Source organism: Benincasa hispida, chromosome 1, assembly GCF_009727055.1.
Source record: "Benincasa hispida cultivar B227 chromosome 1, ASM972705v1, whole genome shotgun sequence".
Classification (NCBI taxonomy): domain Eukaryota; kingdom Viridiplantae; phylum Streptophyta; class Magnoliopsida; order Cucurbitales; family Cucurbitaceae; genus Benincasa; species Benincasa hispida.
In genome coordinates, this window is record NC_052349.1 from 92,195,293 (window position 1) to 92,267,381 (window position 72,089).

At 33.9% G+C, this 72,089-nt stretch overlaps 3 protein-coding genes and 1 non-coding gene across 5 annotated transcripts in view; all 4 read right to left on the reverse strand.

Annotated features, from left to right (window-relative positions):
• Nucleotides 1–169, reverse strand: part of LOC120070192 (50S ribosomal protein L1) — a 4,592-nt gene extending 4,423 nt beyond the window's left edge. For both annotated transcript variants that reach the window (XM_039022050.1, XM_039022049.1), the window contains exon 1: nucleotides 1–169. This exon is cut by the window's left edge and continues 501 nt beyond it. In XM_039022050.1, the coding sequence (XP_038877978.1) occupies nucleotides 1–111 (111 nt within the window). In that variant the 5' untranslated portion in view covers nucleotides 112–169.
• Nucleotides 170–17,202: 17,033 nt separating this feature from the next.
• LOC120072667 (probable 3-beta-hydroxysteroid-Delta(8),Delta(7)-isomerase) lies at nucleotides 17,203–20,060 on the reverse strand. Its single transcript, XM_039025107.1, has 4 exons — nucleotides 19,843–20,060; nucleotides 18,094–18,240; nucleotides 17,889–17,997; nucleotides 17,203–17,729 (listed from the first exon to the last, which is right to left on the reverse strand). Exons 1-4 carry the CDS (start codon nucleotides 19,994–19,996, stop codon nucleotides 17,465–17,467), a joined length of 675 nt encoding a protein of 224 aa, XP_038881035.1. The 5' UTR covers nucleotides 19,997–20,060; the 3' UTR covers nucleotides 17,203–17,464.
• An 898-nt stretch (nucleotides 20,061–20,958) lies between these two features.
• On the reverse strand, nucleotides 20,959–21,031 carry TRNAE-CUC. The gene has a single exon. It is a non-coding gene; the product is annotated as a tRNA-Glu (tRNA).
• Nucleotides 21,032–64,161: 43,130 nt separating this feature from the next.
• Nucleotides 64,162–72,089, reverse strand: part of LOC120067504 (potassium transporter 5) — an 11,535-nt gene continuing 3,607 nt past the window's right edge. The window contains exons 3-8 of the mRNA XM_039019055.1: nucleotides 71,930–71,968; nucleotides 68,168–68,428; nucleotides 68,015–68,067; nucleotides 67,131–67,245; nucleotides 65,478–66,255; nucleotides 64,162–64,721 (exon numbers count right to left, since the gene is read on the reverse strand). Coding sequence (XP_038874983.1) covers nucleotides 64,184–64,721; nucleotides 65,478–66,255; nucleotides 67,131–67,245; nucleotides 68,015–68,067; nucleotides 68,168–68,428; nucleotides 71,930–71,968 — 1,784 coding nt within the window. The 3' untranslated portion in view covers nucleotides 64,162–64,183. The remainder of the gene's footprint in view (nucleotides 64,722–65,477; nucleotides 66,256–67,130; nucleotides 67,246–68,014; nucleotides 68,068–68,167; nucleotides 68,429–71,929; nucleotides 71,969–72,089) is intronic.

The following is a 72,089-nucleotide window of genomic DNA, read 5'->3' on the forward strand; positions in this document are numbered from 1 at the left end:
GGAGGAGGAGAGTGGTCTGCGAAATTGAAGGAACTGGGGAGTTGAAAGAGAAGGAGGTTTGGCGAGGCGGTGGCGGCGAGATTGAGTGAGGATGAGCTTGAAAACTGCCATTGATGGATTGGAGCTCGACAAGGAGAAGGGACTGTGGTTTTAGAGGTTTAAGTCCGAAAGAGAACAACGCAGTGTCTTGTTTTTAGAAAAAGGACCCGGTCCGGTCCGGTCCGATCGGGTGTGACCGTCTATGCTTTTGGAGTATATTTGTGCAATTATGTTGTTGAAATAAAATTGTCTTCCTCCTAAAAGAAAACCATGGTCTCCAAGATCCCCGAAAGATCTTCCCTGTGAGGTTCAAACCAGCTGAGTGGCGAGGCTTCAGAAACTCTCTTCTCCTCTATTTCTTTCTTTGACTTTTCTCTTTAACGTTGTAAAGATTCAGCCATTGGTTCAACAAAGTAAGATATCAATAATGGATCTAGATTACTAACCGAAGAATTGAGCAAATTCAATCTTAAAGAAAAGGAAAATGCGTCTTCATCAATCTAGAAATTACAACTGAAAAATCCATCAATGGTCAACTGGAAGATCCTATCATCAAGATTGATTCCACCTACTACAGTGAGGAATGTATTTAATTCAACATGGAAAGTTAGATAAAAATTTAGTATAAAAAATCTGGGCAAAAATCTTTTTTATTCAAATTCTGTAACAATACAGATAGAGAATGGGTATGGAAGTCAGGTCCATGGTTACTGGATAAACATCTTTTGGCCTTAGAGAAACCAACAGTTGCTTTCAGTTCCTCTGATCTTGAGTTTACTCAAGTAGCATTCTGGATTAGGATTCTGAGTTTACCACTGGGCTTTCTTTCAAAACAAAACAATGGCTACCAAGATTGGAGATGCAATAGCGAAAACTATTGAAGTCGAGTGTGATTAAGAAGGATTCTATTCGGGAGAAAACTTGAGACTTAAAAGTCTTCATTGATATTTCGAAACCACTGCGAACAGGCATAATGATTAAATTCTCCCATTATCAAAATGGTCGCTGGATGTCCTTTATTTTTCATAGGGTGTTCAAATAACCCGGAATACCCAAACTCAAAAATCTTAAAGGGATTAGGTTGGGTTAGTTTTCTTCTTCAGTTGGGTTGAGTTCAACTTTTTCTATTTTTGTTTGGTTGGATCGTGGGTTTGTTAAAAAAAATTGGAATTGACCTAACCCAACCCAAATTTTATATATTAATAATATATATACTATTTTTGTTTAAAGATTGATTAAATTGTATGGATTAATTTGTAACTTTTTAATATTTTTCTTTTAAAATTGTTCTGATATTTATCTTTTTTTTTTTAATTTGCAATAATATTATAGATATTTGGTATTTAGCATTTGAATTTTATGAGATTTTAGTTATTAGTCATATGTTGTATATAAATTTACATATTTTTAATTAAAAAGAAAAAATAAGTTATAATCTGACTTGAATTTTAAATGTTAGATTGGAGAGTTTATTTAGATCATTTGGGTTGTCAAGTCAACTAATTCGAAATTTCGAGTTGATCCGAAAAATACCTTCAACCTAATCCACTGTGTACACCTTTGGTTTTACACGTGGAATCATAGGACATACGGCGAAGGAATGCACCGAGAGATGCTGGCAATTCTCATCGATTGAAAAAATTATCACCTACTCCGAATCAAAATAAAAATCTGAAAATGATTCAAATGAGGGTATAGCAAATCAAAATGAAAAGCCACAACGCAGGCAAAATATTTTAGAGACTCCTCAAAAAGAAACCAGAAGAAACAAAATTTTACTCAAAATGAACCAAATAACTATATTGATTCCACCATTGAATGGAATGATTTTAATTGGAGATTTACTTGTGTATATGCACATTTTGAAACTCACAAAAAAAAAAACATTTAACTTGGAATCTCTTAGGGTCTGTTTGATGCGTGATAAAAGTAGAGAGTTAGTTGAGTTTGAGTTGGTAATTATTATCTGGAAAATTAAATTGTCTTGTTTGTTAGCAGAGTTGAGTTGAGTTGGTAATTATTGTCTGTGTTTATTGTGCAGAGTTGAGTTGAATTGAGTTGGGGATCTGATGCATTTATTTTTGTGAATGAGATTAGTTCTATTTTTTTCTATTTGTTTTTTATTTTATTCTTTTATGTTTTAGTTTTATGCTTTGCTATTGTTAATTAATTTTCAAATATACACGTATTTTCTCAAATTATTTATGACATAAACTAGACAATCTCAATTTTTTAAAAAAATTTGTAGAACATAATAGATTATTTTTCATATATTCTTTTAAAAAACTGTAATAATTCTAATTCTCTTCAATCTATAAAACATACCAACAAAATACATTTCATATTGTTGCTCAATTAATTGGTATATTGTATATTGTATGTATATATATTGAAGGTAATTATCTCAATTACCAATTGGTATATGGTATGTATATATATTGAATCTTGCTAACTTGACATTATTATTTCACATATCATACAGTTTATTTTTATATAATATGGATAGTATATTTGGAATTGAAATTGTACATAGGATAATTACCTTTCATTTGATTATGATGGTGAGAATGTGATGTAGTACAATAACATTTTTCATAAGATCACAAAAATAATATGAAACGACCGAACATGTGGCCGTTTCCAAAAAAAAATCACAAAATATATGTTCGTTTCGATACTTATAATATAACACAGTGAGGGCCTCAGATAGAACATAACATAAGATAAGATCGGTTGTCACACCCCGCTCCAGATTACCCTCTTAACCTGGATGGAATGATGACTGCAGCAATTACCAACCCTTTTGCTGGCACTTACTGCCTATCTAACCTGTTAAATTTTGTTCAAACCCTGAATATGTACATTTCACCAATATACGAACAAATTAACTCAGAACTTAACACATTTACATTAAAGGGTTTCACAGCATTGTTCATACATGAATATTACAATTTAGTGAGCCTCATCTAGAATACTAGTCACTAGACAAACACATGTGTACTAACTAATACAGGTCTTCAATTAAGCTTCCTTCAACCTGTTTCTTTGAGTGGCAGAGCAGCAGCAGAAAAATATTTTGAGAACTGACCGCTACCTGAAAGGAAAACATTTGAAAATATGAGCTAAAAGCCCAGTGAGTGACTAACATTTAAATCATAATTTTCATACATAAATTTGATATTAAAACTGAAAGCTTTAACTGAAAACATAAATTTGGCAACTATTATTCATGTCATCATCAACATCACACAACACTTTTCTTACTTTGCTAGACTATGCCTTAGTTTATTAGTCTAGAATGGCCCTTTTGCTCACTCCTTATCATTCTTTACTGCATTACTACTTAACTAGGAAGGAACCCTTTTGTTCACTTCCTAAAAACATAATTGGCACCCTTAGTTGAGAGAGAACCTTTACTCAATTCCTCAACGTCAATCCATAGCTAGTGTGGAGTGATCTCGACACTATCAATAACAATTTTTCTTATATTCGTGTGATTCTAGTTTAAGTACCGTCATACCTTAGGTATTACTGCTCAGATACCTTCACCGTGTACTTCAGTATCGAGCTGCTCGGATACCTTATTCATGTCCTTCAGTATCGAGCTATTCAAATTCTAAGAGAAAGCTTCAGTACCTTCTCATCTAGTCCTTCAATACTGAGTTATTCAAACCTAGGACTAAGCTTCAGTACCTTCTCATCTAGTCTTTCAGTACTGCACTATTCAAATCTAAGACTGAGCTTCAGTACCTTCTCATCTAGTCCTTCAGTATTGAGCTACTCAAATTGAATTTGCATATTCTTATCTCTTAATGACTTAGTTGCCCAAAAGCTTTCTATACTAATGCATCTTCTTGTTTATTGAAAAGCATGGCATAAACATAACATTAATGTGAGATGCGTTTCCTGGTAACTATTTGAGAATAGTTGTCATAAATAGCTTTCAGTAAACATACATTGCTAGAAATTCATAAGCATTAACAATTTACTTAAAACATTTAAAGCATTTAGAGTCACTCACAGTCTTTGGCAATCCTCTTCATGTATATGCTCACTATGCATTGAACACTTAGCCAAATTCTTAAGCCTTAACTTGACTAGGCCGCAACTTCATTACCATGCGTCTATGCCTTACTTTAGGCATTCAAGCCTTCTATGCGACCAAGCTTTCAACTCACGCCTATTGCCCATCGCATAACAACTTTTGTGTTCATCGTTTAGCTTATGCATCCGTCTTGTGGCACATCAACGCATGCCCCATGCATTCGTCTTGTTGCGCCCATAAACTCCAACGTAACCTTACGCCCATCATTCAGCTCATGCGCATGTCTTGTGGCACATCAACGCATGCCCCACGTGTTCGTCTGGTTGCACCCATAAACTCCAACACAACCTTGCGCCTATCGTTCAACTCATGCGCCTGTCTTATGGCACATCAACGCATGCCCCACGTGTTCGTCTGGTTGCGCCCATAAACTCCAACACAACCTTGCGCCTATCGTTCAGATCATGCGCCTGTCTTATGGCACATCAACGCATGCCCCATGCGTTCGTCTGGTTGTGCCCATAAACTCCAACGCAACCCTGCACTCAACATCATCGTGAAGCCCTTAAAGCTACTTGCTTGTTCAACCCAAGCAACTGCCTGCTTGCTCAAGATTCTAGATTTAACTTACAATTTTAATAACTAATTTTCCAGACCTTTTCTCAAGAAATTTCCTTTGCAAGCTTAATTTAAAATTTCAGTTCAAAATTCGTTGTGGTTGTCCCGGAATCCTCAGATCATCAAGACTGGCCCAACTTACCCGAGAATTCGACCTTCAATCGGATTCTTCATACTCTAGCTCGATTCTGCTAGAATCTCCCTCCGACATTTCAACCTCAGCAACTAGACATACTCATGGTTTGAATGGCTCTGGAATTATTTCATTTGCACGAGCAAACTTCTCCAAACCTCTATTTGAATTCAAGCTTCCCTTTTTAAACTAGCAGCTGTATGTTCTCCTTTTAACATCAAGCTGCCACCTCATCCTTAAAGGATAATATCAAACCTAAGTATGATAGCTGGCTTAGCTGATCAATCACCAAGATGATCTTTCCTTCTTGGTTATCAATGCAAGGGTCAGCTCCCAAGTCAACGCTTGCAACCACATGGCCGCATACCTCCTCCTCAATGCATTGCTCAATCTGGCTAACGCATAGCTCACTTAGAGGCTATTACGTCCCTCCTTTGGTCGTATACTTCTAAGCCAACGCATGTCCTAGCCCATGCATAGTTGTCTTATCATATCAACCATACGTTAGGCCTTCCTCATTTCATAGCATAACTTTAGCGTGCATCACATACTCCATCGTCTAGCGCTCAACGTCTATCGTCTAGCGTCCAACGTCTATCGTTTAGCGTTCAACGTCTATCGTCTAGTGCTGATGCCGATCGTGCAGTGTCAACACCTTGTCGCTTAATGCTATCATCCAATGCATAGTGCTATCGCTTAAGCGCGACCCCTTCGTATCGTCTAGCGCCGCACTTTACCGCACGATCGCCTACCGCATCGCTTAACTTTGCGCATTTGCTACACGATCACCTACCTCATATCGTAGGCTGAACGTTTGCTAGACGATTGCATACCTCATCATGTAGTGCAACTTATTTACTACACGATCATCCAGCACCCAAATACCCTCGCAAGCCCCTTGGCTATCGCAAGCCTTATCAATGCATCATGCTTTTCAACTCATGCGTTCATCCTTAGTACCAACGCATAGTTTATCCTAGGGACGACGTGACAATTTTCAACTCATGCTTTTCATTTAGCTGGGGACGAAGTGACAATTTTCAAGCTTAGACAGAGCCGCGAAACGTCTTAAAGAGAGCGAGCTCAACGACTCAGCCCATAAAGAGTTTTTGTTTTACAGGTTTTGCTCTTCGCTTGACCGTCGTGCCTTGACGGCTTACAGTTCGTTGTTCTAAGGGCCCTACTATTTCCAACAAATGGTAAATCTAAGGGTTCTTTTAAACCAAGTAGAGGTCTTCGCCAAGGGGATTCTTTATCTCCTTATTTTTTTCTTTTTGTTGTAGAAGGCCTCTCTGATATTTTAAAACAGCTAACAAAGCAGGCTTACTATTAGGCATAATCCTTCTCTGAGCCCCCTTATTATAAACCATCTTCTATCTACTGATGATTGTTTGATTTTTTGTAGGGCTAGCAAACATGAACTTATAACTCTGAAGAATATTTTTAAAACTTATGAAAACGATTCGGGTGAAAGCATCAATTATGACAAATAAGCTATTGTATTCTCTCTACATATTAAAACAAATCATTGTGAGTTTCCTAGCAGCTAATGACAGGAAATTTAGACGTCAATTACTCGACAACTAAAATCCCTTGGACGCAATATGTGATGCATGTTCTTAGTGTATGCGTTGATAGTCATGCGTCGATGGTCATGCGTTGGAATGACTATGCGTTAATGAATGTATGCGATGATCATGCATCCTGTCATAAGTTTTCTTGCACTCACGCCAAGTATAACGTGAACGCAAGTTTCTCGGGTGATCTGAGGTCGAACACAGGGACTTGTAGCTAGCTGAATGCGGAAATGTACATGCGGTGGTTGAATAAAAGAATGGATGGGAGGTTTCTATACTAATACGACTCTGGCTCCTAGCTAACAGACAATGCAATGAGAATATAAATGAGAGGTGGAGACACGACAACTCTTGACATGAAACAAATGAATGGATGGAAAAATAGATAAAATGCGGAGATGGTTTCATTGCAATACTTAAAAGTGACCGTAAGGGCAACCTTAGTCAACACAAGCCATGCAATCATGCTACACACTTGAGCCTAACTCTAGGACGTATGCGATAGGGATACATAAGTGTCGAGATGACCACATATAACCACCATAACCTACTTCCTGGATGCATGCAATATCCTATCCGTAGGGTGCATACGCTGTGTGAAAGCAAACAGAGTTTATCTCTAAGTTCCCCATTCTTGCCTATGCATTTCAATCCGCTCTTTCGAGTCTTAGATTTGGGTTTTAGACTACTCTCTCAAGTATGTCTAAATGATGAATGATGCGCTCATAGACAAGGTAATCACATGAACTTTGCTGACATAAGATTATTCCTATCTCTAGTGAACAATGCATACATTGCTTAATGCGACCAATCACTTACCCTCCCAGGCAGTTGGTTGTTGCTGACTTTACTCATAGACAAGCATTGCGTTGGCCTATAGACAGGCGTTGCTACAGCTTCACACTAAGAAAATAAGGTTACTCACACACTCATGCAACACACACTTCTCGGTGGTTTGTTACATGCTTCATATCCCTAATCCACATGACTAAGTATGCGATACTCAAGCAATCTCACTAAGTAATGCAATGAAGGTTAAAAATGCTAAGTAAAGAAGATGGAGATGGAATCGAAGGAAACATAGAAATATATTGAAAACAAAATGTATTAATTCCTTAGTCACAAAATATCATACAATACAATATAGGAAAAGAAAGGAAAATGAAATGACCGACTGGAAGCAAAGACTTGCTTCCAGCAAATGTACGTCAAGGCCTGTCTCTTATACACATCTAGATGTGTATAAGAGACAGGCATTAATGGACTGCTCTGATTCTGACATTCGGCGCGTTTAGTCCTTTCTGAACCTCTGCTGCCAACGGCATGGTAGGTGAAATGTCAACATCATCTTTTGATTTTCTCGAGGTAGATGCGTTGATGCGTTCATTCCACCAACCTTGCGTTGATCCCTTTACCATGCGTTATCGTGTAGCCGCAATCATGTAGTAACCACATTCACTTAATACCGCAACTCTACACGATGACCGCAATCGCTTGACGCTGTCTCTTATACACATCTAGATGTGTATAAGAGACAGCCTTTCCCCGGCATGGTAGGTGAAATGTCAACATCATCTTTTGATTTTCTCGAGGTAGATGCGTTGATGCGTTCATTCCACCAACCTTGCGTTGATCCCTTTACCATGCGTTATCGTGTAGCCGCAATCATGTAGTAACCACATTCACTTAATACCGCAACTCTACACGATGACCGCAATCGCTTGACGAGCGCAACTCCCATGCGATGGACGCATGCGACTGATTACCGCAACATCCATGCGTTGATCAAACGCGTTCGCCTTTTCGATGGAGAGTTTCTCCGCATGCGGTCGTCTATGTAGTGGTCTGGTTTCCGCGTTTGCGTCCACTTCCTACGTTAGCTACAAAAATAGAACATTGAACGCATAATAACGCATATTGGGTTAGCTGAGATTCTTAATGTTGAACGCCGCAAGCTCAATTTCTCGTGAATTTCTATCATAATTGCCGCATATTCTGCTTAACAGCTCTCATAATTCTAAGTAAAAAGGCTAAGATGACATGCATTTCTGCATGTCATCAGCAGCATTCTTGGAGTTAAAAGAATGGACAATTTTGGCCAATACTTGGGTATTCCCTCCTATTTCTCAAAAAGTAAGTCAAAAGATTTCAGATTTGTTCAAGATAAAGTATGGAAAGCAATTCAAGGTTGGAAGAGATCTTTTTTCTCAACGGCTGGAAAGGAAGTTCTAATCAAAAGTATAGGTCAATCTTTCCCTACTTACACTGTGAACCTTTTCAAATTGTCCAAGAAATTTTGTTCTAAAATAACATTAGGGGATCTTTTTCAAACAAAAAGAAGTTACACTGGCTTATATGGAAGAAATTATGTTTACAAAAAGCTCTAGGTGGACTAAATTTCAAAGATTTAGAAGGTTTTAATCAAGCACTAATTGGAAAGAAAATTTGGAGGATACTTGTAAATCCCAACTCATTAGTAGCAACTTTTCTTAGAGGTTTATATTTTGCATATGGTAATGTTATGAATGCAAAGTTGGGTAAAAATCCTTCATGCGTATGGAAAAGTTTGCTTTGGGTAGAGAACTATAAAGAGATGGATTGCACTTCAGAATTAGAAATGGTTGTTCTACTAGAATGTTTTTAGATCCTTGGTTACCTAGAGCTCGTACCTTTAAACCTTTAACTGTGGATTTGAATGCCAGGGTAGCTGACTTTATTAATCAAAATGGATCATGGAACACTGATCTTGTCAATGAAGTATTATCAAAGGTAGATATTGATTTAATTAAGACAGTTCCTCTAAATTGACCAACTTATTTGGCATCACAACAAGAATGATATTTATACAGTAAAGAGTGGCATAAGGTTTATTTGAACACCAAATTATTTCCAACATCTTCAAATGTTGACAAAATGGGAAAAGTTTGGATGAGAATTTGACAGCTTAAGATTCCTTCAAAAATCAATCATTTCATTTGGAAATTATTTTCCAATCATAAGTCTGAAAGAATAAAATATGGACATTAATACTCAATCTTCAATTGATTTCTTTTTCAACCTAATCTTAGCAAAGATTACAATACTATATAGTCTCACAAAATGTCTTCCTAAATTCCTTCAATAAATCACTAATAAAAGCAAATGAAAGAGACTACAATAATTAAGATAGAATTTCAAAAGTTGCAGTAATTCTTGGTCATTCGTAACTCAAACTGTCATAACTTTCCATAGAAAACACCAAACGACTCGAGACTTAAACCATCAGAAAGTACACATATGGGGCATCAAAATCTATAAGGTCACACATAATTTGGACATCGTTTGACCTTCCAAATGCCCGCTAAAAATCACCAAAAAACTTGACAATTTGAGTTTAATGTTCAACAGGATTCAAAACTACTAAAAGAAATTTGAGCCTCAAATATTAAATCATCTTTGTATAGAACATTGTCAAGTATGATGAAATCTTTTGATTCAGATCGTGGTTGGACGACTCCTCCCAAAGGTTTTGCGAAATTGAATGTCGATGCAACATGGAAGTCCTCTCCAGATTCTTATGGATTGAGCGCTATAATTAGAGATGAAGAAGGTTTATTGAAAGTTGTTGGTATATCTTCAGCAAATGTGATGTATCCTCCTCATTAGCAGAAATCGAAGCAATTATCCTGGGTGTTCGAATGACTTCTCAATCTAATTTTGAGAAAATTGTGGTGGAATCAAATTACAGTGAAGTAATCAATTTGACATTGAAGAAAATCGTTTTTGAAGGAAACATCCGAGTGTGGCTCGAGGAAATTTGGGATATTCTTCTAAATTTGTTTCTATTTCTTTTATTCATATTTCTACAAATAAAAATAAATTAGCTGATATTGTAGCCAAAAAGGCTACATTATTTCGTGTTAATGAGGTGTGGTGGAACTCTTATCCTTTGTAGATTCAAAATTCAATTATAAATTATTCTATTTCAATTTATGCTCATGACGCTTAATAAAAATTCTTGCATTTATACCCTCAAATTTATAATAATTTTAGAAATTTAACCCAAAAATAATTTTAACATTTATATAAATTTGAGAACTCGGTTTTTACCATTGACAATTTAAGGGTATGATTGCAAGTTTGCAACTATTACTATACTTTATAGGTAGTTTTTACTATTTACCTTTTTTTTTTTGGTTAAAAAAATATCATTTTACGGTTCGATTTATTCGCATGGAGTCTTTTTTTTGCATAGAAATTATTAATATTGTTTAGCCAATTTTTATAAAATGAACTTTCAATAACTAAATTTAAAATTTATTGAGAGTACATCAACTAGAATTAGACAATTGAAAGTAGTAAGGAACTAAAATGAAGTGAAACTAAAAGTACAAGAATCAAAATGATATTTTTACTTCTTTTTCTTCAAAATGATATTTTTACTTCTTTTTCCTTTAAAAGATTTATGAATTTTTAATTTTATGTCTAATAAATTCTCGTTATTTTTTTTTTTAATTTTTCATTTAAATAATACTTTGGTCTTTATACTTTTGGTTCATCTACTTTCAACCTTGATTCATTTTGGTTCATATACTTTAAAAATGTTCATTTTAGTCCTTATAGTTTTAATTTTGGTTCATCTTGGTCCTTGAATTTTAAAAAAAGTGACCTTTTTATCCTTTAAAAGTGAAAATGATGGGACCAAAATGACAATCTTGTAAAAATATAAGAACCGAAATGAACTAAAGTTTTGTCCAAGGATTAAAACGAACAATTTTAAAATATAGGGATCAAAATGAACCAAAGTTAAAAGTATGAGGACCAAAATAAAGAATTTAAAAGTATAAAGACCAAAATGAACCAAAATCAGAAGTATAGAGACTAAAGTAGTAATTAAACTTTATTTTCTATGTTAATTTATTGACTAAATTATCATTTTACTTCATGGCTCCTTTAATTTTAGCCTATGTATTATAAAATGGGTTTAAATCTTATTTTGGTCCCTAAATTTTGAACAATGTTTTATTTTGGTACCTAAATTTTAGAAAATTTAGCCCCTAAACTTTTAGTATTGTTCATTTTGGTTCCTAAACTATTAAAATTTTTCGCTTTAGTCCCTAAGCATTTAAAAAGTGCTTATTTTGGTCCCTACTATGTTAAGATTTTGTTAACTCTTCAACAAAATAGGAAGGTGATTTGTATTTTTTGATGACCAGGTACCAAATAAGTTAGCCACGTTAAAAAATTTAGAGTTTTAATTTTGAATAAGGTAGCAAAGCGAGAGAATTTAAAAGATATTTTTAGTTCAAAATTTTGGTACTTCAATATTTTGGTGTGTTAGTTGTTGACATTTTACTTCACCTTCATCTTGCTCAATACATCTAGAGCATCACCATCCAAAAATACAAGTACCCTCAAATTTCTATTGAATAGTTAATATAGTTTGAATAATAGACTAAAATAAATACTTTTTTAAAGTTTAGGGACTAAAATTGACCTTTTTAAAAGTTTAGGGATCAGAATAGAACAAGATTCAAAGTTTAAAGACTAAAGTAAGATTTAAACCTATACAATATGAATATTATAATAATGAATAGATGCACATTGCTTAATATCCCAAAAGTCATGTATCACCTTTCACGTTGTCCATGTGTCTTATAATTATTCATGTTTGATGTCCATGTAAGTCCACATCCTACTTGTCATTTTGTCTATAAATATTGGCATTTGGTGAATCTTAAAACCACATATACATTGGTGAGAATTCCGCTTCAATTTCACTAGTTTTCATATTATCCAATTTTATAATTTTAGTTATTTTATGTTTTTAGTTATTTTATTTTATATTATATTATATATATTTAATATTATTATATAAATATATTATTATATTATATTTTTCTCTATATTCATGTTCTCATCGTGCTCCTCAATTTCACAACACATTATCAGCACAAGCTCCTGTCGTTTTCTTCGCTAAAGGTAAGTCATAAAGGTATGCTAGTTTTTCTCTCTTCATTATAATTAATAAATTTAATGTTATTTTGTATATTCAATATCTATTAAATTTCTAACATAAGTACAATATTTTATGATAGTGTTGCCATGACAAATCTTACAAAATTAGATTTTGTCACCCTTGATATTAACGACAATAATTATTTATCATGGGTACTTGATGCTAAAATCCATTTTGATGTTGTGAATCATGGGAAAACTATTAAAGAAGAAAATATGACATCGACAAAATGAAAGCTATGATTTTCCTTCGTCATCATCTCCACGAGAGATTGAAAATGGAGTATCTTACAATAAAAGATCCTCGTATCTTGTGAAAATTTTTGAAAGAGATGTATGATCATTAAAAAAAACACTTATTCTTCCTAAAACTCGTTATGAATAGATGCACTTGAAATCAGTAAGTGATTACAACTCCGCATTATTTAAAATCAGTTTGAAATTGTTGTTATACAGAGAGAAAATTACTGATGATGATATGTTAGAGAAGACATTTTCTACATTTCATGTCTTGAATATGCTCCTGCAATAACAATATCGAGAGAAAGGTTTTAAACAATATTCTAAATTAATTTCATGTCTTATCGTGGCCGAACAAAATAACGAGTTATTGATGAAGAACCACGAATCTCAATCAACTAGAACAACACTATTTCCTGAAGTGAATGTTGTGAATGTTAATAATCATGGTCGAGGTTGTGGTCGAGGTCGTGATCGTGGTAGATGAAGAAATAATAATTATTTTCATGATGGTCGTGCTAATCATTTAAATTTCAAAAGAACCACACAAAATGATGATCACAAAGGAACAACTCACAAGATAAAAGTTCAAAGAATGTTGAAAATAAATATTTCTGATGCGGAATAACTGGCCATTGGTCACGTACATTCGTACGTCAAAACACTTAGTTGACCTCTATCAAGCCTCCTTGAAGGAAAAAGGGAAAAATGTGGAAGCAAAGTTTGCATACCAAGATAATGATATATTTAACACATCTCATATGACAAATTTGAAGGAACTCATTCTACAGAGAACCTTTGAGCGGAAGCGAATAGTCCAAATTTCATTACGATTGAAAACAAACGTTTACAATAAAACATACAGATTATACATTCTTAACAAAAATTACAGCATGCTTTTGAACAACAAAAAGGGTTTAAAGATTATACCTCTGAAGAACTCTTCTTCAAGTAAATCCCTCGTGCTTTCACGAATACTTCGAACAATCACGAACCCCTCGAACAACAGCAAAACTCAAACCAAAAAAGGAAAGAACACTACCACTTGATTTCCTTAGTATTCTCAAGGTGACAACCCAGGAGTGGTGGGCTCTGGCTATTTTGGTTAGGAGGGAGTTTAGGAGTTTGGAGGAGGAAGAAGATTGAAGGAAGAACATACTCTATCACATAGAGAATTACTTTCATTTAGGCGATGAGACTATCGTATAGGCTCTCTCAATGTATTGTATAAAATTTCCACAATTCGTGTGACTCTAATATGGAATTATAAAATCTTATTTTATTTATTCCATTTACAATAGAAAACTAACTAACCACCGTGGTTGGTTAGAGAGAAAAATGGATTAATTATCAAATAATTAATAATATAAATAAATATGATAACCAACTTATTATATTATATTTATAACCTATAGTGTTAATATTGCATCATATACAATATAAACTATAGTTCTTTTTCTCTATTTTATGGTATTTAATATAAATCGTCTTTATACTAAATTCAACAACTATGAATCTCATTCATAGAAAATATATTTGAATCACATTCAAATATTTACTCCTCCAATTAATGTATCAAACACATTATACCAATTATATCATATATAATCGAATCAATTTAATTATATCATATATAATTAAATTTCCTCTTATTAATTTGAACCATTCAAATTAACCCAAAAACTGATTCTCAACTAAATCCTTTTGAGCTACCAAGGGGACCTTATGGACATGTAGCTTGAAGCTCAAACAGTACGTGAATAATTAATTAAACTCTTTAATCAAATTATCCACCATCCGTTAACTGTCAGACACTCCACTAAAGATCGATAGTTGCACTCTTTGCACTATATATATATTTATGTGTCCATTGGATATAACCAATCAATAGTACGATGACCCTTCACAAATTGCTTGTAAGTACAGCTGAGCCAAATTACCATTTTGTTCATGTAGTTACATTTAACTCCTTAAGTACCACTGATTCCTCTAATGAACAATAGATCATAGTCCAACTATGACTAAATCCCTCTCGAGCTAGAAGAGAGTGTGGTGCCACATTGTTCAAGCCCCGGAATCAGCCCTTAAGGGAACAATTTATCTACTTACCCAACCTCGGGAAAGGAGTGAATTCCTTCTTGTGTAGCTGTGTTCCCAGCTCCCCAATCATACGAATCCCCAAAATGGTAGGCTTATTGAGTCGGCGATCTAGCCATTATCACCTATACAAATCAAAGGACCGTCCTCATAGGCAGGAGTTCACAACTCACTCAAGTTTAAGGTCATGTTACCTATGGTCATCCTAGTGAAATGAAAGTCTCTATTACGAACGACGTTATATAATGAGACGAAGCATTTCGTGGTTCGGTCTTATACAAACTCCTCTCTATAAAATATTCCCGTTCACATGTCTAATATATGAATGATCAGGATCAGATCATTTGTAGCACTTTACAACATTTGTAATATCTACAAAATGGGTCATACTCGTAGTATCACCAAGATAAGGTACCCAGCCTTATGCATATACTACAAACCACTTAGGTTATCACTTAAACATGATCCACCTTTATGTCTCTACATATATGTTCAAGTTACAACGATAACTATGGATGTTTGTTTATTGGTTTGTGGTTAATGCAATAAAAAAAATGGAATAAAATATCATATATTCTAAAACGAAATAAGCAATGCATATATTCAATAACAACTTTATCGATTTACGATATGAGTTTATTGTTTACAAACCACGAGTTTTAGGACATAAAAACCCAACAAACTCCTACTTGGATTAAAACTCCAGTGGTAACATACATATGAAGACATTGAGTTTTTGAATTTTACAGGAAAATACAATAAACTAGGGCATTACATGCCCATAGTTTGCCTTTAGGTATCACATACCCATGAGTTTTTCTCCCACTTGCCCTAGCTTATACAACCTGTAGTCTTAGTCTCACTAGTGATCCTCAAACACTTTAGCCGAGAGGATCGCTGTAAACATATTAGTATACAACGGACTTCTATTCAAAATAATATAGAGAATGCATCTTATTTCTACAACCACTTGTTTCTCTCACTTCATGTCCATGTGTCTTGTAATTATTCATGTTTGATATCCATGTAAGTCCCCATCCTACTTATCATTTTACCTATAAATAGTGGCATTTGGTGGATCTTAAAATCACACATACATTGATGAGAATTCCACTTCAAAATTCCATTAATTTTCATATTATCAAATTTTATATTTTTAGTTATTTTATTTTATATATATAATAAATATATTATTAAATTATATTTTTTCTATATCCGTGTTCTCGTTGTGCTCCTCAATTTCACAATATTTTTATTTTTTTTTCCTCATAACGATGACACCTTGTTCTTAATGGTCTAATTTCACTAATTTAAAAAGAAACGGCCTTCCTACTTCCTACAACTCGTACTTTTTACCAAAATGTCTTCTTTCTTATTTCTACTCAATTCTTCTTCTTTAATTACTCTCTCTTCTTCACTTCCTATGTACTTAGGTAGAGCCTATATTGCACCTAAGTTTATGGCCTCCATAAAGAAAGATTAATTTCTTTTAACAAATTTTTGAAAGAAAAAAAAAAAACAAACTGTCACGATGTTGTGCTTTTTTTGTTTTTTGTTTTCCCCTCTTCTTTTTGCGGCACATATTGATTTTGTGCTGACCCTTCTTCATACATTTTTTTACTTTTTTTTTTTTACCCAAAGTAAAAGGACATTTTAACATCATCTCTCAGAATCTCTCACTTTTGTGAAGGTAATCTTTGTGCATTATTTTGTATTAAGATCTGTGCATATGACCTTAAGTTTGGTTTGTTTACCTTTATTGACTTTTGATATTTAGGTGGGAGTACATCTTGAATTGTAAAAAGAAAAAAAAACGAAACGATTACCCTAAACCGTGAAAAAGATTCAGGTTTCTTTTTAGCGCAAGTAAAAATCATGGTCATTATTGATTTTGGGAAGTGAAGTGTGCAAATTATAGAATCACATTTATTTTGTCTTTTTGTTTTTTTTTGTTGTTTGTGAATTATTTTAATTTCTTATATTGCATGTTATATATTTGCCTTGGTAATTTTAAAAAGTTAAAAGGAAAATAGCAATATATGCCCTAAATTTTAAGAGTTATATTTATTTAAACCATCCACTAACAATTGCATCAATTTAAATCCTGAATTTTTATAAATATATTAATTTATATTATACCCTCTATCATATTTCGTTCGAGAAAATCTAATGTAAAACTTATAACTGTATCAATTAAATCTCTAAATAATCATAAATAAATCAATTTTGACTTTTATTCATAATTTTTTAAGAATCCTCTGTGCATTTACTCTAATAATCCATTTTGTAAAATACAATACATGATCCGTTTGATGAAAGATTTACTAGTTTAACAATGATTCTCCATTTATTATAGTACACTCAAACTTCATATTGAATCACACAATTCTGCAAGGCAAATCGATATAACGATAAAGATTTAAAGAAAACACTTTACCAACCTGCTGAAAAGTTGATGACATGAACTATAACAAATTCAGATATTCAAACGTTAATTCAATTGACACCCATTAAAGTGGGTTTAGCTCACCAATAATTATCATAACCTTCTTCTCTAAAGATCGAAAATGCAGAATCAACATACCCAATTTTCATGTAAATGTTCAAATTCTAGGAACGTCTTGTTTACTAATGTCACGCAACAATACAAGAAGAATTTTGTGTACTACTTAATCAATTTTACTTGAATCCAAAAGGATATCAATGGGTGAGAACTTCTTAGGGGACTTTGGTTTTCATGTGGCTTTCAGTGCTCATTGCAATACAAATTTTCTTCCAACACCGCGTAGCAATAAGCGAGGGAATAAGAATCCAGAACGAATTTGCCACTACGAAGTATGAATAGTAATAAATTGGGCCTGAAGAAAAGTTATCACCATCTAACAGGGCAGTTATGTAGTACACAAAAGTCCCATATAGCTGCCCCAATGATATGGCAAACTGTAGTATGTAACTGTATGACTTTTCTGTAGCTATCGCATACCTGCAGATTAACGATGCCAACAAAATTATACTCGGGCCTAATTAGATTACTTAGAAACACTATTTTAAGCACTTAGAATAGTCGATGCGAACAGGCCCTACATCTAACTATGATTTCTTGTATGTATAGCATTCTAAATTCCAGATGATAAATTCTTACGCTGCTAAGATGCAAGCTGGACCCTCTAAAACAGAAGTTAGTCCTTCGATACTGACGATTCCGGACTCCCTAGCTGCATATCGAGAATCTCCCTTGCTGTATTCTTTCCCTGGCAAGTTGTGCACATGAACATTAGAGGAGCATCCACACGACCATTACACTACCATAGCTATGGTTATAAAGATGGTGAATTGAATTAACTTACAAACTTCCGCAAGGTAGAAAGAAGTTTTGTCCTTGTAAAATTCTGGAGAGAAAACAAAGTAACCCTCGAGAACCATGTGGGTAAGTCCAGTAAATATCCACCAGCACATGAGCAACCTCTCAATCTTTGCCCTTTTGGTAAGTCGTCCTGTTATAAGGGGAAAATGAAGATAAAATCAACAGGCATAGAACCATTTTGTAAACGGCTGTAAGAACTACATCTTTTTCCATTGCTAAACTCAGATGAAAAGAAAAAAAATAATAAATATGGAGAGAACATGTATACACATGGAAGGCCAAATGAAAGGAACACGAGGTGCACTAGGAAAGAAAAATATATCATAGGTTGTAACATAAGTCTTCGAGATTGATTTCTTCAACTGTATGCTAAGATGACAGTTAGGTTGTATAACCAGAACCGAGGAGGTTGTAACAAGGAAGGATGTGACACCAACAAGAGTTTTTAAGTTCACAAAGATTGGTGACTGCTTCTATGCTTTCTTTTTATGAAAAAAACAAAACAAAATGCCTAAACTTGAGCTTTCCTGCCCAACGTCAAACCCCTTCTCTTTAATCCTAATATTGCAATCACAATGAACGTTTTAATTTTTCTGAAAAGTCACTGAGATGGTCCTCAATTTTCTTCTCCCTCATGGATGCTAAATCGTTCAACAATTTCTTTTCTTCTACATTGCAAGTTTCCAACAACAATCTCCCATTTTCAATCAATTTCCAAGAACGGATACCAACCAAAGATTGAAGGAAAAGTCAAAGAGAACATGGTATTGATATTAGCAATAAATTACAAAATTCCAGACTCTCGTGACTACTCTCTAGAATCTACCTCCCTTTGTTTCTCCCCCAATGACTTTGCACCATCATAATTAGTTGGTTCTGTTGTTGGCAATTGTGACTCTCCCTACTTCGAACCCTTGATACAATCTTTGAATAATTTGCCCATTATCAAGTGTTTCCTACAATATTCATGGTGTTAAGATCCAATATTTGTACAACGCTCTACCTTCACTATGAATTTTGTTTCTTCCCCCTTCGCTTAATTAATGTCCAGCTTCTTCTGCATTTTCCTTCTTTTATCTTCCTTTGAACCTCCTTATTTTTCCTAAATGTAACTGAAATGCTCCTAATTTTTTTCCTCCATCATGAACACTATGTTATTGAACAACTTCTCTCACATACAACATCTCCATCAATATTTCATTATCCATTTCGAAGCAAAAATGTTCTGGTGCTACCAAAGCTTGGACATATAGACCAAAAGACATCCTAGCTTTGTTATTCTAAAGCAATCATCTAAACCAAAAGACAACAGCACGAGTCAGATAAGGAGTACTAAGGCAAGCCAAATCCAGCGTCTCTATCTGTTTAGCGGATCTTAATCCTCTCTAAAAGAAAAACAACAGAATAATTGAACGAGGCACAGGCTTGAATTTTCACATCGGTTACATCACCAGCCTTCGGATTCAGCAAAGACATCAAAAGGCCAAATGCAATAAAATTCTCAGGGGAGACGAAAAAGAGTAGAACCTTTGAAATTGTTTGATTTTACTCCCGATTAATTCACTCATCATGTGATTCCTAACAAGTAGACAGGGATTCGACGCAAAAACAAACTACAGATTATGAAAACCACCAGTCTTCTTCTCTAGCACAGCATGAAGCAGAATTTAAAGAACATAAAACAGAATCCGAACAAAGAAAAGAAAAATGGAAGTAAAAGATGAAAGCATACCGGAAAGAGTCCAGACGAGGAAAGTGACGAAGAGAGAAGAGAGGAGATAAACGCTGAGAATAGTAGAAACGGGGAGTGAAATAGGAACATATTCAGGGAGTTTCAGATCTGTGGGAATGTAAGGATGGCGAGCAGCTTCAGATTCCCCCGCCATTGGAGACTTACTTTTTCCCTCTGGTTTCAAGTTTGACCAATGAACTACTCACTGTTCTTTCGGTTCGGCCTCATCCTGAGACATATATATATAATTAAATGCGGGGTATTTTACAAATAATAATAATAATAATAATAATAATAATAATAATCATTTAAATATATAGGATGTGAGAAGTTCTGATGTCTTGAAAGTTCTGAGAAAATGTTAAAACATTGAGATGAAGGAAAACGATAGACTCACAAATAATTAAAATCGGTGAGATAATATAATGAACCTCCAAACACTGAAATGATTTAGGATGTGAGGATATACCATCTCATGGTCCCCAAACAGTCGGAATTTTATAAAATTAATTGTGTATAGGGTATAAGCACAAGAAGTTTGGGAAACTATCACAAACAACTCTCAAAACTAGTATCATTTTTACAAACTTGTTAGAATAGTTTTTCACGTCTATTTAAGACCAAATCAATTATAAAAAATTAGCTAAAAATAACTTTTTTTTTTCTAACATATCGATTGTTTTGAGTACATCTTTGTCATTATATACCGAGACAAATTATGATAGTACCTTTAAGTTAAAGGTCAGTTTGACAAAATTTAACCTAACTAGTTAAATAAAAGAGATTAGCTTAATAATGAATTTGTAAAAATGTATTGAATATAATTATAATAAGAACTATTTCTGGACTTGATTAAATCAGAGACCTATTGAAAATGGTTAGAAATTAGAAAAACTTAAAGAGTTGAACTAAAACTACTAAAATGATAAGAGCCGAATTAGAATTTTGTGTAAATCATAGAGATCTAATTAGAAATTTTTAATTCTTATTCAAACAGAAATTATAAAATATCCAATTAAATATATAAATAGGGTTTTTTAAAAAAAGAAAAAAAATATACGTATATATATAAATTTAATGCGCGCTCTCTATCCTATCTTTTGTGGACCAAAAATATTCCGTTGCCGGGAATCGAACCCGGGTCTCTCGGGTGAGAGCCGAGTATCCTAACCAACTAGACTACAACGGATCTTGTTGGTGAACCTATTCTTTATTAAATTTCTTCCCTTGATGGAACTTCAAATTCATTTTCTTAAATATCTTATTTATTTATGGTACTTTTACGTTTTTTTTTTAAATTTTAAAATTCAAGCCAAGAAGAGGGGGGTGGATTTGGAAAAATAAAAAAAATACTAAAATCGTGGACGAGGTCCACTAGTTTGGTCCTTTGACCAAGTTCACATGGCTGACATGGTAGCCATCTAACGTCCATAGTATGCTGAATGGATAAAATCATAATTGTGTACATGGTACACAGGTTAGTTGCGTTGGCCAGGCAATGGGCGCAAGATGCGTTGAGTATTTAATGTTGTCTCTTACATGTTATATATTTTGATACACCATACTCACTTAATCTTGTTGTGCCTTTAACGATAAATTTGTAATTTTGGGAAGAAAGACGACCTACAAAATAAAGTAGAAGAAAAACACTGAACGTGGTTCATGCCATAAAATCTCTGATGTTTAAGTCAGTATTTAGTAAAAGGTTAGAATAAGTTAGAAGTAAGAAAAATTGCTTCCCTTGAGTAATGCCTATGACCCCTTTTTTTGTAGTGGAATAGACCTAAGGTTCCAAATCTAATAGAGATTAGCGAATGCAAATTTAGGATGACCAAGGGAGCTTAGATCTTGGCTTGCGAGAAGTGGACCTTTAGGGATGGAAAGAGACTAGCCTCGACTTCGACTTCCAAAGGCGATTGGGCCATTTGGCCCAACATCTTTCCTTTCCTTGTTCTCTTCCTCCCTTAGCCCAATGGTCAGTTTCTTATACTCCTCTCACCTTCACATGACTATCATTATTATGATTTTACCCTTAAGAGTCCGCCCTCCCCAACTTTATGATTTTTGGGCCAAAAAAGACCTATAACAATATATATTGATTTTTTAGACAATAATTTCTTTTTGGTTAAATATTATTTTAGTCCATGTGTTTTGGAAAATGTTTAATTTTAATTCATATATATTAAAATAAAAAATATTTGTACTTTCAATAAATGACAACTTGATTTTATTTTATTTTATTTTATTTAAATAACAACTTAATTCTTTTGAAAAAATACATTTTTATCCCTAAGTTTTAGGTCTAGTTTTCAGTTGCTATCTAGATTTAAAAAATTACACTTTTAGTCATTAAGTTTTGACTTTGGTAATTTCAATTTAATCCTTAGGTTCAAAATGTTACAATTTTACCCTTGAGATTTGAGTTTTATTTTAATTTGGTCTTAGGTTTCAAGATTTACACTTTTAACTTTAAATTTTCACTAAATACTCATTTTTCATCTTTGATGTTATTTAATATTTATTAATTAATTTAAAAGAATAAACAACTATAATTAATGAAGTTTCATTATTTTTCACATTATTAGAATTACATTTAAAATTTCCCTTCATAAGTATTTGAAATCAATTAATAGATATTAATGTCAAAGACGGCAAATGAGTATTTATAAAAAATAATGATAAAAGTTAAAAGTGTCTTTTTGAAACCTAGAGATCAAATTGAAACAAAACTCAAATCTAAGTCTAAAATTGTAACATTATCAAACCTAAGTACTGCATTGAAATTAAACTCAAAACTTCTCCGAATTTTAATTTTAGATGCTATAAACATGAGTTGTCTAAAAAAAAATGTGAACTAAATATGTCCCAAAAAAATCTTACAAAAGATTGGTTAATCTCAAAATATAGTTTGAATTAAATCACGAAAGCAAACAATAAGAAAACTAATAATTTAGTGTTACACCATCATAATTTAAAAAAAAAAAAAAAAAACAAGAATATGTTTGGATTTACTAAAAAAAAAATTAAAAAAAGTCATTTTTATATAAAACTCTTTTAATAAAAATAGTTTAAAATATACTTTAAAATGTTTCAAAATTTATTTTGAGTGGTTGTCAAACCCTTCAATTTTTTTTCAAAATAACTTATTTTTAAAATTATATACTTGAAAAAGTTAAACCAAACACATTCTTAAAAGTTCAAATTCTTCCTATTATAAATTATTGAACTAAAATAATCTAACACAACCGAATGAGTTTCAAGCTATCAATTACCATATGTTAAACAAAGTTTTTCGAACACATGCTAAAGTATAACTTAATTAGTTAGTTATTATATACTCTACTAAAAATTTACATGTTCAAATCTACATTCTATTGGCTTTTTTACCCTTAATCTCAAATTAATTAATTTTAATTAATTAATTAATCAATGTTTTGATGATAACAAACTCAATTTTTAATTACTGAAAATTTTAGTGTTTTAATATGTCCATAGCGTAGAGCTTGAAACAACGATTCCAACACCTCTTGAATCACTCAAATCGGAGCTAAAACAAAAAAAAGTTATGACCGAAACGAGTTTTATCGAAAAAATACCGATGGCGATGACGTGGCGACTGAGTCAGCATCAATGACCAATCCCGTGACGACACGTGGAGCTTTGGGAGAGTGACACATGTGGCTTTTGGTTATTTAAAATATTATATATATATATATATATTATTAAAAAAATAAAATTTAAAAGAAATTTAAAAGAACAATAAATTTAATATTATTTTATGTTTGTATCTAAGGCTAGTTTTTTATACATGATATGTTTTTTTATTTTTGGATTTAATGAATTTAAAAAGAAAATGAATTAAAAAGAAAATTAATTTAATATTATTTTATGTTTGTGTCTAACGGCTAGTTTTTGACACATGATATGTTTTTTTTTTTTGGATTAATTTTAAAAAGAAAATGAATTTCAAAAGAAAAGGAATTTAATATTATATTTTGTTTGTATCTAACGATTAGTCTAGTTTAAAATTTCCAACATTGATTTTTCTTTTCCAAAATCCAATGATCCAAATTAATTGTGCTTTCTAAAATTTGTTCTATCTATATAAACCATCTTCCTTTCCAAATTTTAAACGAACAAATTTTACATTTCATAATCCTCCAAAACTCAAAAGTTCCATTGTTACTCTCACTAAGTTTCCAATTCTTTTCATCTTATTCTTGAGAGAGTGTTATTGTATTATGAGGATAAATTTGTTGAGTGCTTAAACTTGTAAATCCACTCTAGTGAGAGTTGTATTATGTTCTTCAAAAATTCCAACATTTGTAACGGTTTGATCCTAAACCGTGGAAAGGATCGGGTTTGCTCTTGAACTCGTAAAAGGAGCGGTGGTGTAACGGTTGGGCTCTAATCCATGGAAAGAGTCGGAAAGATTTTATTCAAGTTCCCAAGAGGCGCTTAGGGAGTGGAGTAGGTCGAATTTGACCGAACCACTATAAAAATTACGGTGTATTCTTCTCTAACTCTTTCCTTTTTATTTTTGCAATTAATTTAAACAATTTATTGTATGTTTTAGTTTGTTCTTATTTATTTGTTAAAATTTGATAAAATTAAATTATCACACTTTTTGTCATCTTATTTGTTGCATAATTTGAATTTTTCTTATTATTTATAAAAAGTGTATTAATTAGTTTAATTGAATTAATTTAGAAAAAAAGTTTAATTAAACTCTATTCACCCTCTCTAGTGTTGCCATATCGATCCAACACAATCTACATATTTTAACTAAAAATGGACCAATTTCCACATTATCATATTCATCACTCTACTATAATATTTAAACATTAAGTGTGAATTTCAACCAACACACCTCTTATAGATCTTCACATATTTTGTAGATTTCAAACAAAAATTTAATATTCTTATTTTTTTTTAACAAGATTTCAGTTTTTAAAATACAAGATATTACTATCAAATAATTTTTAAACTCATTTGACATGAGTTTTCTAATACCCTCTATACATGTGAGATTTATATACTTAGGAGATAAACAATAACAATATATCCTAATCAATTAATAAATTAATATCAATTAATCATTACTATAAATTTTACTTAATTATTAAATACAAAAATATAATATGTAGAATTAACATATTCCAACTAATACATTTATAATTAATTCCTTATGCTATCTAAACTATTTAATATATCTATTCTTATTAATTACTAGTATTCTAATTAATTTATATTTATTTAATTAATTTTAGTAACTAAGTTAAATAATTTATTATGTTTAATATAAAATATTCATTTGTTTTTATTTTAAGTGAATAAACATTTAATTAATATAAAAATAATTAAATAATACTAAAGTGAATTTATTACCCTATTAATTGTTCTATTTCATCTAATTAAGCAATTATTTGAGTTTTTTTTCTCCTCATTAATTCTCATTCTACTAAAAATTTAAGTTTCTTTAAATAACTTACTATCTTATTTCCCAAAATACCCTCTCTCAACCCCTCCAACATTCATTTCTCATATTATTAATTTCCCTCTCTTGAAATATTATCTTCCCAACCTCCAATTTCTAGTTTTCTTCCTCATTCATTTTCACTCTAAATGGTCTCCACACAAATCAATATTCCACTTTTCTCTCTCATCCAAATACCATCTCTCACATTTTCAAATTTCATTCTCTCTTAATAACTAATTAGGCATGGTTTCAGAACCAATTTATTTTTTATTTCTAATTTTTTAAAATTAAATCAACAAAATGCCAATTTTGTCCTTATTTTTAAAAAACTAAGCAATGTTTTTGAAACTAAACAAAAAATTAATTTTTAAAAGTTTGTTTTTTTTTTTTTTGAAATTGGCCAAGAATTTTTTTATTATTTTTTTATTTTTACGTAAAGAGACAAGCCATTGTAAAAAGTCGAGAGGAAGTATGCTTAATTTTAAAAAACTAAAAAGCAAATGGTTACCGTACAAACCTAGTTTTTTCTCTTATTGAGAACTACTCCTAAGAGTGTTTGTTGATTGAACCGAGTTGGGTTGAAACACCTTTTTAGACCCAACCAAAATTTTCGGCTTGTAGATTTTTTTACTCTAAACAATCCTTTATTGAATAATGAGCCCAACCCAATTCAACCACATAACCTTTGAATTTAGGTGATTCGGGGTCATTTATTTATTTTTATTATAAACTAAAAAATGTTTATGTATAACAATTTTATTTTATTATTTTCAGGATATCGAATTAAGATTAAAATTCCCTTACAATTTATATAATGATTTTTTTTCTTTTTCAAAAGGTTAAAGATATTATTTTGAAGAGCTGGCAGAGAATAAATAATAATAAAAAAAAATGAAATGAAGTGAAATTAAAATAAATGCATGTATATAAATAGCTGTATGTAAGTTAAAAACATGCCTTTTAAAACTAATAATAAATTCAAATTAGTTCATATTATTTTAGGTGAACTTCATACAACACCAATTTATAAACTTTTCATTTATTTCAACCCAATCTAATCGAAATGAGTTGATAATCCAACCCAAATTATATGCGCTTGGTTGGATTGATCACATTCTTTGTATCATCGGATTTTTAGAAATATTTCTAACTACTCGACGAAGAATCTCCATTTAGGTGGAAGTAACTCTTCCTCTCTCTTGAAGTATAAATATTTGTTTATTTATATATTTATTTACACTCTTAAAATTTGAGTATTGTATATTAATAAAAATCCTCAACTAATAATGTCTAAATTTAAACCCTTATTTTTTTTAAGTATATTGATTTAAGTCATACTTCAAATTTTGTTAAAAAATATCATGTGACACTTTAATTATTTCAATTAATTAACTCTTAAATTGTCAATTATTTCAATTAATTAACTCTTAAACGGTCATAAATGAATCAATGAATACCATTTTATTAGGCTTTCCTTTGGAAAGCATTAATGGATCAATTCATGCATGCTTGACGACTTCTTCCAAATGCAAAATTAACAAAATGGACAATTAAACTTGATACATGAATGATTTTTATAGGTTAATCCTATCTAAGAGTCCATATTGAGTTGCTTATGAAATCTTAGAGTTTAATTAGTTGATAAAATTATATGTATGAGACACGATGTTTTCTAAACTAAACGTAATAAAAGGTATAATATGATTACATTTACGAAAATGCAAGTTTTAAATTGATACAATTATTAGTTTAGTTATTTAATCGATACAACCCAAAGTTGAACAAGATAAAAGACACATTTTCCTCCCTAAAATTGTAATCAAGGAATGAAAATTAGGTATGGTGCCCACTCAATTGCAATTGATGGTGTTTACCAAATTCTACAATGGGAATTAATTGTGGGTTCACATTTTTATTACACCCAAATGTGTAATCTTATTCCCTAACAATAGGTGATATTTTAGTTACCATTATTTGATTATATGAGACCCACTCCATATTTTTTAGTTCACTTTACACCATTTGCCCCTTCTTCCCCTCAAATTTTCTTTTATAGTTTGTTCTTTTTTCTGTCTTGTTCTTGTTCCTCTCGCTTGGCTTTCGATCTCCTCATTGCTCTCACCCTCTACAATCTTCCCTCTTGCTTTGGCTTGCTCTCTTTCGCTCTTCGCGGATGGCCAAAAGAAACTCACCATTAAATTTTTTTACTATAGCCAGAGCTAGAAAATTTTTTCGTTCGCATATAACACAGAAGTCATTGATGGCCAAAACAAAATCACGGTTTCAAAATAAATAAAACAAAAACATGGTAGCTAGAGCGAAAAACTCACATTTTCCAAAAAAAATCATTATAGCCCAAGCCAAACCTTAAATCTATTTGGTTCGCAATCAAGATCATTTTTATGTTTTCAGATTCACTTAGTTCAAAAAATATATGTTTGATAGACAACCCATAATTTGTTTCTGAAAATTGTTTTAGGATTCTATAATCCAAACCTTGCAAATTCTGAAATCAATATTTTTATGTTTTCATTGTATCCATTTTTTTAGTTTTCAATTTTAAAATGTAGAATTATATTAAAATTATTATAAAAATATTTAGAAATGTCGTATATCATGTTATAAACTTTATTCTTTAAAAAAAAATTAAAAGAAGTAATATGTAGAGTATTATAAATTATATAATATTATAAAAATAATAATTATAAAGTTTTAAAACAGAGGGGGATTTTCAAAAATAGAAAAATAAGTGAAACTATTTATACAAAATAGCAAAATTTTAATCTTCTCTGATAGAAGCTAATAGAAATCTATCAATATCTATCAGTGATAAAAACTGACGCTATAGAAATCTATCAATATTTATTTGCTATTTTTGTAAATAGTTTGACTTTTTTTATTTGTGAAAATTTTCCTAAAACATATTCATAACTAAATCAATAATAGTTTATTTTCAACTAATATTTAGTAAATAACTACGACTAGTTTTATGATCCATAAATATTGTATCAAACATTTTTTAAATAATTATTTAAATTAGATTCCAATTTCTGAATATGATATCAAACACATATTTGAAAACCTAAAATACAACTCTATCTTCATTGAATTCCTTGTTTTTAAATTTATGTTTTCAGATCTATCAAACAAGCCCTTAGTTTTTGAAACAATAAGATTTTGGTTTTTTTTTAATCTCTCTATAACAAGATTTAATTTTTAAAACTAGTTACTTCATTATATACATTTTACATAATTAAATCAATTTCTAACTATGGTTTTGTTTTTTTTTTCCAACAAAAGCATAAAATTTGAATGAGATTAATAAAATTTAAAATAATACTAAACTTTTTTTAAATCCTACGTTTTTTAAAGTTTATTACAAGATTTTTGGTTTTTCTCGACGATTTTTTTTCCGACGGAGAAAAAAACGTCGAGCTTTCCTACTTTTTCGGACGAAATTACTACGAAATCGGGATAAAATCATCTCCCGACAGGCATTTGACAAGGGTCGGAAGAAGTCAGCTCTCTTGACGGTGTTTTGGACCACCGTCGGTCATACCTACTAATCTCGACGATCTTTGAGACCGTCGGGCCAAGTTCAATTGTAAAAAAGATTCGAGAGTTTTTTTTTATATTAAAGTTATCCCGACGATTGTCCAAATGACCGTCAGGCGTTCCTACTTCGCCCGATGGTTTACTTCACCATCAGGCTAGTTTCAATTGTAAAGAAAATTGAAAAAATTATATTAGAGTTTTTCCGATGGTTACAAAAATACCTCCGGGCGTACCTACTTTGCCCAACGGTCTATTTGACTGTTGGGCGAGTTCAATTGTAAAAAAAAAATTGATTTTTTTTATTAGAGTTCTCTCCACGGTTGTCCAACTAGCAAGACCCACTTTATACGGTTTAAAGGCCATCGCTTCAACCTACCACCAGGCAATGAAGTTCTTGACCCCAATGAGAATGGGAATAGTTTGAGGAGAACAAAAGTTCTCAAGACGGTTTGGGTATACTTTTACTTAGGTATATTCCAGCTAAAAACAACTTAAGTCTAGGTGTTTATCCGAGTATAACTTTTATACTGCATTGAACCTACAATGTTTAAGTGAGAAACTATTATTACTTTACATCGTTCATGCATGCTCATAAAACCGAGTTAACAAGACTCAAGAACTTGTTCGATTTTCAGGTAGCAGGTGTTCCATAAACCGTCATCTTAAGTATCTTCAACCTTAAACAAAATCTTATTAGGTGAGTTTGTAACCGAATTTTTATAAGATAACGACCTATTTTAACTATTAAAACAAGTTGTTATTTGTAAAACCTAGGTGAGCATGCATTTATCTTTGTTATATATTTTTAAATGTTTAATTTATTTTATAACAATTATAACTTAGACAATTTTATAACATACATCAACATTCCATAATTTAATATAACACTTTATACTAAATTTCATGGAACCTTAAACATGCATACTATACATTATAACATTTATAATATACTTTCAATGCATGTAACATGCTTTCCTATAGTGGTATTGTTGGGATTGGTGTCTTAGTTCTCCTGGAGTCTTGTTGTTTGTGATGATACACATTGTTTGATGAATAAAATAACTGTTATTTCATTCTGGAATTTACTCATATCCAATAAACAAAGCTCCATGGTTATCTTAGTAAACTTAAGCATGCATATGTGATATACAAGTGGATCATGATTTAAGTGATAACCTAAATAGGTCTGTAGTATAAGGATTAAGGTGGAATACCTGATCATGGTGACACTACGAATACGACCCGCTTTGTAGAGGTTTGCAAGTGTTATAAACTACTACAAATAGTAGATCCTGACCATTCATGTGGAGACGTACGAGTAGGGGTATCCTATACAAAGAGTTTGTATAAGACCGGATCACGAGATGACTAGACTCTGTAGCCGTTGATACTAGAGACTTACATCTCACCTAAACGACCAGGTGACAACCTCAATCCTGAGTATTTTTGGAACTCCTGCCTTTGAGGGTGGTCCTTTGATTAGTATGGGTGAGAGTGGCCAGATTGCCAACTCAACCTTTTTGGAGACTTGTCTGATCTGGGAACTGGAAACTCAATCCACAAGATGGAATTCACTCCTTTCCCAAAGCAGGGATAAGTAGAGAGATTGCTCCTTTAAGGGCTGATTTCGGGGCTTGAACATAGTGGCCACAGCTTCTCTTTGGAAGAGAGGACTCAGTCATAGTAGGATTATGACTTATGTTCATTAGAGAGATCAGTGGTACCTAAGAAGTTAGATGTAACTACGAGACATAATGGTTTTTGACCCAGCTGTACTTATGAGCAATCTATGAAGGGTTGTCGCGCTGCTTATTGGTTAAGATAGACACATAATATATCTGTGGTAAGGAGAGTTCAGTTGTCGGTCTTTAGTAGAGTGCCTGATAGTTAACGGATGGTGGATCCCATGACTAAAGAGTTTTGGCAATCACCTTGCATGGCCAATTCTTCGCGATGAGTGGCACGAGAACCTGACTTTTGAAGAAGGTGTGAAATTGCTGGAGAAATGCATGAGGGTACTCTTGGATTGAGTATCAGTTCTTGGTGTTGATTTGAAATGTTCAAATTGACAAGAGGTAATTCGATTATATATGATATGATCAATATGATGTATGAGATACATTTAGTGGAGGATTAATGTAAATGAGATTTACATTAAGTACCATGGAATAGAAAAAGAGCTATGGTTTATATGTTTTATGAGATGAAATATTAAAACTATAGGTTATAAATATAGTATGATAAGTTGGTTATCATTTATATTTATAATAATATTAATTATTAGATAATTAATTCTTTTTCTCTAATAACCAATTGAGTGGGAGGTTATTGGTGGTTTCATGGTAATCGTGAAATAAAAGGAAAACTGTTTTCCTAATTTTAGTAATGTTAAAAAATTATTTTTTTTTTAGATTTCCTCTCTCGGAAACAATCTCACGGAAGTTGTCAAGTAAAGAGGATTTACTAAGCGAAGCTTGGGTTAGCTAAATGATCATATAGTGTTTTGTAGGCAACAGACACTTAGCTAAGCGATGAGCTAAACGGTCGCTTAGCTTTTGCTAGACGATCGCTTAGCTTTTGCTAAACGATTGGACATCGACCTATACGATAGGTTCAGCCTTCTCTCACTTGCTCAATTGTTTACATGATTGTTATTTCCTCCGTCTTCTACCTCAAACCAAGTCCACACAGAGCCCACCCTCTGGATTCTCATACCGAGAATACCAAGGTAGCCTTCTTGGTGGTGTCTTACTCAACTCAACATTGTCGAGGTTCTGTGGAGACCGTTCGTGTTGTTAGGGTGTTCGTGACTGAGGCGATCGCTGAGTTTGAGTGTTCGGTGTTCGTGCAGTGTAGTGATCGTGTCGGACGAACGTTCGAGGTTGCTGTGTTGCTGTGTTCGAGCGTTCGTGATCAAAGACCTTGGCGATGAGTCTACAAATGTGTGTTTCGCTTGTCCTTGATCTTATGTATATCATGCTGTAATTTCTGTAATTAACGCAAAACCCTTTTGTTTCTATTTATGACTGTAATTGTAAAGTTCATATATGATTATAATTTGGAATGATTTTTCCGCTGCTCATGGAAATCTTCATGTTCGATTTCCTTCACATACAAGATTTATTTAATTAAAGCATACATTTATAATGCATAATTAAATAAACACACATTGAAATGTACCAGTTTTGACATCCTAATCAAGCAAACACCTAAATTATTACAATAATAATCCACAAACTACTTCGAACCATTCCCGAACCATTTAAACTGACTCGAACCAATTGAAGAATGCTTGAATCGAACCTTCAAGGCTACAAATAGGGTGAATCAGACCACCAAGCTTAAGATCGGTTGAACCAGTTCAACCGAACCAGATTCTCATGCCGCTTCTAGGTTGGACGAAGAATAGCGCTGCGACGGTGTTAAGAGTGCCACAACACCTCTTAACAGAAGCAGAACCAACTTCATTTTCCTGCTGCACATGCACCAAATCTTCTCCAATTACAACCTAATTTCAACTTTAATAACTCTAGCAAATTTGCAGACCCTTCTTTACACATTAAGGCTCATAAACAAGGAGCCAATTACAACAACTGCAACATAAATGAAGGTAAATCTAAATGCCAAAACTATAATATATTAATTTCAGCAACCATTGCATTCATCTCATGAAAAAAACCCACCAAGCTAAAATTAACGTAAATTAAGTGCTTAAGTCATGCTCTAATACCAATTGTTGGTGTTATCAATTAACATGCAGAAGCAATTAGGATCTTAAGCACTCTAACTACATTAATTTTAGAGATCAAGCAAGCATGTTCATAAGGGAAATATAGGATCTTTTGAGCACAATCTCTATAGAACTCCAAATTCAACAACTCCTTTGCATGAATCAAAACACGAACTCATTGGGATTACCGTTAGAGTCTTCTTCGCTATTCTCCAGCCTTAGAACAGATTATGAGATCTCAATTGTGGTGAAATTTAAGAAAATTTTGAGAGAGTTGATACTTTTTGGTGTGTGAAATGTTAAGAACAAAATCACCTTCAAATATTCAAATCGCATGAAAAAATATTCAGCTGATAATTCTTTTATTTAAAGAAGAATTCATGTAAAATGAAAATCACCAAAATTTGATATCAGATCTCCATTAATTTAAGTGGAATTAATAGGTGTTTTAAGGTGGCAAAAGTGGGATAAACCCACTAACCCATTTTTTCTTTTTAAATTAATTTTCATAAAATTAATTTAAAATGAATTTTGATTCTTAAATTCAAATTTAATTTTAATTTAAATAATTAATTTCAAATGATTAATTAAATAATCTAATTAATTAAATTAATTTAATATTAAATATTAAATTAATAAAAACACCTATCTCGAACATGAATCCTCCATTCATGTATACAATATTTAAATCATGTTTAAATAATTTCAACTCTCCAGTTCGTTTAATTTGACAATTTAATTATATAATTACGTCAATTATATCACATATAATTTAACGATGATTCCCTAAATTGAATTCGAACATTCCAAAATTCTCTCATCACACTGTCCTAAGATTTAGTCTGATATGAGCTAGCAAAGGGACCTAATAGACCTACAAATCATGAGCTCCAACGACCTGAGATTAACTGGTTAAACTCATTAACTCATTGACCTATTTAATCAACATTCATTAACTACCGGGACAATTCACTAAATCCCAGTAGTTGAACTCTCCTCACTATAGATATATTTCTGTCCACTTGATTTAACCATGATTAGTAAGTCAATCCTTCACAGGTTGTTCGTAATTACAGCTGGGTCAAAGTTACCGTTTTACCTTATAATTACATCTTGCTCCTTAAGTCTCACTGATCCTCTAATGACAATTGGTTTGCGGTCCAACCAAAAAATCGAGTCCCTCTTAAGCCTTAGAAAGGGCAGGGCCCCTTGTTCAAGACCTAGATTCAACACTTAAGAGAATAACCTATCTATTAATCCTGGAAGTGAGTAGGAGTGAATTCCGTCTTGTAGGACTATGTTCGTAGCTATCCACTCGGTCTTACCCCTAAACTGGGAGGCTTATTGAGTCGATACTGTCGAGCCACTCTCACCTATGCAAATTAAAGGACCTGAATAAATAAGAGTTTATAGTTAGCTTAGGATTAAGATCGAGTTACCTGGGTCATTGAATTGAAATAATCAGTCTTATCAGTAAAAGTTGTGTTATAAAGTAAAAGTGACTATTTCGTGGTCTGGTCTTATACAAATATCTTTTGCATAAGATGCCTCAACTCACATATCTCCAGATGAACAATTAAGAATCACATCATTCGTAACTCTACAACTATTGTAACAATTACAAAGTGGCCCACATCCACAGTGTTCTCAGGATAAGATACCCAGTCTTATCCTTATACTTATATACCATTTTGGCTACTACTTGAACTTATCCACTTTTATATCTCCATATAAATCCAAGTATTCATACTATAGACAGAGGTTCTCTGCTTGTTAGATTTAGGTTAAAAATTGTAATTCACATATTCAATAACAACTTTACTGAATAAAACTCAATAACATTTTTATTATAAATAGAATATGTTTAATATTTACAAACCACGAGTTTCAGAAATGCAACCCAACAAAGAGAATGTGACTTCATTAAAAGGGTTAAGCTGAAAAAAGGAGAGGCTAAGGCCGACCCCATCTTTTTTATATTTTTTAGCATTTAGTCACTTTTTAGTTTAAATTAATAAAAATTGAAATGGGAGTTCGCACTCGATTTCGTTGGTACCGTCCATGATTATAAGTTCATTCCATACCGGGCCAGACCGTGAAAATAGTCTTTCAAGATCCATTACGTGTCCAAGGCTTTTTATTCTTTTTTGCATCTGTTATTTTGGCACAAATATTTTTAGTTCTTAGAAAGAAACAGTTTGAGAAGGTTTAATTGTCCGAAATGAATCTAAAGGAATATTGTTATGTTGCCTCGAATGGTGCACTAATTCTCAGATCTAGTTTTTTTAGTAGATTTGCTATTTTAAAGGAATTGGTCGAGTTTGACCCAATATTTAGTAGTTCTAGTGAGGCTGAAGCTGGCACCAACTTTTCAAAGATTTTAACATTTAGTCATTTTTTAGTTGAAATTTTAAATCTAATTTTTGGATAGATTTGTTATTTTAAGGGAATTGGACAAGACCAACCCAACATTTTAGGAGTTTTGGTATTAGATTGATTTTAGATTGGTTTATGGTAAATTTTCATTGAATAGGGTGGTTGAGGCCGAACTATGAAATTTTAGAAAAAAAAAATTCAGATAATTGATATTCTAATAAAATGTTAGATTTGTAGCATGTTACTAAAAAGGGATATACCTTCTTCTCAAACAAAAAACAGGCAATTGTGGGAAACCAACAATAGACCCATAATAATATATACAAATGATTGTGAGAAACCAATAGTGGACTCATAAAGAAAAACAGTAAATTCATTAAAATTCAAAGATGAAAAAAGCAACGTACAAAGCATAAAAAAATAGGAGGGAGCCCAAAATTTTTTTTTGAGCGAGGCCAAGCCTGCCATGAAGAGACAATGGAATGCTTATGAAGTTCTTTCATGGTAGGGAGGTAGACCTGGAGATGGGACAACACAAAGAAGAAAGGCTCAGCCTTGGGGCTGATGCCAACCACTTAGAGAAGAACACCTGCCCACATTAGCATACAAGGGAGAGACATGTGTTAGGCACACTCCAACAACATACTCTCGCTTGACAAGTGTTTGGGAGTATGCCAAAAGGTAAAATAATATATTTTGGTCACATGGTCATAAATTTAAAATGTATTCTTTTTTAGAAAGTGCATGAAAGCTTGCCAACTTAAGAAAGAAAACTACAAGATTGCATAAAACAAATGGGAAAAGTAGGGAAGATCATATAAAAAAGAAGAAAGGAGCAAAGAGTGTTGTAGCTTGTTGCAATAGGATAAAATAGGCAGGCTAACTCCAACCAAAAAAGGTTGGAGGGTGAAAATTAGGAAATTGATTAAGTCGATGACAGATTAATAAATATTTCCCATTAAGGCTCATAAGTTGGGGATAAAACCCACAACTGATAAGAAAAGAGCAAAGTTCTTATGCTTATACATCCATTAGAAAAAAGGTACGACATAAACGTTACACTCAATGTTGCTTAATTGTGATGGATTCGCGCCTAGAGCCCAACCAGAACCTAAAAAAGGGGACGATTGGACATTCTCGACATGACCCATGGTCGGGGATAACCCCAAGAGTGTATGCGGTCAAGTTCGATATGCTCATACTTGCAAGGACAAGGAATAACAAGTACAGTATAAATAAAAGAGCGTTTTTTGCTAAGTAAACTCCAATGGCCTAGAAGATGGGATGAATCTCGTGACGAGTAAATAATGTGCCAACAACAGTTACGAAAAAACTAGCTCCAACAATAACAAAACAAGAAAGGGTCATACTCCTAAGAGTTAATGTAAGACCGATAAAGGTAGAGAATAATGAATACGACAGAAGATGAAGGGTCAAGGAAGTTCAGGAGACAACCTTCTATATTAAATTTCTTCACCTTACTATATTCAGTCAACCTTTACATTTAAATATACAAACCCTAGGACAAAAGGGCAAAACGATAAAATGAATAAAGAATCATTTGTGTACAGGTGTCAACTATCTATAGGTGGTCCTTAAATCAATTATAAAATATCCTAACAAATTCTATTTGAGTAGGAATAATCCTAGTCACCTACTGACTGTAGTCCCAAGTGGCTCCAAAGCTGCATTTATTTTGCTGACGTGGACCTCTTCTTTCTTTTCCTCAATATCTTCCCTCAAATGAGGTGGTAGTTCAATGACTTCAAGTTTGTCCCAAAGAGTGAAGATCTGACGATGTGTGAGTGTTTTGGTAAGGCAATCAGCCACTTGATCAACAGAAGGGACATACCGAACATCTAGGAGGCCATTGAGAACTCGATCTCTTACAAATGAATGTCGATCTCAATGTGTTTTGTTCTGGCATGAAAAACCGGTTTAACAGCTAACGCACTAGCATTTAAGTTGTCACACCATGGGACAGGCTTGCTGTGTTAAGGAACACCAATCTCTCCAAGAAGCTGTTGAAGCTAGATTATCTCGGTCGAAGCATGTGCAAGTGCCCTATGCTCAGATTTAGTGCTTGATCGGGCCACCACTGATTGCTTTGTCGAAGACCATGACACAAGTGTGCTGCCAAGGAATATACAATAAGCCGCAACTAACTTGCGATCATCTATGTTTGCAGCCTAGTTGGCATCAGAGAATGCTGAAATAGATAGATTAGAATTGGATTGGATATAGAGACCAAAGTGTTTGGTGCCATTGATGTATCGAAGAAGTCGTTTGACAGCAGACCAATGGCTATCAGTGGGACGCTTTAGAAACTGACTGATACTATAAAGGTTATGTCAGGCTAAGTGTTGGTGAGGTATTGGAGAGCCCCGATGGTACTTCTATAGAAGAAAGGATTAACAAGGGGTGTGCCATTGTTAAGAGACAGCTGTCTATTCATTACACTTGGTGAAGGGGTAGCCTTGAGATCGAACATATTTAGCTTAGTTAGAAGGTCTTCAACATACTTTTCTTAGCTAAGTAGGGCTCCTTGTTCTAGATAATGAATCTGTACACCAAGGAAATAGTGAAGAGGAACAAGATCCTTTAAGGCAAAATGATTATCTAGCATGGTAACCAGTCTTTGTATAAGGGCAACATCGTTTCTAGTCAATATCACATCATCCACATACACTAATAGCAGCACAATAGTTGAACCTCTTTTGAAAATAAATAAGGAAGTATCTAACCTTGCATTTTGAATTCCACATGATAGTAGTTCTTCTTTGAGAGTGTTATTCCAGGCCCTCGGAACTTGTTTGAGGTCATAGATGGCCCTATTCAGCTTGCACACATGATGAGGATCAACGTACCCTGGTGGTTGGCTCCTGTATACGTCCTCTTGTAGTTTTCCATTGAGGAAGGCATTATTGAAGTCAAGTTGTCTCATCTTCCAACCGTGAGCTACAAAAAGAGTGAGGACTACTCCAATGGTTGAAGCTTTAACAATAAGATTGAAAGTCTCAAAGAAGTCCACACCGGAAGTCTGATGGAATCCTTTGGCTACTAGTCATGCCTTGTACCATTGGATCATACCATCAGGATACCTTTTGATTTTGAAGACCCATTTGGCACCTACAATATTCAGAGAGGGAGAGAAGGGAACAAAGCTCCACATACCATTTTTCATCAGGGCAGAGTACTCTTCATACATTGCACTGTTCCATTGTGGTGTTTTGAGTGAATTAGTAACCTTAGTAGGCTTGGTGATGGACCAATCTTTTTTTGACTGAATAAGTAGTATCTGGGGTTTGAAGATGTCAACCTTCCCTTGGGTTATCATAGGATGAGTGGGGAAAGGAAGTTAGACTAATGAAGTGGTTATGCTCGGTGATGGGCTAGCTATAGTAGGAAGGGATGTTGGAGTTGGAGTAGGTCTATCAGGGGAAGATTGAAAGGTGGGGAGTGGTGATTATTTAGGGGACTTTAGATTATGCTGGTTGGGAGGCAGAGAGTTGGTGGAAGGAGTGGCTGGTGAGGCCATGCCATGAGCAAGACAGGGTGCTGATATATTGGTGGGGTCTGGTGTGATGGCTGAGGCAGAAACATCAGAGTATGAGAAAAAGGGAGCTGGGGCACTAGTTGACACTCTAGGGACTATGGGTAGCCAAGAAATTGGGGTTGATGGTTGTGTTGACACCCTCTTTGCACCTGTAAAATTGGACTGAAAGGGAAAGTCATCCTCATTAAATATAACATTTCTAGATATGAAAATCCTGCCAGACATGTTTAAGCACTTGTACCCTTTGTAATGTAAGCTAGGTCCAAGGTAGACACATTTTTCTGTGCGATAGCTAAGCTTGTGATCATTGTATGGTCATAGGCAAGGAAAACAAGCACAACCGAACACTTTTAAATCTTCAAACACTAACCTCTTACCGGCCAATAGTTCAAGAGGGGACTTACCTTAGAGGATCGGAGTTGGCAATCCATTGATTAGATAGGTAACATAGGCAAAGGCTTCCCTCTAATGAGAAAGAGGAATAGAGGCCTAAGCCAACAATGTCAATCTTTTTTCAACAATGTCCCTATGTCGTCTCTCAGCTCTTCCATTTTGTGCCGAAGTATAAGGGTAGGAGAACCTTGAAAGGGTACCCTGCTGTCTACAAAACTGATGCACTCTGACATACTCCCCTCCATTATCTGATTGAAGTATTTTCACAGCCCAATTATATTGTTGTTTAATCATAGTAGTAAAATGTTGATAGGCAGCTAGCGTATCGCTCTTTAACCGTAGAGGGTAGATCCAGGTGTACCTACTATAATCATCCATAAATATAACATAATATCTATATCATTCAGATGACAAGATTGGTGCAGGCCCCCACAAATCAGTGTGTACTAAACTAAACAAATCAGTAGATCTCGACTTAGAGTTTGGAAATGCAAGAGAATGAGATTTCCCATATTGACAGTAGTCACAAAATTGAACTTCATCATTCATAGTAATAGGAAGATTACATTGTTTAATGACAAGTTCTAGAGTTCTCAAGGCAGGATGACCATGACGTTTGTGCCATAAGTTTTTAGACACTTTGATCCTAGGGGACTGACTAAGACTAGACAAATTTAAAGCACACAGATGGTTATTTTTATGCACTGAATGCTTCTGATAAGACTCTTCAGTAGGACTTCCTCTCGAACAGACTTTAACATCCTCAAGTTGGTAAAGACCATCTTTAAGTTGCCTCTTCAGCATGATTAGCCCTATATCCTTGTCCTTAATGAGACAAAAATCATTGTGAAACTCAATAAGCTTTAATAAGTTTGGACACACTCACAAGATTTTTGGTAATATTAGGTACACACATCATATCTTTCAAATTTAGCTTAGTATTTTCATTCATAAGACAGACATCATCTATATGAGAAATTCTAAGATTGTCACCATTTGCAACTACAACTGATTCCTTACCTCCATATTCATTCGGGTTCCCTAGGTTGGTGTGGTCAACTGTTACATGGCTTGAGGCACCACTATTGGCATACCAGCTTGGATCAGTGAGGATTTCAGGGCCTGCTGTGTAGGGTTGGGGAGTATGAGAAGCTACAAGAGTAGACTGATTGTATGAGGGGGGTCCCTTGTTTTGCTATTGGCTGGTGTGATCTCCCTTGTTTTATGAGAAATTTTGTGGTGCCAGCTCTCTGTTATAATGCCCATAACAGTAGTATGCAGTGTGACCAAGTCGACCACACACTTGACAGGTTGGTTTGTTGCCTCTTCTTCTGCCTCGGCCTCTGTTACCACTATTCCCTCTCTGATTTCCACTTGTGCTATTGTTGTTACTACCTTGAGGCCTTGGATTTGAACTGATAGAGGGGCCTCTTGTGTTAGCTAGGTTGATAGTGGCATTGTGACTAAATTTGGTTGACTTTGTGCACAGCTTGATGGTCTAAGCGTTTCTCAAATAGAAATAACTCTGACTACATATCTAACCAAGACATATTCGTTTTACTTTGAATAGTGGCCACCACTGCATTGTATTCCTCATCCAAACCTAGAAGAACCTGCGACACCAAAACCCTAGTAGAGACTGGACTACCAGCTTGTTCAAGATTGTCAGAGTTATTTTTCATGATTTTTAGGTACTCTTCCATTTTCAAGTTACCTTTGCGAGTAGACTGAAAAACTTACCTGAGGTAATCTTCTTCAGCGCGCGATTGAACACTAAAAAGTTGGTTGATGCTGTCCCATAATGCTCTGGCACTTTCATACCCCATGACTTGAACTGCAACTTCAGGGGTCATTGAGTTGTACAACCACCCAAGTAGTAGCTGATCAACCTCCATCCAAGCTTTATACTGAGGATTCACCTCAGTGATTAAGGTGGAGCTCGAGCCTCTTGTACTTCCACTTGAGCCTCCATCAGATGTGGAAACTCCGACAGTAACTTCGCCGAACAACGTAGCTCCTGTGACAGTCGCATCTCCACCTGCAAGTTGAAGATACATTGGAGGACATGGTTTTTGGCTGGCAAGATGGCCTTCAAGTATATGGCTCCTCAAAATCGATAGCGTAAGATTTTTCCACAACAGAAAATTGCTCTGGTCGAGTTTTATCAAGGTAATTTGATTAAGGAGTTGGTTCAATAGAGGGCTACTAAAGACGGTGTTTGAGGGGTTAAAAAAGAAGCTGGCATTGGAGTTGGTGTTGGCTATAAAAAATCTCTGATACCAAGTTAATGTAAGACTGATAAAGGTAAAGAAGAATGAATACGATAGAAGATGAAAAGGCAGAAGATGAAGGGCCAAAGAAGCTCAGGGGACAACCTTCTGTATTAAATTTCTCCACCTTAATATATTCAATCAACCTTTATATTTAAATATACAAACCCTAGGACAAGAGGGCTGATAACGGGTAGAAATACACGTTACTACAGCGCAAATAAGTAAAACAATGAGAGAATGCGATGGTAAAAATAAACAATATCATGTTCAAAATCACTAAACTGAAGAAATTGCGATCGCATACGCCTATCGCATAAAAGTAGTTAATTTACTTGTTTTGTGCAGGAAAAATGCGTTGGCGCAAGTAAAATTGTGATCCAAGGAATTAGGCGTCTGCACCTTGAAAGATTGTGATCGCAAAGTCATGCGATCGTATGTGATAGTGAGAAGTTGCTCAAGAAGGTGGCCGCATAAAGACTGCGCATCAAGGTGATAGCATAATAAATCATGATGGGACGGAAAGCTGATGACGGTCGAATCCGAATTTAGTTGACAAGCCGTTAAAGTCACACTGTAGCAAGTACACTCAACTTTTAGTGACCATTAATCGGTGCATCAGCACAGGAGATTTAATGACCGCCCATCATTGCAATCATTAACGAGAAAGGCTGTTACACCTTGAGCTCTATAAATACCAAAGGCCACCATTGTAATAAGGATCGCCATATAGAATAAAGAATAAGTTAGAGAGCTGTTAGCCCGTTCACGTACATACTCATACTTAGCTTTAGAGGACGGAGACGAGCTAGAAGACGAAGAAGCCGAGAGATCATTCCCGATCAGATCGAAAGACTGCCGGGAAGCGCTACAAAGGGAGAGAGGGCCAACACTTGTGAGAGCAAGGATATTCATCTGGACAGAGTTGGAGTGAAAAAGACAATGTAAAAGGCTACGGGAAGCAAGACATTGCTTATCAGACTTCTTATCTCTAAATTCCATTGTTATTTTGTATTCAACACTTTATTTATAGAAAATGGAATTCTCATTTTAATCTATGTTCAATCTCTCCACATTTCGCATGAGTAGCTAAATTTTCGAATGGGTTGAGAAGTACTTAGCTAGCATGACCTAAGATTTACACTTTATGCAATCATCTTGTCTTATGTATGCGTCATTCACCCTTTAGAGATACTTGAGAAAGTAGTCTAAAGATAGAATCTAGACTTGAGAGAGTCAGATTAGAATCTAGGCTTAAGAGAGTCAGATGAGAACCGCATAAGCAAGAAATAGAAACTTAGACATAAGTTCTATCACTTTTTACACATCACATGCACCCTAGAGATAGGATATGATAGTATACGGTCACCTTGTTTTATGTGTGCATCATACATCATCGCACAGACAAGAATAAAGGCTTAGACACAAGTCTTATCGACTTTTTCATGTACATCACATGCGTCCTTAAAATAGGAATTATGGCATTTGCATTGAGAGATGACATGCTGTTGTTTATGTGTAGCATGATCATGATCACATAACTTGTATGTAATCTTAGGAAGTGTTAACTAAACCCCTTCTCAACCCGTTCACCGCATACTTATTGTAACTCTCAATTTCATCAACTCTTCGTTCAAACTCCATCGCATTGGAAATATTCTTTATCAAAACACCATCCAACTTATTTGTTTTCACCACCGCAAGAGAATCAAAGAAGTTGTCGCATATTTACTCAGTAGTCCCTGTGTTCGACCCTAGACTTACCAGAAAACCTAGTGAGGCTTATACTTGGGTCTTATTAAGAAAACTTGCATGTACCACGCATAACACTTCACCGTAACTCACATCATAATCGCATCAAAATTTACAACACATCAAGTTTTTGGCGCCATTGCCGGGGACTATGGCAGTACATATTGCGCTAACAGTAAACCTTTTGATTTGCTTTGTAGCTTTTGACCTCTGTGCAATGCCATTCCTTTGGTGAGGAAGAAGCAGGCGTCGCATGAGAGAAGGACACGCTCCTGAGCCCAACTACGACCTAGAGATCGAAAGCACATTCCGAAGAAGACAGAAAAACAACCGCTGACAATAACAAGAAAGAACTCTAAGAATGGTGGAACAACCAGGAGAAAAAGCCGCAAACGCAAACAACATCATGGCAAACCCCATTCTCCTGGCGAACGATCGCAATAGACCAATCTGGGACTATGCGTCACCTAACCTATATGATTTCTCCCCAGGAATCATGAGGCCAGCTTTGTACGGATCGAGATTTGAGATGAAGTCGGTTATGTTACAGATGATCCAGACAGCCGGACAGTTTGATGGAAAGCGTGGCGAGGACCCACACACCCATTTACGGAGTTTCATTGAAATCTCTAATACTTTTGTGTTCCCAAGTATCTCAGCTGAAGAAGTTCAACTAATGTTGTTCCCATTTTTGTTATACGATCAAGCAAGGAAATAGACATATTCTCTCGAACCAGGAGAGATAACTTTGTGGGAATAGGTTGTAGAGAAGTTCATGAAGAAATACTTCCCTCCTACAGAGAATGCAAGAAGGAGGAAGTTATTCATGAATTTTGAACAAGAAATAGACGAATCGCTCAGCGACGCGTGGGTGAGGTTTAAGAGATTAATGCAAGATTGTTCACACAAGGGATTACCAGACTGTCTCCAGATAGAGATATTTTATCACGGTTTGAACCCTGCACCACAGACAGCTGCCAATGTAGCAGCAGTTGATGGTCTGCTTGATAAAACTTATGATGAGGCGAAGAATATCCTTGATCGCATATCAAAGAATCACGAAGATTGGCAGGAAAACGATCAACGACTAAAAATTCGAGAAAGTAACGCAAAATATGGGGCCATTGCATCTCTATAGAATCAAATAAATGCGATGATTAATCTGTTACAGGGCATCGCAATCAACAATCTTGGAACACAAAAAGGGCATGTCAATGCAATTGAACATACAAGCACGAGTTGTGCTACTTATGGAGAATCGCATCCGATTGAAGAATGTCCAAGGAACCCGCAGTCAGTATACTTCGTAAAGAACAACCCTTTCTCTAATACATACAACCCTGGGTGGAGAAACCACCCCAATTTCGCTTGAAAAAATAACCAACAACAGAGTTATCAACCTATGACGCAAAAAGAAGGATTGCAAGGATTTTTCCAACAAACGAACGGTCAACCACAACATCAAGCCAACAGCTCGCAAGCACCACCATCTTCCTCTCTGGAGAGCCTATTAAAGCAATACATTGAAAAGAATGAGATGGTACTCCAGAATCAGGCGACTTCCATCCGTAATCTAGAGATCCAAATAGGACAGATTGTGGAAGAGCTGAAAAATAGACCGCAAGGAACGCTGCCGAGCTCAACTAAGCTCCCTTGCAACCCGGGGAACACAAGAAAGAAGCAATGTCAAGTAGTGACCTTGCGAAGTGGAAAGACGATAGTGGAAGAAAAGAAGGAGCCAAGTAGGACCAATTCAATTGCGATGGAATCCAAGATCCCATTGACACAAAATGAACCAGAAGAGCCTAAGACGATGGAACCGGAAGTTGTGTCCACCTCTAAGCCTGTAGAACACAGAACAGTGAAGGAACAACTACCACCATTCCCGCAAAGACTAAAGAAGAAGCAAAATGATGAAGTGCAGTATCATCGCTTCATGGAACTGTTAAAGCAACTACACATCAACATCCCATTTAATGAAGCGATAGAACAAATGCCAAAATATGCTAAGTTTTTTAAGGACATGGTGTCAAAGAAAAGAAGCATGGGAAAGTTTACAACGGTGGCATTAACACAAAAGTTAAACACCATAATCCCATCGAAGATGCGTGACCCATGAAGCTTCACGATACCCTGCTCAATTGGCAGGATCTATATCGGTCAAGCGTTATGCGACCTTGGGGCCAGTATAAATTTAATTCCCTTTTCCATCTTCAAACAGTTGAATGTGGGGCAGCTGACGCCCACGATGGTGACTCGTGGAGTCCGAAGAAGAAGATGAAAAAGAGGATGCGACTGCATCCATAGAAACCTACAATGTGATCACGAAAATAGCAAACAAAGAAGAAAAATTGAAGTTGAATGAGGAGAGAAAAACACAAAACCTTCCCTAGAACAACCACCTACCATGGAGATGAAAACTCTGTCAAGTCATCTGAAGTATGTTTTTCTTGGGCAAAATGAAACGTTGCCGGTGATAATTTCCTCTGCACTATAAGAAGAACAAGAAAATGTGCTGCTTAGCATCCTGAAGAAATACATAAAAGAAATCAGGTGGACGCTAGCAGATAAGAGGAATTAGCCCAACATATTGCATGCATAGAATACATCTTGAAGAAAACCAAAAAGGGTCTACTGAACCTCAATGCAGACTGAACCCTGTGGTGAAGGAGGTTATGAAAAATGAGATAATTAAATGGTTAGATGCAGGCATCATATACCCAATCGTCGATAGCACGTGGTTCAGCCCCGTGCAATGCGTTCCCAAAAAGGGAGGAATGACGGTAGTCTCGAATGCAAACAATGAATTAATATCAATGAGGACCATCATTGGCTGGTGGATTTCCCTTTTCCTTTTATTGACTAGATGCTAGATCGCCTAGCAGGAAATGATTACTTCCATTTTCTTGACGGGTATGCCGGCTACAACCAAATAATGATCGCTACTGAAGACCAAGAAAAGAACACATTCACCTGCCCATATGGAACATTTGCTTTTTGCTGCATGCCATTCGGATTATGAAATGTGCCGAGCATGTTTCAGAGGTGCATGATGTCTAACTTCTCTTAGTATCTCAAGGATTCAATAGAAATTTTTATGGACGACTTCTTAGTTTACGGGCAAACGTATGAAGTCCGTCTGAACAACTTGGAGAAGATGTTAAAGAGATGCGAAGAGACAAATCTTGTGTTGAATTGAGAGAAATGTCATTTCATGGTGAACGAAGGAATTGTGCTCAGGCACAAGGTTTCCAAGGAAGGGCTGGAGATGGATAAAGCGAAAATTGAGGCCATTGAAAAGCTTCCACCTCCAGCAAATGTGAAGGCTATAAGGATTTTCTTGGGACATGCAGAATTCTACCGTTGATTTGTGAAAGACTTTTCAAAGATAGCTTGACCATTGAGTGCGTTGATAGAGGCTGACAGAACGTTTGACTTTGATTCACAATGCCTTAACGCATTCAAAGTACTGAAGAACGCATTAATTACCGCACCTATTTTGATCGCACCTGACTGGAAAAAGCCATTCGAGTTGTGCGATGCCAACGGTTATGCAATGGGGGCAGTGTTAGCACAGAAGGAAAAGACAATGTTACACCCCATCGCATATGCAAGCAGAACCTGTCTCTTATACACATCTAGATGTGTATAAGAGACAGATTCAAAAGCTTCCACCTCCAGCAAATGTGAAGGCTATAAGGAGTGTCCTGGGACATGTAGGATTCTACCGTTCTTTTGTGAAGGACTTTTCGAAGATAGCTCAACGGTTGAGTGCATTGTTGAGGCTGACAGAACGTTTTACCTTGATTCACAATGCCTCAATGCATTCAAAATACTGAAGAATGCATTAATTACCGCGTCTGCTTTGATCGCACCTGACTGGACGAAGCCATTCGAGCTAATGTGCGATGCTAGCGGTTATGCGATGGGGGTAGTGTTAGCACAGAGGAAAAAAACAATGCTACACCCATCGCATATGCGAGTAGAACATTGAACCCTGCCCAAGCAAACTACACTACCACAGAAAAGGAGCTTCTTGCGGTGATCTTTGCGCTCGAAAAATTCAGAGCCTACTTGCTGGGATCCAAAGTGATAGTTCACATCGACCACTCAGTAATAAAATACTTAATGACAAAAAAAGATGCAAAGCCAAGGCTAATCCGATGGGTGCTCTTCCTCCAAGAATTCGACATGGAAATAATTAACCGCAAGGGGATGGAGAACTAAGTTGCTTACCACCTATCGAGATTAGAGGATTCGGAAGTAGACCGCATTCAGTCGGAGGTGAACGCATCCTTTCCAAATGAGCAGCTATTCAAACTTGAAGAATTACCATGGTACACAGATGTTGTCAATTACCTGGTTTATGAGCAATTTCCAGAAAATTACATAGCCCACCAAAAGAGGCGGCTTATGCATGAATGTAAATCCTACTATTGGGATGAGTTGAATCTTTACAAGAGGGGGTCAGATCAGATCTTGCGACTGTGTGTGCCAGAGACTGCTTATCAGCGCATACTTTCCCAGTGTCATGACTCACCTTATGGCGGACATTTCGGAGGTCAACGCATAGCAGCAAAAGTGTTACAAAGTGGGTATTATTGGCCGACTCTATTCAAGGATGCACGAGACTATTCTATGAAATGCGACAAGTGCCAACGCACGGGAAATATTCATGGAAGAATGCGATGCCGATGAACATTATATTAGAATTAGAACTCTTCGCCATGTGAGGCATAGACTTCATGGGACCATTTCCACCATCAAATGGTCACAAGTACATTCTGTTGGCCATCAATTATGTCTCCAAGTGGGTTGAAGCAGAATCATGTGTCACAAATGATGCGACAACAGTCTCCAAATTCTTGCGAAGAAACATCTTCGCTCGTTTTGGCATCCCATATACCATAATAAGTGATGAAGGCTCCCACTTTGTCAATGGCGTCATCAAAAAATTGTTGCTCAAGTACAATATCCACCATAAGGTCGCCACCGCATATCATCCACGGACAAACGACCAAGCCGAGGTGTCTAATAAAGAAATCAAACTGATCCTAGAAAAGGTGGTGAATCCTTCATGCAAATATTAAGCCATGAAGCTTGACGATGCCTTCTGGGCATATAGAACCGCCTATAAAACACCTATAGGCATGTCCCCATATGCGCTAGTGTTTAGGAAGGCATGTCACTTATCGCTGGAATTAGAGCACCAGGCACTGTGGGCAGTGAAGAAGCTCAATTTTGATTTGAAGATTGTAGGGGAGGAGAGAAAACTTCAGTTGCTCAAGCTAGACGAATGGAGATTTCAAGCATATGAAAATGCCAAGATCTATAAGGAATGTGCAAAGCATTGGCATGACAAACAACTATGCAAAAAGAATCTCCAGGTTGGTCAGAAGGTCTTGCTATTCAACTCTTGACTACGACTCTTTCTGAAAAAATTAAAGTCACGCTGATCTGGACCCTTTATAATTAAAGAAGTATTCTCGCACGGTGCGGTCGAATTAACTAATGAAGAAGGGACCAGCGCATTCAAGGTCAACGGGCAAAGGGTCAAGATGTATCACGGAGGAGACTTTCATCGCAAGAAAACCTCCGTGGACCTGAGGAATCCTGACTGAAGAAGAAATGGTTAGTCCCTGCGTTGATATGCAACACAAACTCATCAGGGACACATTTTTTTGTATCCTTTTGATATCTTTCTTTCATGAACTTACCTCACTTTTTGTATAACTACTACTCTTTAAAATTATCAACTCTGTCTTCCATACTTTTTACCCTCTTAATATTTGGTAATGATTGTAGTGAACAATTGCGGTGGAGCTACACGATAACATGAAACACGCGACCAATTCGACCAGCCCATCGTAATCGAGGAATCAACCCACTGCAAAAAAGGATGCGATCACAGATGATGCAGGCAACAAAGAAAATTTGGGGGTTGTATCTTTCTTTGACTCTTTTATTCCAAACTTTGTACTTTTCGCATCTAATTTTAATATTGTTAAATTTTATTATCGCATCCTCTTTAGTTTGATGCAATCATTAAATTTTGATTACTTTATTTATTCACCACATTCTTTCCCATACCAACTATGATTTCAATGATGAAATTCATGCCTTTATTTCTTGTCGCATGTACTAGAGTCAACTTTATCTCAGGATAATAAATTCATGAAACATTTCTAAAAGTTAGCAGTCCACCAACTTTCTTTCAAAACGATTTTTACGAAATTTCCTAAGAGCATCACATGAGTTATTTCATCTATCAATAATGAAGACATTGCTGTGTATAAATTTGAGGGTGCTAGTATTTATTTTCAATCTTGCTACTTTTAGAATTTCAATAAAAAAAAAATCATAACGTTGAGATCGGATCCTGCTCGTAGTTAGATGTTCACATGACACCCGTGGGGGCAAGCCAAAACGAAGGTGGGAATTGTGATTAACGCATAAAACAAGTGATCGCAACTCTGCTGCCAAATAAAATGGGCATGAGTTTAGACTGAGAAGAGCACCTTGCTCGTAGTTGGATGCTCGCATGACACCTATGGGGGCAAGCGAAAACGAAGGCTAGGCCCTTGGATCGGCGCAAGGTCATAAAAAGAATATCTAAACCGCGTAAGGATAAAAATCATTTGGAAACACCTTGGTTGGAGAAAGTTTTGAAATAAATCATGTGATGTCCTGGAAATGAGTAAAGTTTTTTTGAAGGTTAAACTTGCGATCCCTAAGTATTAGAAATATTTTAGATGAGACCAGGATAGAAATTAAGAAGATTTTGGTTCATAAAATTTGAATAAGGCACCTCGAGAAATCTAGGTAGGGTAAAGGCGATTGACTTTTAAAAAAAATCTTTAGTTTATGCTTGAGGACAAGCATTGTTTTAAATTTGGGGGTGTGATAAATGGTAGAAATACACATTATTACAGCGCAAATAAGTAAAACAATGAGAGAATGCGACGGTAAAAATAAACAATATCATGTCCAAAAGCGCTAAATTGAAGAAATTACGATCGCATGCGCCCATTACATAAAAGCAGTTAATTTACTTGTTTTGTGCAGGAAAAATGCATTGGCGCAAGTGAAATTTCGATCTAAAGAATTAGGCATCCACACGCTTGAAAGATTGCGATTGTATGAGATTGTGAGAAGTTGCTCAAGAAGGTGGCCGCATAAAGACTGCGCATCAAGGTGACAACATAATAAATCATGATGGGACGGAAAGCTGATGACGGTCGCATCTAAATTTAGTTGACAAGCCGTTAAAGCCACACTGTAGCAAGTACACTCAACTTTCGGTGACCCTTAATCGGCACATCAGAGTAGGAGATTTAATAACCACCCATCATTGCAATCATTAGAGAGAAAGGCTGTTTCACCTTGAGCTCTATAAATATCGAAGGACACCATTGTAACAAGGATCGCCATATAGAATAGAGAATAAGTTAGAGAGCCGTTAGTCCGTTCACGTACATACTCATACTTAACTTTAGAGGACGGAGACGAGCTAGGAGATGAAGAAGCCGAGAGATCATTCCCGGTCAAATCAAGAGACTGCCGGCAAGCGCTACAAAGGGAGAGAGGGCCAACACTTGCGAGAGCAAGGATATTCTTCTGGACAAAGTTGGAGTGAAAAAGACAGTGTAAAAGGCCACAGGAAGCAAGACATTGCTTACTGTGCTTCTTATCTCTAAATTCCATTATTATTTTGTATTCAACACTTTATTTATAGAAAATGAAATTCTCATTTCAATCTATGTTCAATCTTTCCACATTTCGCATGAGTAGATAAATTTCTGAATGGGTTGAGAAGTACTTAGCTAGCATGACTTAAGATTTACACTTTATGCGATCATCTTGTCTTATGTATGCGTCATTCACTCTTTAGAGATACTTGAGAAAGCAGTCTAAAGATAGAATCTAGACTTGAGAGTCAGATTAGAATCTGGGCTTGAGAGAGTCAGATTAGAACCGCATAAGCAAGAAATAGAAATTTAGACATAAGTTCTATCGCTATTTACACATCGCATGCACCCTAGAGATAGGATATGATAGTATGCGGTCATCTTGTTTTATGTGTGCATCATGCATCATCGCACAGATAAGATTAGAGGCTTAGACATAAGTCCTATCAACTTTTTCGTATACATCACATGCATCCTAGAAATAGGAATTATGGCATTTGCATTGAGAGATGACATGTTGTTGTTTGTGTGTAGCATGATCGCATAACTTATACGTAATCTTAGGAAGTGTTAGTTAAACCCTTTCTCAACCCATTCAATGCAAACTCATTATAACTCTCGATTTCATCAACTCTTTGTTCGAACTCCGTCACATAGGAAATATTCTTTATCAAAACACCATCCAACTTATTTGTTTTCACCATCGATAAAGAATCAAAGTAATTTTCGCATATTTACTCAGTAGTCCCTATGTTCGACCCTAGACTTACTAGGAAACCAAGTGAGACTTATACTTGGGTCTTATTAGGAAAACTTGCATGTGCAATACATAACACTTCACCGCAACTCACTTGGTAAATTTCTTACTCTTTCATAAATCTCCCATATTTTCTTTGATTTTCGTTAGTCTACAGTTAAACCCTCTTTTATTTTGTTTTCTTTTAATTAGGGTTTTATTTTTTTTTTCCAAAATTACCTTATAGGATTTTTGTCTCTTCTTTTCTCCTTGCTATTCCATTTGAAATTAATCGTGATTTAAATTCCATAAACGAATATTCGGTGAACTCATCGGAAGAAAGGTAAGAAAATTACATCAGAGAAATCAAGAGAGGAAGAGAGGTAATTCAATTTGTTGGAATTGATTTGCAGAAAAACAATTCTCAATATATCTTTTTTCTTTGTTTCTGACATATGATTTTTGGTTTTTCACACACACATCCCTCACTTTACAGATGGCTGAAATGAAGAAAGAGAGAAACAACATCGAATTTCATCACAATCTAATTTTGACCTTCTTTCTTTCTTTTTTTTTTTTCCAATTGATTCTTGGTAAATTGATTCCTCTTTTTTCTATTCTTCAGATTTCCTTTTTTCTTTTTTTGTTTGAATGAGATGATATCTCTGCGATAGGTGAGACATTTTTTGGGATTTTATTTGATTTTAAGAATTTAAGGTTTCCTCGTAATTTATGGGATTTTGCTCAATTTTTAGGATTTGGGTCTTTTTATTTGGTTCCTTTGACTATTTTTGGCATTCAATTTCGTAACTGATAGCAAAATTGAGTTTATGCCGTTGTAAGTTGAGTGAAAAATTCTATTTTCTTGCTTTCCTTTGTGTTTTTGCTTTTGCTCTATTCTAACATTTTTAATTACATTTTCTATTTGTGTTTTTTATTTTTATTTTTACTTTTGCAATGTCATTTTATTCTCTATAAGCATGAAGAAAAATTGTATCATAATTGTATCGAGCTGTAGGTTATGCTATAATCACTTCATGATGCAAAGATTTTCTTGATGTCCCAAATTTAGTTTTATAAACAAAATAATTTCAACTCGCACACATATGTAATAAGAATATTTATTATCTTTTTGTTTGTTGCATTCGATGATCTGTGTTCAAGATGATTCTGTGGGTATTGTCTTCTTTTTTGTTGAATAGGGTTGCGAGGTTTAAAAATTGTATATTGTTTGTTGATCAAGTTACTTTTAAGAATAAAATATTTCACCCAAATATCAATAGTGACGGAAGCCTTTGTCTTGTCATCCTTGAAAAATAGTGGAGCCCCACATTTATGTTTTTTGAAAGTTGAATTTTTGGCCTATCTGTGACTAAAGTTTAATTTTGAGCCTATTGTGTTTGACTAAAGTTTGATTTATATCTCTTTGTGTGATTAAATTGTTGTTTTGAGTCTATTGTGTGTTCAAGTGTCATTTAGGTCTATGTTCAAAAGTTAAATAAGTTGGTTAAGTTTAATGATCTTTATTATTTCAAGTGTAAAGTAAGATTACTTTGAGTGTAAGGTAAGAATACTTTGAGTGTAAGGTAAGATTACTTTGAGTATATGGGAGAGTAGAGGAGTGCTCAAATGAGTTTTCCTTGATTTTCTAACTTTTGAATGCAAATATCCAATAATGGGGTAGGAAGTTTGGAAAGCCCCATACTCTTCCTTGCAAGGACACTTGAAAGTGGGGCTTTGTCACCATCCATATGGTTCTTACTCCTTATGGTGCCAGTATTGTCCCTTTAGTTCTTGCTTCAATATTTACACTACCGTTGAAAAAATGTCTGATGTATCTCATTTTTTTTTTTTTTTTAATTATTGAACTTGGTTGTTAGTTGTTATCTTTGGGCTTGTTTATGACTTTGAGGCTCAAGCCTTTTTTATTTTGGCTATTGTGCAGTAACTTTTAGTTTCTCTATTCTTTCAAATTACCGTTATTGTGCTTTCATCATCGAACATAAGCTGGCTATTGGCACTCTTAGATAAAACTAAAGAAGTTTTCAGAAACATTATTTTCTTAACTTGTCTACATTGATGCCTTTACTTTTATTTTCTTCTTCAGTCTCTAAAAATCACAAAAATTAATGTATATGGACGTCCAAAGTTATCGAATTATGAAGAATGAACATTATTAATTTTGTTACAGCATGATTGTTCCAATTTTTTTGTTACTGTTCACAAAATTTCCTAGCTTCATTGTTGGTTTTGAAACATTAAGAGCTAATTATTTTTATATAAGTCTACATGGAGGAGGCCATCGGTTATTGTCATTGAAATTTAGTTGTTTTGTCCATGAATATTATAGAGTTGGAAAGTTGTTTTGTCCATGAATGGTTGTGTTTTTTGGTTGTATTTTTGTTTTGTTTATGGATTATTTGGGTACAAGGATCTGAGTCTATTATTTTTGTTGGAAGGTTTTAAGGGTTGTAATTTTCTATCGGCGAAGTACTAGAGGCTTGAAAACAGAGCACCTCTTAATCATTAAATGTAGTTTTCTCTATTAATGTACTGGCTCCAATTCTTCTAACTCAATTGACCTTTATTCTTTGTTGGGGTGTTGAAGAGTCTTCTACTATAAACTCCATCACGACGTCATTACAGGTATTCTTCTACTCAACCTATTAATTTATTGGAATATGATAGTACGAATTCTCTTTGTTTCTCAATGTATACAGTACTTATTGTAGGAGAAAAGAGAAGGAAAATTTTAAGGAATAGAGAAATCAACTTAATTACAACTTAGTAATATTTTGGTCTTTGAGGATCTTGTTGGTACTTAGCAAGGGACTCTAGTGTGGTTACTTTTTATAGTTTTATGTTTCGTCGTCGTCTCGACATTTTAGATCTCACTCTAGACAAGTGATGCGTGGTTAATGCAATGAAATAATGGTGTAGAATGTGATGGTAGAATATGCGTTGTGCATGTAAGTTTTCTTAGCAAGATCCAAGTATAAACCCTACTAAGTTGCCTGGTAAGCCCAGGGTGGAACACAGGGACTAAGGAAACAGTATGCGATGGTACTTTTCGATTACTTTACGGTAACAAATAAATCAATGTGTTGGTTGGTTTGTTGTTTAAGGTATAAAGTTTATGTAGCGGAATTGAGAAAGGAGTTAATAATGCGAAAGATACAATGAGTATGTGGTGGAACAGGTTGAGAAGGTGTTTAGCTAGTGCTTCCTGAGATTGCGATCATGCTATATATATGTGACAACAATTCATTTTCCAATGCAAATGCGATAGCTCCTAGTTTTAGTATGCATGCAATGTATGCAATGATATCTATAGAGTTTATTCCTAAGTCTCTACTTCTTGGCTATGCAATGATGAATGATGCACACAAGTACATGTGACCGCATACAATCATATTCTATCTCTAGGGTGCATGCGATGCGTTAATAGCAAACAGAACTTATTCCTAAGCTTCTATCTCTTCATTATGCAGTTCTAATCTGACTCTTCCAAGCCTAGATTCTAATATGAAATTTTCAAGCCTAGATTCTATCCTCAGACTACCCTTCAGAGTATCTCTAAAGGACGAATGATGTATACATAATACAAGATGATCGCATAAAGTAAAGATCCTAGGTTATGCTAGCTAAGTGCTTCTCAACCCATTCGATAGTTTTAGCTACTCATGCGAAATGTAAAGAGAGTGGACAGATATAAAGATGCAATTTTCATTTTATAAATAAGTTCAGAATACAAAATGACAATGGAAAATAAGGATAGAGAGCCTGGTAGCAATATCTTGCTTCCCAAGGCTTTTACACTGAGTTATCTCTATTCTGCCCAAAAGATGTTCTCGCTTCCACAAGAGTTGACCCTATCTCTATTCTTGATGCTTCTTGGCACTCTTCCGAGTCAACCAGGACGATCTCTCGGCGTATTCTCCCTTCCCTCGTTTCCGCCTTCTAAGTAAAGAAAATTACAAACTACTGCTATCTATGGTGAAGAAGAACTATATATTCTGAGTTGCGGAACTAAACTCTCCGAACTTCTTTAATGAAGGCGGCCTTCGGTATTTATAGAGCTTCAGGGTTAAGAGCTTTTTCTCTCAATTGATTACACTGATGGGATGTCATTAATTCTCTGTCTGATGCACCGAATAATTGTCACCGAAAAGTTGAGTGTACTTGCTACAGTATCGTTAACAGCTTGTCAACTTAATTCAGAATCAACCGTCATCAGCTTTCTGTCCCATTGTGATTTATAAGCTTTCACCTTGATGCGCCGGCTCTATGCGGCCACCCTCTGGAGCAGATTATCACGAACGCAAACAATCGCATAGTCTTGCGGTCGTAATCTTTTAATGCGCTCGGATGCTAATTTTCTTGAATCGCAATTTCGCCTTGCGCCAACACATTTTCTGCACAAAATACACAAGTTAGCTGCTTTCATGCGATCGCAATATTCTAAACTTAATGCTTTTGGACGCAATTTTATATATTTTTATCGTCGCAATCCTTCATTGTTTTATATCTTTGCGCTGTAATAATGTGCATTTCTGCCCGTTATCAACAAGGGTAGATTTACTTAGTCGAATATGTGGATTTGTGTTGCTTCTTGTAGGTAGGTTAGACAGGTTTATCCAATCCCACAAAAAGTCCCTCATAAGTTTTTACAGTCTTTTACAAACCGAACACAGAGATCTAAAATATTGAAGTCGACAATGATATTGGATATACTTGTTCGATGAAGATTGTAGAAGTACAAGGCTGGAAGAAACTTATGGTCCATTATTTCACAATTTATATTCAATACTTCTTATAAGAGAAAATACAAGCAATCATTTCGGAAGAAAAGAAAGAAAACTAATTATATTTGAACAACTCCCCCTTTTCATGTCATTGGTGTTGCAGATTTTTCGATTTATGATTTGTTTTGATTTGATTGATGGCTTTTGTAGATGACATCATGCATCTTGAGGATTGGAAGGTGGAAAGGTTCAAGAAGAACATTTTGAAGAGAGGTTGTGCTTGAGACTGCTCCATAGAAGGGAAAGGACTACCCTGTTGGCCCCTATTCTTCTTGGCTTCTTCATTTTTGTCGCCATTGGATCATGTGAGTTTTAGATTTTGAATGCTAATTTCCTCCTTTCCTCTTTCAAATGCTTATGCTTATGTTTTGGCATACTTTGGATCATGTGGCATACGTGGATCTTCTTTTCAGCAACATGGTGAGTTTGTTTGTATCTTGTTTCTGGTTTGATTTTTTTGCTCAATCTCTTGGCTTTAAACATGGGGTTATTTCAATATTATGGCACTAGAACTCCTTCCCCATTTCTTCTTTTCTTGTTGTCTTCTTGCACTGAACTTCTTAAATTTAGAAATTGTTCATTTTACTAAAGTTGTTGACATGCAACTATGTGAGCAGTGACTTCGATAATCACCCCTTATCACATCTTATGGGATTGGTTTTTGGCATGCGCAACAGAGAACATGTTGAGGTCTGATAATTTATGGGTACTATTTATTTGTAGTTTAGATTTGATTCAAGGTGCTTGAGTTAAGGTTTAAGGTTGCTTTGAGTAAGATTACTCATTTTGAGTACTTTTTGGGAATTTTGATAGTTTTGTTGAGAATAAGTGGTTGTGAAATATTTTTGGGTGTATATTTCTTTGAACAGGTTCAAGGTAAATTTTTGGTTTTGTTGTGGTAGAATCGTTATGCTCCGAAAATTTTTCATCGTCTTTGTATCTCATATCTAGGTAACCAAGCTTCTCTTCTTCAAGATCTTGAAAAAGAGAATTCTCCCATTTATTCAACTATTGAGTTTTCTTGTTTTGCAGGTGCAACAAAGGAGTAAAGATTTGGTATCGCAACCTCTTTATGCTTTTTTTTGGGAACTCTAGATCCAACACATTCACTATAAGAATTTTCTTTGAATGTACTATTTATGCACATTCCCAATAAACACGGTTAGTTGAATATGAATTCTGATCACATTTTCACTTTCAATCCTTTGTCTTAAACATTTTTTGTTTGTGATCCTTTGAACACAGTGGTCAGACAAATATGCCTATAACCAGACACTAATGAAGCTGGGGGAGGGTATGTTCAAGAAGAATTATGAAGGGATCCATACTTACCAAGTGGAGAGGGACAGTAAACACATAGTATTTGTATTACTTGTAATTTGTGTTTTCAAGGCCTGAATTATTGTATGACCTTTTAAATTATAATTTTATAGCAGAACTTATGGATTAAATGTAATAGATTTATAATCCATAATGAATAATATGTCGTAGCCACAACGTTCGATGATGATGTGTCATGTTCTACTTTTTTACCGGAAAAATGGATTCGGCAACAGAATTTTAAAAAAGGGACAATAATTGATAAACCGGATAGATTCTGGGCTTCAATGTCAATTTAAAGGGCTTCATTTGATTCTTGAGCTTCAGTTGCAACCGACATTAAAGGGCTTTAATGTCGGTTGCAAATTTCATTAAAGGGCTTTAATATCGATTGCAAATTTCATTAAAAGGCTTTAATGTCGGTTGCAACCGACATTAAAGACAGTGTTATTAAAGCCCTTTAATGTTGGTTTAAAACCGATATTAAAGACAACCGACATTAAAGGGCTTTAATAACACTATCTTTAATGTCGGTTGTCAACCAACATTAAAGCCCATTAATGTCGGGTTAAAACTAATATTAAAGCTCGAAATTCTTCTAGTGGTGGAAAATGGAGTAAATAAATATGTGTTTATCTTATGATATGCGTTCGTTCTCCATGTGTCGCTGGTCATGCGTTGGAATAAGGGATATGCAATATGCGTCTAAGAATCTATGCGATGACCATCCATTCCTACCATAAGTTTTCTTACTCTCTCGCCAAGTATAACGAGATCGCAAGTTTCTCGGGGTGATCCAAGGTCAAACTCAGGGACTTGTAGCTAAATGTGGCAAAGTGATGTGTTTGTGGCGAAGAATAAAAGAATAATGAAGTTTAAGGGTTATGTGCTACTCCTACTCCTAACTAAACAGATTAAACAATGGAAGTATGACTAAGAGAGTTGGTAGAGACACGATAACTGTTAATGCATAATAAGATGCATGGAAAAATAGGTAAAATGGTGGAGGGGATGACTTCACCGTAACATTAAGCTTGATCGTAAGGGTAACCACAGCCAGCGCAAGTTATGCGATCATGCTATACACAATTGTAGACGCATGCGATGCATATGCGATAGTGTCAATAGGACTTATATCAAAGTCTCTATTCTTGCTCATGCGATCTAACACATAAACAAGATGACCGCATACCACCATATCCTACTTCTGGATGCATGCGATGTGACCGCATACTATCATATCCTATCTATAGGGTGCATGCGATGTGTTAATAGCAATAGAACTTATGTCTAAATCTCTATTCTTGCTTATACGATCCAATCTGACTCTCTCAAGCCTAGATTTGGTCTTTAGACTACTCTCTCAAGTATGTCCAAATGATGCACTCATAAGATAAGATAATCACATAAAGCATGGTTGACATAAGATTATTCCTATCTCTAGGAACACTGCTTACTTTGCTTAGTGAGTTCCACTACTTACCCTCTCAGGCAGTTAGTCGCCACTGATAAGCTCATAGACAAGCATTATAACTGCTCATAGACAAGCATTGCTACATCCTCACGCTAAGCAAAGAGGATTTTCTCACAATACTCGTGCAACGCACACCTCTCGGTGGTTTGCTACATGCTTCATATGTCTATGCCGCATGATTAAGTATGCGATACTCTAGCAATCTTATTTAGTTTGTTGCAATGAAAGTAAAGGATGATAAAGAAGAAGTTAATGAAGATGGAGTCGAAGGAAATAAAGAGATGCATTGATTACAAAATGTATTAATTTCTTAAGCCAAAATGTAATACAATACAAAGATAGAAGAGAGATGGAGGGCTAGATGTAGGCAATGTCTTGCTTCCATTAGATGTGTATGAAGGCTGCCGGTGGTGCCATGGATGGGCGGTGGAGTAGTCTCTCTCGAGATCTATCTCCAGCGAAGCTCCGGTCGTCACTCGGAATGATTGGAGGAATGAAGAACTCTCAAAGAATGTCTTCTCACGCTTTCGTCTGTGATCACAATGATCTGCCATAAGGCAGAAGCTTGGATCATTTGAAGTTGGGCTCTAAGGCTCTATTTATAGAGCTTAATCACCGACAACATTAATGGTCCTGCTCTGAATTTCTGCTACTAACAGTGTGATGGACTGCTCTGAATCTCTGCTATTAATGGTGTGATAGGTGAAATGTCAACATCATCTTTTGATACTCCCAAGGTATGCGTTCATGCTTGGTTTTCGAAGTACCATCGCATTCCACCACCCTTGCGTTCATCTTTCTATTATGGTTATTACTCTGTAGCCGCAACCTCTATGCGATGGACGCATGCTGTTAATGGCCGCAACATCCATGCGACGAACGTATGCGATGGCCTTTGCAATGGTGGGATTCATTACATGTGATCGATTCCTGCGATAGCTACAAAAATAGACATTTGGACGCAGAATAATGCATAATATTGGGTTAGCCGAGATTTTCAATGCTGATCGACGCAAGTTCACTTTTCACATGAATTTTTAGTATAATTACCACATATTCTACTTGTTAGCCCTTATAATTCTAAATTATAATAACTTGCATTTCTACTAGTTATCAAGGAAAAAACAATAAAATGAATAAAGAATCATTTGTGTACAGGTGTCAGCTATCTATAGGTGATCCTTAGACCAATTATAAAATATCCTAACAAATTTTGTTTGAGTGGGAATAATCTTAGTCACATGCTGACTGTAGTCCCAGGTGGCTCCACAACTGCATTTGTTTTGCTGATGTGGACCTCTTCTTTCTTTTTCTCAATACTAAGGTCAAAGCTATGAGAAACAGATCTATCTATGAGCTCCGACTTGGGAGTGACAGGTTAATGTTCTAGTAATTTTGGATCTAAGGATAGAATGTCTTAAGAAGCTCAACCAAGGTTTAAATGGGTGAAAGAAGGTAGTCAGGCCTAACCAATGCAAAAAGCCCAACAACAAAACTAGAAGATAAGGTAAGAATGGTTCTAGGCCGAGGTCAAGCTTGGTTGTTTGGCCTACGATTGATTCCTCTTATATTGAATGATCCAATAAATCCTAGGGAATGGGTTGAAGCCCATTCCAAGTGCTTGGGCCTCGGCCCAAGGTAGGCCGAGCCTAGCTTTTCAACTCAGGATCGGCTCCTTTCATGCTGGATGGTCCAACAACCCCTAGCATTCATCCTAGATATATTGGAAAACATAATCCTAATAGGATTAAGTTATAACAATCTATAAATAGGCCATGAAGGCTTTGGTAGCAATCAAGTTAGTTTTGGATTTTGAATGTTGTACTTCTTCCTTCAATTTGTCTCTGACTTAGGCATCGAAGTGGACGTGGTGCTTGCCACCCTGGTGTTTGATCTATTCTTTTGGGTGATTAAAAGTATGTTTTAGAATAATTTTGAACATGACAAAAATAATTTTAACAATTTCAAAGTTTATTATAAATAATTCTGATCAACATCGTCACATAGCCCTCAAAGCTGATATTATGGAACAACTCAATATCAAAGGCTTGAAGGTGGAGACAGTTTTTAGAGGTGTGGCTTCATGATGTCGATGAGAACTCTGCCTTCTTTAACAAACTTTGCTCAACTTAACGTTGTTATAATTTCATCAAGAAAATCCAAGGCCATAATGATAATAGTTTGGTCATTCATCAAGAAATTGAAAAGGCTTTTATTGGATTATTTATTAGATATATACAAAGACTCATTTGATTAAAAAAGGATGATATATTATTTGAATTGACAGTCCATCAACAGTGATCAAACTAAAGCAGAGATTTGATTAAGCCTTTCGACCACCATAAGATTTATAATTGCATAAAAAAGTTTCGGTCATAATAAAACCTTCGGACTGGGTGGATACACTATTGTAATTTCTTAAAAAATACTGGAACATTCTCAGGCCCAACTTTATGGAAATGTTCAAGGATTTTGTTTTTTCAAATGCTACTGTGAACAAAGTTGTAAATGAAACGTTCATTCTTCTCATTCCTAAGAAAACAACGTCCATCAAAGTGAATAAAGTTGGGCAATGATATTCGCTATTGGGATGAGGAGATAATGATGTTGGGATTTGTACCCTAAATCATCGTAGTTTATTAATTATTTATTTTAATTATTAAATATGTAATTTTAAATTAATTATCCTTTACAATAAAAATTTAAGGTTATTAGATGTAATCTTGAATAATATGTAGTTGAAATATAGATGAATCATACTTAAATAATAACCTAAAGGGTTTATAGTATATGAATAAGGTTGGGTGCCTTAGCCTTACCTTAACTTTATCCTTGTGACACTATGGATACAACCTACTTTGTAATGGTTACAAATGATTTAATCCATTTGGAGACATGCGAGTGGATGTATCCTATAAAAAGAATTTGTGTATAAGATCATATCGCAAAATAATTAATCTCTCCTTGTAAATCCATTAATTAAGAAAATAATATTATTTCACAAGATGGTTATATGTGGCTAGATCTTAATCGTGAGTAAGTTATGAACTTCTATCTGTGAGGTCTTGTCCTTAGTTTTTCATCGGTAAGAGTGACTCGAGTCGTCGATTCAATATGTCTACCATTTTGGGACTTGACTGAATAGGAAGCTATGAACATAATTTTCACAATGGAACTTCTTTTTATATAGGGTAAGAAGATGAGTAGTTTCCTTAAATGCTGACTTTGAGACTTGAACAAGGGGTCTCACCCTATCACGGGCTCTAGAGAACTTAGTTTATAGTTGGACCATGAACAAATTGTTAAATAGAGAACCAATGATACTTAAGAAAATAGAGGTAATTACAAGGGTAAAACAAACCTTTGACCTAGTTGTACTTACAGACAACTCAAAAAGGATCAACTTGCTTGTAATGGTTATATCCATGGACGCAATTTGTCATACAATGCATAAGAGTGCAATTCTAGGTCTATAGTGGTTTGCTCTATAGTTAATGAATGAAGATTAATTAATTATAGAGTTTATTAAATTAATATTGGGTCATTAGAGCTTATAATTTGTAGATCCATACGGTCCCCTTGCCAGCTCACCGTGGATTAAGGATCAAATGTATTAAGAGAAAATTTTGAAAAGTTCAAATTTGTAAAGAAAATATATTATTAATTGTATTGGATACAATTAATACAATTATTGATATATTAAGATACATTATTATACAGTTTATTTGAATGAGGTTTAAATTACAACTATATAATATGAAGAAATGATATATTTGAATATGATTCAGATAATTAATTATTTGATTTGAATGAGATTCAAATGAAAGAGATAATGATAGAATCAATTTATTTAGGGAAATTATTTCAAATGGTAAAATTGTTGAAAATATTACAAGATATAGCAAAATTTGAGAACTATCAATGATAGACATTGATAGACTTCTATCTGTGTCTATCAATATCACTGACTATCGGTGTCTATCAAGGTCTGTCATTGATAGTTCTGAAATTTTGCTACATTTTGTAAATATTTTAGTTTATTTTTCTATATTTAAAAACAACCCATTTATTTAAGTATGATTCAGATAATTAATTATTTAATTTGAATGATATTCAAATTAAAGAGATAGTGGGGATTAATTTATTTGAATATGAGTCAGAAAATTAATTATTTAATTTGAATGAGATTCAAATTAAAGAGATAATGAGCGAACCAATATATTTTAATATGATTCAAATATTTAAACATTTTAGCATGAGATATTATGGATAATTATAAATATATTTTTAATATGAAATATTAAAATAGATAATTATAATTAAATATGTTTATTCTAATGAGATTAGGTTTAACCTAGTTTATTCTAATGAGATTAGGTTTAACCTAATTTATTCTAATGAGATTAGGTTTAACCTACTTTAGTCATGTATAAAGGACCTTAGGGAGTCTCACCAATGATATCTCTATAACTATTCTGCAGAGAATTCTCCTAATATTTCTCCCATAACATAGAGAATAATTCTCTTGAAAGTCTCGCTCTAATTCCTTCACATCTTTCAAAGGAGGTTTCCACAAGTCATAACAAGGAGGATCTCATGGACAAGAACATTATTTGGAGAAGTATCTTGCTATAGTTATGTATCTACCGAGGTATGTTTTCTGTTATATATACTTAAACAATTTACTATTTTTGTATGTTTTTAATTCTACTAAACAATTAAAGCACACGATTCCATCGCTTACGTTGCGACATCGAAGTATTTTCAATCCCTTCACATGAGGACGTTATGAATGTGTCAACCTAGTTGAGATGTTCGGGTGTGCCTCCTAATCCTTCTTGTTCCAATAGTTTCTTTAAAAAACATAATTTCAAAATCAATCCCAAACATACACTATATAAACTATCCCTTTTTACCGTGTTAAACATATATAAAAGTGAAGTTGTACAAAAATAGTATTTCAATTCTATATCAAATAGTTATGAAATAGTGGTCCAACTACTAATAGAAGGCGACAATCACATTATGTCTCGATATCATTCAATAATTTTTTCAAACAAACTCATCCAAACAACCCGACCATACCACCCATGAAAAATTTCAACGAACACTTGGTACAGTTAAACATATACATACATCCCAAGGACAAAATCAACTTAATTAAAACCTTGATACATTCAAACAAACACTTATATGTTATTTTTTGGTCATATTTCATAAGTCATTCCAACCCTTAGAAGCCTGGTGCGTGGAATCTCAAGTACATTCTCCCCTTGTCTAAAGTTCTTCCTCAAGAAACTATATGCATAATTAACCACCATTTTCTTAAGCAATGAGGATTTTGGTTCAGCCACTACCTCTGCTTCTCCCAACAGATAAACCACCCCTTTCTTCATTGCTCTCTCTATAAATGCCATCTCTTCTTCCACTGCAGCCATTCCTAGTACTTGATGATCCGACCCTCTCGATTTCGAAGCACTGACTGGTTGAATGGACCCCGATGAGTGTCGAGATGACTGGTTTGCCACTTCGGCGGACACCGATCCACCTTCCACATGCACTGTCGCTGCTGAAGAAGAAGAAGAAGAGGATTTTACTTTTATTGGTTCTGTTTTGGCTGAGGCTGATGGCTCTATTGGGACACCTTCTAGCATTATATGTTGTTGGCGTATGAATTCTTTCAAGCTCTCCACCAACTGCTGCTCAAACTCATCAGATCCAGTGACTACGTCTTTATATCCATATCTGGTTCAAAATTTATATGAATAAATTAAAAGATATCATTGAGGATTTCCGTCTGGAACATAGAGTTCAATATTTTATAAGATATACAAGTTACTTCTTACGTATTCAATTCATTTTGAAATGTAATTTTAGGTTAATATGATAACTATAATCTTAAACTTGTAAGTTTAGTAGTGATTTGACATCATATTAGTCATGAGTTCGAACTATATCTTAATTGTTATCTGCTCATTTCTAAACGTAAGTGAAGGTAGGGTTAAGAGTATGAGTAAAATGACGGGCTAGAAGTTTAATTTTTGTGAACTTATAATAAGTTTGTAAATCTTGTAATTTTTGTATCTAATTGGGTTTTTGAATTATTTGATATTTTTTTAAAAAAAATATATAGAATTATTAAACAAGTACGAGGTTCTATTAAACACAATCTAACTAAATAGATATTAATTAGTTTTTAAATTTTTTTAATATATTATAAATGTATTAGGATGACGTACATAATTAAAAGTTTAAAGATCTATTATTAAATACATTTTAAGATTTACAACCTATTAAATACATAAATATAAAATTTTAGAGATTATATATACATGTGCTTTAACCTAACAAAAATAAATTTATATTAATTTATTAAATTAAACTTTTGAGTTTAGTAGTAATTTAACGAGTTAAAGTAGTAAGTAACGTGTTTAGACCAAATAAAAGAGAAACATTTATAAAATTTGTTTTTGAATCGAATAATGATTTAGCATAACATACCTGACGACACACCGAAACATACGGTACTCTCTCGGCTCCACTTGGCGGAACAAAAACCGCTCGTCAGGGGCGACTTTGCTGATCGGAATGGACTTGATGGAGACGAAGACGATGACGGAGTGAACAGAGGGAATACTAGAAATGAAGTGAGGGAAAATGGGAGGAATACCTTGAACCAACTCAGAGTAAAGAAGGCCAATTCCAGGAATTCGGTTAACATCAGGATTATTAGCTAACTCTGTTATGTAGCCACTAGAGACCTTATTTTTGAGCTCAAAAATGTATCTTTCCCTATGAACATAATGCCAAACAATCATGACAGCCATGAGGAAAAGAGCAAGAACAAGAGGAAGAAACCCGCCTTGAGTGAACTTGTAAAGAACCGACGAGAAATAGAGAAGCTCGATAGAGCCAAAGACGAGAACGAATAAAACTATCAACCAAATACTGGTCTTCCAAATGACGACCATGATGAGAGAAACCATGGCGGTTGTCATGATCATGACGGTGACGACGGCAATGCCGTAGGCATGACCGATGTTTTCGGTGGTTTTGAAGGCAGCGGTTACGATGACACATGCCAACATTAGAAGGTAGTTGATCTCTGGGATGTAGACTTGGCCTTCATATTTGGGTGAAGTATGTATTACTTTTACTCTTGGGAAACAACCTAGAGATAAGGATTGTGATATTATAGCAAATGCTCCTGAGATCATTGCTTGACTTGCTATGATTGAAGCTGCTACTGCAACTACGAACGTTGGCCAGTACAAAGGATCTGCATTTGCATTTCATTTTGGGGTCAATAATAAAGTACAACAACACGACAACACGACGAAAAAGAAAGTCACATCTGTGACTCACAGTTCTACACTATTGAATATAAAATAATACTATCCACAATATTAAATTTTTGTTAACACGTCGATATTTACATATTTATATGGGTTCGATATTGACATGACATTTTCATTTTATATCATAAAAAAGTACATGATACATAAAGCAATAAAATATCAATGATATGCATATAATATCAATACATAATAAATATTTTAGCTAGTTTAAAAAGGATGACACGTTTTCCGTTAATAGACTACATAAAAAAAAACGCATGACATGTTTATTTAATTAATTTAAATAACTTTTTTTAGAGTTTTTGTTTATATAGATTTTCTAGAAATATCGTTGACATTAATATTTCCATAAAATTTAGACCTCAATATTTCAATTGACATCAACATTTTGAATCTTGGGGTGTATCATCCCAAAATGCACTAATCATCTTGTGCATCTTACTCTAATTGACCACATAAAAAACAAAAATATTTTTTTTAAAAAAAAATAAGAAGAGTTTGTCATGTGACAAACTATAATTGAAAAAGTAGATATAGGATACACAAATAAGAATACAGGATGCCTTTATATATATATACATACACACATATATATTTTGGTAATTTCTTCTAACTCATACATCAACAATGCAAAATTGGCAACCATCTAAATTGCCTAATCTTGGGCTCCTAATATTTTCTTAGAGCTTCAATTTCAATCTTTATGTGTTACTTTCTTTTAATTAAATATATTTTAGTACAATAAATTAAGCAATGTATGAAAATTTGAACCTCCAACTTTAAAGAATAATCTAACCTGGAATTGAGTCGTAGAAAGTATTGCCAACATGGTCTGGGAATTTTGTTAGATAAGCAGCTTGCCCACTGTAGGCTGCTAATAAAGCAGGGAATACAATAGAAGAGAAACTAATCTGCAAAAATTTCACCCATACAATTACACGAACACATTTTATACCATAAGATTTTAACCTATTAACTTGTAGGTTAGAATTACAAATTTGGTCAGTTTAATTTTAAAAAAATGTATATTTTAAAAAAATTATTTTTTTTTTAAAATACACTTCAAAAACTATTTTGAATGGTTCCAAACATTCTAATTTTATCTAAAATTATTATTTTTAATTAAATACTTGAAAATATCTTTCAAACACACCCTACGTCTCTGAATGTAGGTTACTGAATCAATTTTGTGTCAAATAGAGTTATTGAACACTTTAAAAGTATAATAGGTCCTTAGACTTTCAATTTTGTGTACATTTTATAAAATTCACAAATGTACAATTGAAAGTTCACTGACCTATTAAACACAAAACCAATCCTATAAAAAACAATTCCAAACCGGATGTAAAACTCTAGGGACCCATAAACTTATAATTTTCAAACTAATTTTTTTGATTAATGTCTACACCCATCTTTTTGTACCCAACCCATTAACAACACAACATAAGATGGTTGAGTAAGTTGCAAAATGATGTCACTTAGTAATTTTAGGGATAGTTGTAAATATATACTATGTCACTAATAAGAGACTATTCTATCACTAATAGATTTTGCTATATTTGCAATTCTTAAAAAATATTGCTATACACTTAATTATTTACTATAAAAATGTTACCCGTTGTAATTCCCTTTAAAACTTTTGAAATATAACTATAATCAATATTAGGACCCACAATATACCTGGATGGCCCTGACATTGAAGTGACCCAAATCAGCAAACATGGCCTCAGTCCCTACACCACATATGTGAACATGAATTGAAGAGTAATGGGGAAAAAAAGAATTAGTGAAAAGAATGAGTAAAAAGTGAAAAGAAAAGTTAGAGAGAAGGACCTGTGATGCAAAGAAAAACTCCACCAAGGGAAACCCAGGCTTTTTTGCCATTTCTTTTGAAGTAATCAATTATATATTTAGGGTTAAAAGCTTTAAGAACAGCAGGTTCATGCTTGAACAAGTTGAATAGGCCAATGCCACCAATGAATGCAAACCAAATAAATATTATTGGGGCAAAGGAGAATCCCACTTTATCAGTTCCAAACCTTTGAATGCAGAATAGAATTACAAGAATAGCTACTGAAACCCCCACAACAGCATCTGTATAATCATCAAATTCACCGTCAATTAAAACTCTAAACTTTAAAAGTTTTAAAAATCGTTCATGTTGACTCGTGTTTAGACTTGATATATAATGAACGAATTATAATTGATATATGAGCATAAGTAATTTACAAAGAAAAATTCTAACTCAAAGTCTAAATTGATTCTAATTTATATTAATTACAAATCTCACATGATGTTTTTTTTCAAACAAAACGTTATCAATGATGTAAATTGATATGTTTACGGAAGTTCAATGATTAAATTTATATAATTATTAATTTAGGATTTTAATTGATACAAATCCAAAATTTTAGGGGTACAAATTGATATACTTTTACATTATATTTTGAACTTTTGTTTTTTTGCTCTTTTTTTTTTTTCATTTGGTTGTAAATAGTCATTTTATGATTAATTTTGACAATCAATTTGTGAGTCAATGGTTAGTTTAACAATAATAATAATGGAAACGAAAAGGTCACTTCACTATTATTAAGTCAATCAATAATATGATTACCTAAATCATATTTGACATGATGACTTGATTATTATGTTAGTAATATATTAGACTGCCATAAATGAACATTTATAATTACTAATATAAACAAAATAGAGAGATTGTAATCAAACTTAAAGTATTAGTCACAATATAAAAAGACTGCAAATATAGTAAAATTTATATTCAACTCTTAGAGTTTATTAGTGATAGACAATACTAGACCATATCAATAATAGCGATAGAGTCTATCACTGATAGATTTTGCTATATTTGCAATTCCTTAAAAATATTGTTATACACTTAATTATTAACTTTAAAAGTGCTATTCATTGTAATTATCCTAAGATATGAGGATAGACAATATTAACTTTTACCATACCCCTAAGCTTGGCTAGAAAGTTTCAATTTTTGTTCTACAGTTTTTGTCCGACTTCAAGTGAGTGGAGTTGAGCCTATTTGGCCAACTGTATTATTATTATTTCCAATTATTGGAAACATACAATTAATTGTTGTAATATTATTTCAAATCCCTATTTGTTACACTATTTAATATTTTCTACTTATCATCTCTCTCCCTCTTGTTACAATGTTTATTGTTTCATCAAAATAGTTTGCAGCTCAAACACAGCATTATATTTCACAGACTATTATAACCACTATACTAACTAATTCAACGCCACAAATGCACCCTTTTAAGTTATCAAACTTATACATGACCATATAAATTTAGAAGTAAAAATAAAAACGATTTTTCCCCCAACAAGTTATTTATAAATAAATATTTTAACAAACAAAACTATTCAATTAAATCCTCCTAAAATGTTAGGTTTAAATTTTATAGAGGAAAAAACCAATTTTAACCTTGAGTATGAATTTGTATAGTAAACTTTTAATTTCAATAAATTTTACCTTAAACATGGATAATCGTTACAATTTTCATTACAAATTTTATCTTACGATAGATTTTCGTTTGAAAGAATTTGGAAAAAAAAAAAAAAAAAAAAAAAAAAAAAAAGCTGTACAATGATTTATATATATGACATATATTTGGTATGAAATTTATATAAAAATTTAGACAAAAACAACGTAAAAACTGTATATTTGATTTACAAGTTTTGGCATATAGTTTATGGTCGTTTTTGTATTAAGCAAATTTACTTTTGTCCAAACCTTGATTTTCATTAAATTAGTGAATTTTGGAGTTTTTACCTGATTTTTATTTTGTTAAAATTAATATGTGAATTAGCAAAAAATTCAATGGAGATTAGTATAAATGGCAAGTGTTCAAATTGATGATGTCAAGAATTTATGTGGAAATTGATATAGTTTGTCAAGTTGAGAGAGATGAAAAATTAATATTAACATGAGTCTAAGTTAAAAGATATATTCGGTTTATTTATCCATCAAACATGTTATAAGAGTTATGTTCATGTGGCAACATTTTTTATATTAAATCAAATTTAAAACTTTTTTTTTAGAATTTTAAAAACTGGTACTTAATTTTAAGGAAAAAAAACTTAATGCAGTCGGAGTACACTTATCTCTTGTGGAGCTCAGTCAACACCCAATGAGATTGTGCCACATGACACAAATTTTTCTAAATGATTTTTTTCAATATTTTTGTATGAGTAAAAGAAACGGAAAGCATGGGAACTAGACTACACCTAATCATCCCTTAATTTTAATTCAACTAAAAAGAAATTGTAATTCAATTGGATAATCAAATAAAACTCTGATTTTTAAAAATCAGAAACCAAAAACAAAAAATTGAATAGCAGCAAGAAATTATACCAAAATTTTTACTTTTTAACATAGTCATTATAATAAAGTAGATTATGAACTTTATTTCTTTATTTATTATTTGAGTTCAATTAATAACTTTTAGATTTAAACATTATTAAAATCCTAGACTATAACAGCTTATTACTATTATTTTAACAAAACTTGCAAACATAGTTGATAGTTTATATATTCTATAGAGATGTGGTTCTTTTCATTTAATTTTGAACACATTTTTATATTATTTTAACAAAACTTGCACCCATAGTTTATTCTACAAACACCAACTAGGTGTTTTTTTTTTTTTTTTTCCTTCCAATTAATTGAGGAACCTCCTATGTTTTTAGTCAACTTTTTTTGCATATTAAAAAAGAAAAGCAAATAGAAACTTAGAATCAAACACTCACCTCCTAGGTTTTTCTAGTCAACTTTGCATATTAGAAAATAATAATAATAACACTCTCTGAAAAAAACAAGTATTCAAGTATTCTTATATAATCCATTATAATAACTTAGAATCAACCATTCAATTTCTCTCTAAAAAAACAAACAAACAAACTTAATTTTGTCCATATCTAACTTATATAATCCATTATTTCCCTAAAAAAAAAAGAAAGAAAGAAAAGGATTGGATGGCTATGGCCCATTAAACTTTACCTTTAGTCATTAAAAAAACAATAATTTATTCTATCATTTTACACGTAATTATACATCATTTACTTTTCAAACTCCGAAAATTAATAAAGTTTATAGACTTATATAAGATGAATGGTAAACATAACCATAATAGATATAGCATAATACAAAATAATTTATAAATATAATAAAATTTAAATATAGTTCTTTGAATTTATTAATGATAGGCTGTATCACTCTAAATTTTCTATTTTTTAAAAAATGTTGATATATACTTAATTATTAACTATAAAAGTATTATCTATTACAAGTTGTAATTACTGTAGCTCAACATTTCAATTCTTACTTAAAAAACTTAGCATGTCGATAGATAAAACATAAGTTAATCCATTTGTATTATTAACATGTTATTGAAAAAGAATAAAAGTTGTATACATCTTATTTATCTTATCGTGTTTGATTAAAACAAAAAGTAAACAATTTTAATTATACGAATATTTTGAAATAAATATAAGTGATGTATCACTAATCCAAAATTAATAATTATATAGGCTACATTTCTAATAAAAAATAGTCAACCGTACCTGTTCCTAGTGAGCTGATTCCACTCACTGCTGAGAGCACTGCACAAATCAAAGAAATATACAGTTAAATATAACCCTATAACTTTTTTAAAATGAAATTTTCTTTTGATTTGAGGAATTTTGTGGATTTAAGAAAAATATGTTTAGTTTAGTGAAATTT

Bases quoted from the DNA above. Each gene is read 5' to 3' on its own strand.
- LOC120072667 (XM_039025107.1), bottom strand. From the start codon at position 19,996: ATGGCGGGGGAATCTGAAGCTGCTCGCCATCCTTACATTCCCACAGAT. The intron at 18,241-19,842 runs GTATGCTTTCAT...CCCTTATAACAG, and splicing joins CCTCGTCTGGACTCTTTCCG to GACGACTTACCAAAAGGGCA. The intron at 17,998-18,093 runs GTAAGTTAATTC...ACAACTTGCCAG, and splicing joins TTTCTACCTTGCGGAAGTTT to GGAAAGAATACAGCAAGGGA.